Genomic DNA, 72,089 nt, shown 5'->3' with positions numbered 1-72,089 from the left:
ACAATATAAAAACAATGTAAAGTTTTTTATGCGTTTAAAGTGATAAAAAAAAACATAAATAAATTAACTGGTATTTTCCATAGTCAATGAAAATTTTTATTTAGTAACAAATAGCATAATCTAATTTTACTACATCATATTGCAGAGTTTGGCCACCTTTCAATTCTACAGGCAAGATTAAAAGGAAATGATAAACATTGACCGAACTTGGTAAGACAAACGAAAGTTATTGAATAAAATGGTAAAAATTAAACAGCAGTTTATATTAAAAATCTTTGGTACGAAAAAAAAACACTTTTTTGGTTCTATAAGTATACTTATAGCCGAATTAACAAAGTTTTTTTCTGAAACTCTTTTCACATAATCCATTATAGAACTCAGTAAGTAACTATAAAAAATAAAGGTTTATTTTGAAACCTCATAGAGTATTTATACATTTGTCTTATTGTGAGTTTAGTGTACATTTTCTTTAGTCTAGCGAAGTTTTTTTATTTGGTGGATCAGAATTACATGAAGATTTTAAAATCTTTTAAAATAAATTTAGGGGAAAAGTAGTAATTGAATAAGTATATATATAAAATAACATTTGATTTTAACTCTAAAAAAAATATAGAAATGAAAATTAAGGTCCAATTAATACATGTAATATTTCATGTTTAATTTAAAACGTAATATTTCAATAATTTATTAGAAAAGATAAAATTAATTACTTTTTTTAAAGTCTTCATTGTTTTTTAAAATATATACTGTCTACTGTAGGGTTTTCCAAGCGTTTAGGACCTCTTTGAGGGAGTTTATGTGGTATATGTCCCCTTCCACTGTGATTTCTAAAAAACACACTGTGCCCACTGCTTTAAAAACTTACAAGTGATTTGGTGCATTATAAAAAGTAAAGCGTCACGCAACTATTACTAAAAAATAGTTTTAAATAGACCTATTTAAAATTCAAAATGTTTTTAAATACTTTTTAACCATTACACCAGATTTTACTTAATCAGTCTGAGGAGTTATCCTGACTTATAAGTATCTTAAATGTGTTTAAACCATAAAACTTGTATTGATTAAAGAAACACTAAGAGAAAACAAACACAAACAATTAATTTGTATTACATTTGTTTGTACATAGAAATGTACAAACGATAAAACTTGGTAGTTTAAAGCTTGAAAAATAAATAAAAACTTATAAACACTTTTCAACTATAAAAGCAAAGCTTGTTTGGAAGTTTTTCTTTACCATGAATTGGGTCTAAAAACATAAGTTTTAAGTTTGAAATTAAATAAACAAGCATAAATTATATATATATATATATATTACTGAATTTAGTTATTTAATTGATAAATCTAATATTTCACACTGAGCCCACCTTAAGGGCTTTATTAATAAAAAGGTTTATTTGAAGATGTAAAACTTGAAGGACTCGAGTTTTTATTGTATGTTTTATTTTGAACTTGTTTTGAAGATGATGAGTGCATAAGCACGAAACTCTAGTCTTTCAAGTTTTACATCTTGAAACAAACCTTTATATATATATATTTATATATAAAAAAGGTTTATTTAAAGATGCAAAACTCGAAGGACTCGAGTTTCGTGACTATTCACTCATCAGCTTCAAAACTTTTTTAATAATAAAGCCCTCAAGGTGGGCTCAGTGTGAAAAATTTAATTTTTTAAGTTAAATAACTTAATTCTATATTTATATATATATATATACCAAGGTATAAATATTCATTTATTTATAATAAAAGTATTATTAAATATTAATTCATAATAATTCATAATAGAAAAACAATGATTTATAAATGTATTGGTTTTTTACTTAATTTGTGGTTTTTTAATATTGTCCCATGACTTTCAGTCAGTATTCAAGGTTAATACTTTTTATTGCCCAAATTCAAACCTAGCAGTCTTGATAAGTTTAATTGTATAGATTAAATGTCATTTTGATTTTTTATTATCATCAAAAATACTAATTAGAAAAATTTACATCACAAAAGTTAATATAAAAAGAGGATAAAATTTGTTGAAGTAACTAATATAATTAAGTCTAAGAACACCTTACATAAAAATTTATGATGTAATCAAAAAAAGTCAACAAATATTCCTTTTTTTCTAAAGAAAGTCTTTCAAAGGGTAGCCACTTAAAGTTATATCAGGCAAGTCTTATTTTGATTGAGTTTATGAGAAAAACTGCAACAGCTAAAATAGAAGAAAAAAAATAGTAAACCAACGTTTCCTCTTATTTTTAGTCAAATAATGTCCTGTGTGAGCAAAACTATTCTTAACAAGCTTAAACTATCCTGAGTCATATTGTGTAATTTCAAATCCTTTACAAAAGATTTACTTTCAACTTTTCAAAGTAAGTAAAACCAAGATCTATAACAAAATTGGTTATAATAAAAAAAATATTGGAACTAAATTTCATTCAAAATTTGGAAAACATATATCCTGAGATTCTTTAAAATCATAAAACTTTCCTGAGTCAGCCTGAATTTTATAAAAACTGTCTTCAGTTATCCTAAGCTGTACTGAGATTTACAGAAATTTTAAAACAACAATTTTTAAAAATTTCATGAACTTCAAAACATCCTGATTCATCCTGAGTATGTAGCAACCATGTAAAATGTAAATAAAACCAAGTATAATATTTAAAAATATTAAATTCTACTAGATGATTTAATCAAAAAATAGTTGTGTACAAACCTATTTTTTGCTTCTTATAAAAGATAACACCTAAATAATCAACATTTCAAACAACTATACCACTGTTTGTTATCTTACAAGCTAGATCTATAAACAACAGTAAAAAAGAAATAATCAGAATAATTAATTTCATACTAGCTATAAGTATAAATTTTTGTTAGATATTTAATTTTTTGAACTCTTTATAAATCCTAACAGATTTAACCTCTAACAATTTTTTTATACTAATAAAGCATATTGTAATAAAAAAAACTTATACATTTAGTCTAAAATGTCAGCATTTTTATTATCATATACATTTTAATCAATTTTAAAATAATATCATGTTATTTATTAAAATATAAACATACTTTTTGAGACTTTAAGAAACTAATGGCTAACTAACTAAATAAAATACTTTAAAAAAATTGAAAACAATTTATTTTCTTATGAACTTAATATAAGAACAAAGCATTAAATAACTATAGATTAAATATTCCAAAATGGTCTTTGACAAAACTGGCTTTCTATTGTTTTTCTTCAACCAAAGATTATTCACAAATAGTCAAAAATAATGTTGTAAAATGAATTGAATTTGCTACGATCTTAAATATTTTATAACCATTACACCTGGTTTTACTAAATGAGTTTTGGCTAAAAAAAAACTGAAACCAGTCTGAGTTATCCTTACTCCGATTTCACTTTTATGTGCTTCAACCATAGAACTTGAATTGATTTAAAAAAAGCACTAAGAGGAAACTTACACAATATTTAACTTATATAATATTTGTTTGTAAATAAAATTGTACAGACAATAAAACTTGGTAGTTTAAGAACTGAAAATTAAATAAAAAACTTATTCACCTTTTCAAATGTAAAAGCAAAGTTTGTTTGGAAATACAAAATTTTGCCTTGAATAGGGTTTAAACCCTTTCAAGTTTTACATCTTGAAATAAACCTTTATATATATATATATTTATATATAAAAAAGGTTTGTTTAAAGATGCAAAACTCGAAGGACTCGAGTTTCGTGACTATTCACTCATCAGCTTCAAAACTTTTTTAATAATAAAGCCCTCAAGGTGGGCTCAGTGTGAAAAATTTAATTTATTAAGTTAAATAACTTAATTCTATATATATGTATATATAGAAAGTATTTTTAAGGATTTAAAAACAAAAGAAAATGTAGTTAAAAAAACGTGAAACTTTCAACTGAGGTCAATGGATCATTGTGTAGAAAAAAATTTCGGTCTTGAAGCTAAAACCTTTTTTTTTTGTAAACAATTTTTGATCAGTTTTTAGATCAGATCTATCTTAAAATTGAAAAAATCCAAAACAACATATGTAAAAATAAATAAAGTTTCATACTAACTAAAAAAAGTGTTAATCAGAGTTTTTCAGAAATATTAAATATGAGTGATAGTTTAGAATTCCTACTACTTAATTAACTGAGGTAACTTTAAATGATTTTAAAAAAAAATTATTTAACAAAATTTAAAAAAAAAAAAAAATTTCACTAAGAGCACAAATCTATGTTTACGTGTAAAAATTTGAAAATTTTATTTGCAATATGTTAAGTTTTTTTTAATTTATTAGTTTAACCAGTAAATAGTTTTACTTAATTAATTTTTAGTAGAAACCTACATTTAAAACAAAAAAAAGTTGTTTACATTAATTTACTTTAAAAAGTTAAGTTACATGATAGGTAATTAAAAAAAACCAAGTATTTACTATTTAATGGAAATTAAACTTAAAAGTCCAGTCTGACTTGCATATATAATAAGTCAACAACTTTTTTTTACCCTTATCTCTAACCAACCTTACCAAAGCGTTTAAAAGTTATTCAATAATAAGGCTTTAATAGATAACTTTAATTTAATTAAAAAAAACACATTTTTGTTGACTCATCAAATATGCAAATCGGATAGACTTATAAATACAACTAGCTCTATTCAAATATTATTTGGTAGAACATGATGTATAAAGAAATAAAAACATACTTGACTAAGAAAAGTACAATTTAGTACAAGACTTCCTGGTTGACATGATGATTCAAAAATGAGAAACAGTTTTGATAACACTATTAGGTCTCTCCTCTACATATAAGTATGGATTATAGCTTTTTAAAATTAAACTGTTTCAAATCTAAATGAAAGCATCTGATACTTAACTTTATTTTAAACAAAATCTTAAATTCTACGTTTGTTACTTTAATTGGAAAATTATACTTTTATACAGTTTATTTGACCTATGAAAGCATTTATTGTAAACAAAATTAATTTTTTTTACATGAAAATATTAGTCCTTAGCACTACTTTTTATTTAGAGATACTTATACAAAAAACATTTTAAATCTAAACCCAGGGCTAAAAATCAAAATTATAATGTTGTTGTTGCAAAAATTTTACGTAGTTTTTAATGACTGCCAAAAGGTTGTAAAAGCCCCTTTATGGTCTCATTACTAGTCATGTCACCTCATTCATTGCTCCTCATTTATATGGTTCTCTGACTTCCTTGATGGCTCCCAAGGGGGCCTCTTGGCCTACTCCGGAAAACCTGATCTACTGTTTAACTTTTTTTAAGTCCATAAAGTTACATAAATTAAGTTTACATTCAAAGTAAATAATGTTTGTTTTTATATTGCAATAAAATAATATTTTCGTATAATATCAATTAAAAAGAAATAAACTTCTTAAAATTTTAAAACTATTTAAATTTTATGATACTTACCAGACAATAAGAGCACCACTGTATGCAGTCCTTTACAAAAGAGACTTACTACATTTTCAAAAACAATTACTAGAATCTAACACCATAACATAATAACTAGATAAGTTACTGACTTTGAAGAAACTGCTAAAAAATATTCAAGCATGTCATATTATTTTCTAACAGAAGTTTATTTAGTATTAGAGTGTATTCAACACTAAAACTGTAGTTAAGCAACACCAGGATTACAAGAAAACTGGTGTTATTTTAGTACTTAACACTTATTGCTTACTAAACGTTTGTTTGTTTTAACTTAAAATGTCACGCATAAAAAAACTTATAAATTATTTCATATCAAAAGGCAAAACTTTTTTTTTATTGTGACTGAATTAAGTTAGTGAGTATGAAATAATTAAATTTTTACATAACTAAATTAAACTTATATTTAGGATCATTGTATAAGTAGGTTATCACAGTAAACATAAATAAAATAAAACAATTATTTTTTAAATTATATTAAAAATAATATACACATCAAACTCTACTTATATTTTACTAGATTCAATTATAAATTTTTTTTAAATGTTACCTTTCCTAAAGCTAATTTTAAAACTTCTCACAACTTTTTCTTGATATCAAAATAAAATTATGAAAAAAGTTATATATTTAATTTCAAATGTCAAGATTATCAATTATTTTACATTATTTAATCAATTCAAAAACACAACAGAAATAATTTTTTAATTACAAACATACTTTCTTAGACTTACAAAAAATAATAACTAAAAAATCAAAATTTTAAAAAACTAACCACATTTATTATCTCACAAGTTAGACCTAAAAACAACAGTATTAAGTTATACAAGGTTTTATTTTTATTTTACTAGATATAACTATAAAATATATTAAATAATGTATATATTGTTTTAATCAACCTGATTAATCTAAAATATCTTACAACTTTTTTGTATATTTTATAAAATTATAGTTCAAATAATACATTTATAAAACAACTTAGAAATTTAGTCTAAATTTCAGTATTCTTATTATCAATCTTTTTTATCTTAAATACTTTTTTTCAAAGTATGTTATTTAATTTGATATGAAAATACTTTTAGGAATTTTAAAAATCTTGTACGTAAAAAATTTAACATATAAAACAACTATACCACAGTTTATTTTCTTGTGTACTTTAAACAATAACAGTAGTCTTAATTTAAAGCAACTTCAATTTAATTAATCTTACAGCTCTGTAACAATACTGATTTTGATTGTTTTTTAACTAGGGATTTTACACGATTACTCAGACTCTAGACTTAGTCATGACTCAGTAAGACTAATAGCTAGAGGTTAAGTATAAACTACCATTCTAGACTCAGTCAACCAAAGTTTTTTTTTTTTTGAAATTAGTCTGAAACATTGTGAGTGTATTACAACTTTATAAATTACAGGCACTTTACAGGTATATACTTGATTGCCACTCTTTGAGTCAAAAAAAAACTACCCTGAGTGAACAAAAACTGTTCTAGGTCATTTTGAGATTTTTGAAAACCTTATAAAAGCTTAAAAACTTTTTAAATTCTATAAAAATCAATTTCTTTAACAAAATTAGTAATAAAAACAAAAGAAAAAAGAAAATAAATTAACTACATATTATTTGTAATCTAAAAGTCTTGCATAAATTTTTAAATAAATGATTAAAACACCTTGAGGTTTTTATAAAACATTAAAACTGTTTTGAGTCACCCTGAGTTTCAAAAACGAAAATACCCTAAGCTTCTTTGAATCTATCTGAGATTCTCTAGAATTTAAAAACAACTAGAGCAGGGTTTCCCAAACTCATTTACTAAATCGCCCCCTTTTTAGAAATCTGAAAAATAATCGCCCCCCACGATTTTAAAAACTATTTTTTCTCTTGTGTACAAACTTTTGAGCCTAAAAAATTGTGTTCGAAATGTAATTTAGTCTGGTATTTCTTATGCACGCACTTTTGGGCTGTGTTCAAAGCAGATTACAGGGCTTAAGACAATAAGTTACTGTTTTTTCTTATAAGCCCAGTAAATTGTATTAAAATACTTAAATATTAAAAAGCCTTGTGTAATCAGTAATCAATCCTGATGAAATATGAATTGTTTTAAAACTAATGAAGCTTTTAGGGTAGTGGTGGACAACTGTTGTAGTCTGCAATTCATATTTACTAAAAAATCTTTTCTAGTTTCAACTCGTAAAAAATGTAATTGCAGGCTGCATAATTTAAAAAATAAAAAATATGAAAATTAAAAAACTCCAGCAAAATTTTAATAAAACGATTTACTATTATTGTGATCTAGGAAATACTAAAGTAACTGAAAACCAAATTGAAAGTGTATTTCAAAATCATAAGCATCATAAAACTAAGTTTTGTTTACTTTGCACAAGTAGTTTTCAAGTTACTTAGCGGGTCGAAATTTGATTGGATCTGGACCTCACGTTACCCATCTGAAATCTTAACTGAAACCTGACATTATAACTATCTCTCATTTAACGAAATTCGGACATTTAGAAGTGATTACTAAGTAACTTATCTAAGCCGCACAAAATACTTAAATTATTTTATAAATAGGCATATTCTCAAACTAAACACCAGAGATTAAAAAACTACAAAAGAATGAACAGCTTTTTTTACACATAATGAAATAAATATTGAAACATCATTGCTTACATAGTTTTAGGAAGTTTGACCGACTGGTGTATTATCTCATTAATAAGGGTTATATCAATAGCTTCTGTTAATGTAGTAAAATTATTAATTTCAATGCTAAGATATATTATAAGCAAGTTAGTTGTAAAATTAAAAATATAATTTTGAAATTTTTAAACTATATGTTTTGTAGTAGAACACCATTAAATAGTATTTGACTCGAAATAACCTTTAGGAAACTAAACCTTAATTTTTATTTTTTTTTTTTGTAAATTCAAAAAAATTCATATATTTTACAGTTAATTCTGTGAACAGAAAGTAATCAATTAAAAAATTCTTTTAATTATGTTAAAACTTTGTTTTGTAACTGTAGCAGTCTTTTTGATGGAATATTAAATACTGTTTAATTTTATTTTTTCTCTGGTTATTAGCCTATAATAATTTACCAGAAGAAAATAGTGAAAAAATAAAAGCTAGGGTTGAACTATTAAAATAAACAACAATAATAAATCAAGCTAGAAAATAAATTTGAGTTTAATAATCTTTTAAATGAAAAATTTGAAGTCATTTCAAATAGAGACATCAAATCTATACTCTTTAAAAACCAAAAAATAATTTTTGAAATAAAAACTTTAATGGATATCAAGGTGTTTTTATTTATACAGATTAAACAAGTAATAACAAAAATATGTCAAATAAATTTCTTTCAAACAAATACTTTAACTACTATGCTATAAAAACTTTTAGTTTAATGTAATTCGACAAATATAAACTACAAAAATAACCAGGTCAAAACAAAGCTATTAACATATTTAAAACATAAACCATTTTATAAATACAGTAGACTTCCTCTTCAGTTCGCACTTTGAACAAAATCAAAAAGTTTAAACTCAAAAATTATTACCATTTTTTTTACAAAATGTTAAATTTAAACATGTTATATGCAATAACGTTATGAATAAACATGAAATCAACTAAAACATAAAACAAACATTCATAAAAAAAATGAAATCTATAAAAGCTATCAAATATTGTGCATTTCTTGTTTTATTAATAGTTAGTTAGTTATATACTTTATCTAAGTTAAATTTAAGAAAATATAAGTTTGCACTTTTTTTTGGGTAAAAAGAGCGAACTCAAGAGGAAGTCTACAGTAATTAATATTTATTAGGCATTATGCAAACCTGTTATAGATTAAAAAATTAAAAGAATTTTTAATATAAAAAGACTACTTAAATACAATACAAACCAGGTTAAATAAGAAGTATTTTAAAAGATCAAATAAATAAAAAAAAACTTTCATAAAATATTGTCTGCTACTGAATTCTAACATAATGCAAAGGATGAGGTTCATGAATGCTTGCAAGTTTTTCTAATCTGATTCTAAATCAGTCAAATAACGCTTCAAGTCACCTCCTTTACAAATATCTAGATTAGATATTTTGCTTAAGATGTTGATAACTAAACTGAAAGCTTTCTCAACAACATAGCTAGGAGGAAAAACTATACACAATAATCTAAATTCCTCTCAAATGGTTAAATACTTTTGCCTTAGTTTTTGTTGAGTCCAAAAGCTTTCATATCGTTCTTTGGAAAAAAAATCTTTAAGTTCAAGGTCAGTTTGTAAGTCTGAGAGGGTTTCCTGTGAGTCGTTTACTTCAAAAAGATCTGCCACGAAGGGATCCATATTTTTATCTATATGATAGCTTTTTTGTGTGAAACCGAAATTTTATTACTTAATATGTTGAAATTGTTAAAAATTCCAGATTTTTAAGATTTTTTTTTGTCTAAATTGTCAAATTCCAGGTGTTTCTAGGTAAATTGGCAACCCTGTATAGTTTTATTTCGAAGTCTAACTTAGTGACTTTTCAAAAAACAATTGGAAATAACATGAGGTGATAGTTAATATAGAAAACATAGAATTTTACAAACCATTTATGATCCTAAATAACATATATGTAAGGTTAAAAAATAGTGAGAGGAATTCCGATCGTCTATGATCTATGTAATTGTTAAATAAGAAAATATATGAATGAAAATATGTAATTAACTTAAAAGTAAGAGTCTTAAGTACTTGACTTTTTTTTCTAGATTTTACATTAACACAATACACTTTTTTGTTTAAGTTTTACCTCAGGGTCAAACATTTAATAGCAAGCTAAAATTAGTAAAATAGCAAGATAAAAAGTAAAAATTTTATGACAACCACAAATTTTAAAATCGCCCCCTTTTCGCCCCCTTACTAGTTATCGCCCACCCTTTCGCCCCCTTACTAATTATCGCCCCCCAAATTACTAAAATCGCCCCCAGGGGGGCGATATCGCCCACTTTGGGAAACCCTGAACTAGAGTTTCTCTGAGTTTGTGGCAAATCAGTATGTATAAGAAACATAAACAAAGTTGATTATGTTTCACAAAATAGTTAAACTTTAAAGATTTATAATATTTTAGAGGATTAGGCGGACTCAATAACTAAATTGTATTTAAATGAATAGTACTAAAAAAATTAAAAACAGTATACTTTATCTAGAAATTTAAAACAGCAATATAAGTAAGTTTATTTTATTCTCTAAAGCAGCGGTTCTTAAATTTTTTAACTTTTACCCCTTTTTAGAAGATTATTACAGGGTTGCCACTGGTTTTTTCAAATTTTTTCCAGGTTTTCCAAATTTCTTCCAGGTTTTTCAAAAGTACACATTTTTAGGTCTTTTTTTTAGTTTTAAGATAATTTCCATTAAAAAACTGTGTCAATTAGTATAAAATTATTGAAAAATACTGTAGTGTTACTTTAAATGTGTTTTTAGATTAAAAAAAAATTGATGATGACAAAAAATTTTAATTATATGATAGATTTTTTAAGTCAAATCAAAATTTTACAACTGAAAATGTTAAAATTATTAAAAATTCCAGGATTTCCCAGGGGTTTTTCATCTTATTTTCAGGTTTTTCCAGGTTTTTTTCAAAACTTCTCCAATTCCAGGTTTTTACAGGTTATTTTAGCCTAAGTTGACAATTTCCAGGTTTTTCCATGCTTTTTAAGGTTTCAGGTAAAGTGGCAACCCTGTCATTACCAAATTTACCCCCAACTTATAAAATAACATTTAATTTTGAAAAACTTGAATTTTTAAACTTAAAGCTTATCAAATATAATAAATCTTAAAAGTTAAAGAGTTTTTTAACTTAAAAAATAACATTTAAACACTTACTAATAAACTACAAATACAGTTAATAAACATTAATTTACATAGCATGTAAATAAAAAAATATTACCTCTTAAAAGAAGGCAATTTATCCCAAGGGGTAAATATAAATCAGTTTAAGAATTGCTGCTCTAAAGTGACTATAATTCAAGTCATATCTAGGTAATATAAAGTCTTGATAAAACATTGTTAAACTATAAAGTATCCTTTTTTTTTTAATTCATACATAGTCATTTATAACTAGACTAAATCTACCTGGACAAGTGTATACTTTTAATAGAAAAGTACAAATAGTTTTAACCTTTGTAATATACTATATAATACAATAAAAAAAAGAAATAAGTTCATGATTGTACATTTAACAACATGTCTGTAAAATTTAAACACTATTATTATTAAAAAAATATGTGTTATAAAGCTTTAGGTAATGGCTTATACTTTGATAAAATAAAAAAACAATGTAAATTTAGAAAAGTTCAGATGGTCATAAAAATTTTAGTATATTAGCTAAAACAATAAAAGACAAATGAATAAATTACAGTACTTTACAAAATTTCTAAAATTTTGACTATTTTCGTTTTTGATTTTTAAAGTTAGAATACTTTTGCTGGTTTTTCAAAGAAAAAAGGACTATAAACTCAGTTATTAAAATAAAATTAAACTGTTAAAACATATTTTAAATACTTAGTTAGAAAACTATAAAATAAACTTTAAAGAACAAAATATAATAACTGTTTTTTTTTATGTTATCTGAATACATTTTCACATGTTTATTAATATATATTATGAAGTTATACAGTTTCTGTTTTTGAATGTAAGATTTAAAATGCTCTAAGTAAATCCCCTTTGAAAATAAAATGTAATAAAACAGCTAGAATTAATAACATTATCAGTTATAACATGTCGGAGAGAGTAAAATTGAATTACCCACCAGTTTCGTTATAATCCTAAAAATTAGTTCTGAATACTGCAGAAATGATAGTTTTTTAAATTAAAATTTCTTTCCGGAGTAATATTAAAGCAGTTTTATTATAAATTGTGGCAACTAAGTAGTTAGTACAATAGTCAAAACATGCCATCTTTATTTCAATTCCGTTGGTATACAAATACAACATTTGTACAAAAAAAATAAAAGTAAGTTGTTAGTAGATTCGAGTCGTAGGAAAACAAAAATAGTTAATATCAAAAATACAAAAGTTAAAAATCAGTCGTTAAATTAGATGAGATCAACATTATGAAAGAAAAATATTTTCGTCTTTTCTTTTGTTTTAAATAAAAATCATTGATTTTTACTCATATTTATAGTATTCAAACTAAACCTTTTTAGTTTTAACGAAAGTGTTTTTCACCTTTTGTCACTTGTCCCACATTGTCTTTGCTCTGTGAATAAATGAACCACTGAATTTTGATAAAAATAAGTTTTTCTCTTGTATTATTTCCTCTTAATTAGTATTTATTGTTGGGTAAACTCAAAAAATTAGCAAAAAAAAATTAAATTTTTAATAACAATTATTTAATAAAGAGTAAAAAATAAAATTTCCTTCTTTTATATCAGGGGTCGGCACTCGGCAGGCTTTTAGTGCTCGCGGGCCAAAATTCAAGTTTCGAAATCTTCGCGAGCCGCAGTTTTAGTTTTAGTCACATTCTTAAAACCTTTAGGTTTGAGTTTTAGTCACACACAATGAAAAATTGTTTTAGTTTTATCAAAAGTCTTACATTTATTAACTTTATTATTTTAAATGACTTTTAGCTATATAGATATTTTTTTTAATTTTACTTATTTATTGAACATAAACCTACTTTGACTAATATGGTTAAGTCATAATAAATTATTAACTATTTTGAAAACCAACTATATTCAGTACTAGGTGGCAACCCGATGATAAAATACAAATGCTTTTTACTGAGGAAGGACGAAAGTATGATTTAATTCAAACGTCTAATAACTCATCACTTGAAAATTGATTTTGTAAATTCAATTAAAATCACAATGATAAAACAGTCTGAATCTTTATAAAAAAACTTCAAACTAGTACGAGCTTGTCTGATTTTTACAAAATTTGACATAAGTCTAATAATGTCAAGTGTGTAGCAACACTAAAAACTATGATATTAAACAGTTAAATTTAACAAAAATTATTATTACATAATAATACATAAAAAATATTTAAAGTTGTACTTATTTTAACCACAGAAATAAGAAGCTTATTTTATATATTTTATAATCATTTTTACTCGTTTATTTTGTGAAAGCTAGTTTTTCCTGTGTGGTAACCATAGAATATGACAATTTAATAAAACAACTTTTTTTTTCTATTATTTTTAAACCTTAGAAAGACCGTAAACACAAAAACAGACCATTAATACTGTGTAATTATATATTCTTATTCTTGTTTATTGTTTAAGTAGTTATTCCAGTTTACGAGTATCAAAGCTTACACTTTTAAAATTCAAAAAGAAATTGGTCTTGGTGAATAAAATTTACCATGAATTAGGCTGGGTTCATTGAAATACTTCGAAAACGTTTTTAGTCTTAAACGCAGTGGCTTTTAAGTCAGTGTGCGTTTTTTAAACTATATGTATATAAATAAAAAAAAATATTTTAAGTCATAGCACCGTCAGGACTTTAAGTTTTACATATAATTAAAACCAAAACTGAGGATTGGAAATGACATACATCATAAGTTTTCTTTGCCACTTTTCAGAGCAAAAATGTCACCCTGATAATCAAAAGCTAGTCGAGTGTTTTAGATTGAAAACCGAGATGTGTCACTGTAAAACTTTCTTTATATAGTCTTAAGTTGGGCACATGTGCTTATGAGATGATTTCCACAACCTAAGGTGCAAATAAAAACCGGCAAGATGAAAATTTGTTCAAATCATCTACAATTTCACACAGTCTATTGTTGTTATATTTACCTCTAAAAATATAGCTAAAACCTCAACAAAGGTTATTGTATTTATAAGCATCTTAGTGTGCATAAAAACTAATTTAAAGTACACGAAAAAATTATGTAAAAAATTCAAAAATACTGAAAACTAAAAAACAAAAGTTTTAAAAATATGTCTTTTTAATATGATGTTTTAAATGTTTCTGTGTACATTTTAATATAATACATAGTAAAAGTTTCTATTATATAACTTTACGTGTAAATTACATGCTTAACAAAACACAAAGTTTTGAATAAATCAAAATTTTAGCTCATTACTGATCATTACTTTTGTACAAAATAGAAAATATTCGCAATTAGTTAATTTATTTTACATTTGTTTCATAAATAACTTACTGAATCCATTCACTTTTATAACTTATTTTTAAATCAATGCTTGCTGTTGAAAGAAGGAAGTTATTATCAAAATTGAGAAAAAACACTGCAACAAATCCAATTTGTGTTTTTCTTTTAAGTTTAAGCAGTAAATCTTTTTAATGGATTTCAAACGTTTTGCAATGTCTTAAATGAAAGTTAATCAATTACATCATTTTACCGAAAAAAATCGATATAAAAATAGTTTTGTTAGGCGTGCTACATTTACATGGTCACGGGCCGCAGACTTTTCTTTCTCAGGCCACATTCCATTCAAAATAAAAAACGTCCTCATGGGACGAAGTTTGCCGACCCCTATTCTATATTCTACAGACTTCAATCTAAGTTTAACCGATCTATCATTATATGATGTATTGGATGTTACATCGATTACATCAAAAAGGTGTAAAATTTCCTTGCACATAATTAATTTGATTAATGTTTTTTTTTTTTAATTTTTTAAAATATTTTGGGTCAAATTTGGGTAATGTATTCAAGTTTAGGACGAACGTATATTTTGAAGTGTTTTGTCAGAATAATAGCTGTGTTAGTTTTAAAACTTTTTAGTAGTTGATAAGATGAAACTTGTGAAACTTTATAAAAACAATGTATTGTTCATTCCATTTAATATTTCTGAACTATATATTCCTTACTTACTAAACACTTTAACAGTTGGTATCTTAGTGTTATTAACTAATAGGTCAATCGGGGGCGGTTTTTTTAATAGATAGAATTTTACATTTGTTAGGATTTAAGTCGAGTTTTCTTGTTTTCAGCCGTTTGCAGATATTGTTCAGAGCAATTGTAAATTAATATTTTACTTACTAGTATTTTTTGCATCAACTGCAAATAAACTTATATAACTTTGAATATAAATGTTTGAATTAATTTCGTTAATTTCAATTAAAAAATAAGGAGAATAATTATACCACGTTGTTGTAATCAACTGTATATTTTTTAAGGATCTAACAGCGCATTATTAACGATCACTCTTTGTAATCTCCCAATTAAAATACTATTGAACCAATTCACTAAGGATTCTTATAGTGCATACTGACTCAAAACTTTTTTTAATATCGGTGTAAACCCCTTTATTATATTGCTTTTAAGATTAGGAACTATCTATTAAAGTAAACATGTCAGGGGCGTATTTTGACTGGTTTCCTGTTTCCTGTGAATGCTCTGAAAGAAAGAAAAAACAAAAAGAAAACAAAGTCTTAGAATATCACTAAAAACGTTGTTTTTTGAATTTGTTTTGGTTATTAAGATAAACTTTGAATAATGTATGTTGAATTTATAACACTGAAAGATTATAAGTTTCCGTAACAAAAAATGCTAGATTTTGCCCAGCTAAAAATAGATTTCAAATAAGATTTTAATTGTGACGTGATAATAGGTAAAAGTTTTAATAGGCATTTTTTTCTGGGAAACTTTTTTGAATGATTTATTATCAAGATTTTACATTCTGTTATACTGGTATTTTTAGATTGTTAAAAAATCAAAAGTTTTTATTTACCTTAGAACATTTTATTCCAGCTTTTCTTTTTATCAATTCTGTTCCAAACAAAATATGATAATTAATGATAATGCTCGTAAAACTTATGTTCTCAATCGTTTTATGTAACTGAGTTGTAATTTTATTTTCGACAACTTCTAAAGGTTTTTTATTGAGTTTTGTATTATACATCAGAATTCTTATTTTTCTTTAAAAGTTTAAACCAATATTTATAATCAACTAAGACTACTTACAAGTTTTGGCCTTTAATTACCTATTTTAGTCATAATACAATGTTTGTTTTTTTTTTTCGTTAATTAAATAAACTGTATGTAATATTTTTGTTTTTAATAACGGATTTGAATTTTGATATACAATTCGTAAGTTCATAACTTTTTTCTGGTTCATTTAGTTTTAATTTATCTAAATTTAATACAGTATGATAAATAACAAAATATAATATTTTTCTATTACTACTTATATGTTGTTTTGTTTTCAATTCTAAGGAGAAAAAAGAATTTTAAACACAAAGTTTTTTGGCTAAATATTGCGTACTAAAATGACAGTGCATACCTAAGAAATGCGTACTTGAGCGGCAAGTTAAGAATGAAAATAATTGTGAACCCTCTTTGAAAAATATCTAGACACGCCCCTGAAACATGTTAACAGATGAGTTTTTAACGAGCGGTTAGGGACAAAATTAATGATTGAATAGAGTTATAGATAATAAATTTGAGTCAAAAAAGTGATAAATTATTTTTATAGGTGTAATGTGTTCAAAAATTTGAGAAAAACCATTACTTAAAATATTTAACTAGTTCTTATTTAGTAATCTTTTTTTTCTTAATGCTTAAGCAAAAGTTAGTTAACATTTTGAAATACTTCATTGGAAAAGCAAAACCATGTGAAATTACTTAATGTATATACACAATGTCCTATGTGTACAAATAAAAAGAGTTAGTTTAAGTATTTAGGTGAACTGTGACATTTTTTTATTATTAACTTTTTGTTTATTGCAAAGGTAGCTTTATTCTAACATATCTTAAACTTGCTGTATTTGAATTTGTAAAATTTTCTGTTTTTGGTCTCTGTCACCTTAGTTATTGACAACATTGTAACAGTACAATTATTGTTATCTAAAATAAACCAAAACATTAATTTCTTGAACATTTACTACTTTTGGGTAGGCTGAATTTATTGAACCGACGGACTAGACTTATACAAAATAAACAAAAGTAGTTTTTTCGAGGGTCGAAAATCTTTGATACCCGCGGAATTTTTTTTAATATACTACAAAACACCTCTAATGCTTAGCACTTTTATGGAAGAAGTTTCATTAGGTGTTGCTTATTTGGTCTTACTATCATTTCTAACCCGCGAACATATAACCTTATCATATCAAACCAGACCATTTCTAATCCGATCATTTTTAGCCGATATTTTCTAACTTTATTATTTCCATTCAGATTACTTCTAACCCGATCACTTCAAACTCGATCATATCTAACCCGATTATTTCAATCTAATCTCACCCGATCATTTCTTACCCAATCAGTAAAAGTTCTATTTTTTAGATTTATCAAAACAATATTTATTTTGAAACCAACTAAGGTTAACAAAATTGTTCTTATATTAATGTATATATTGAGCATTACTATTAAATTAAACAAAACTTAGTGTTTATCTAGCTATAACTAAAATAAGTTTCAATAAACATTTTATTTTGTTTTATCATAATTTCAATTTTTTTTTTTTTTTGAACTTTTTCTTCATACCAACCTGCTTAAATCGAACTTATTTTTTCTTATTGAATTATATTTACTAAATTGTTTGTTTTTTTTTGAAATTCCACTTTTTTGAATTCTTAAACTAAGCTGTTTTTAGTACATTCAAGTTATATACTGTTTTCATTTAGGTTACTAGAATGTCGTATTAATACAAGTAAGTTTTAAAAATTAAACTAAACTTTTACAGATCTAATATTCAGATACAAAGGTTTTTTTATTACAGCCTATTAGCTTTTTTGTAAGTGTAGTGCAACCGTTGTATAGTTGTTGACTAATATAATACCATTTAATAGTCTGTAAGTTTCAACTTTTGTCTAAAAAGTAGCACAAATTGTTCTACAACTCACATAGAACTATTTAGATTTTGGAGTTAAAACAAACATAAAACAGTTTGGAACACTTTTGGTTTATTTAGTGGAAAATGATAATTCTTAGAAATAACCACTTTAACAAACTTATTTATTAGTTAAACAAGTCCGAGTCGAATTTCGTCTAATTAACCTTCTTAAAAACTTTCACTCAAGTTTAAATTATATCTTAAACATCTTAATTACAAATTGAATTAGTATTTATACATGAAGTATATTTATTTTCTTACAATATTATTAACTTTATACAAAATGGTTTTTACATTAGTTATATTTGTTTTAATTATATGTATTTGTTTTTACTATTTCATGAAATTAATATTTTTGATGATAATTGATTGAGCTTACGATTTTTTTTTACTGTTATAAGTAAAGTATATATAAAATTATAACATTATCAACATAAGTATCAATTTAGTTGTACTTTAAACTATGCAAATGATTTTAATGGAAATAGTTTTCATACATTATATACACATAACTAAAAATTTTAAGAAGGTTAACTAAATGACATTTTATCATCCTCGCACGTGTTGTATTAACAAGTCTGTTTAAGTGCGATTGACTTTTTTCGCTCCAAGTGAAGGTGGATATTTATTAAGAAATAAAAGGTAAACAGTCAGTCGAGATTACATCTATTTTCGATTTGTTAAATGACATAACTGTTTTATAGGTTTTATTTAGAAACATTATATCTAGAAATTATAGTTTTTCCTAGATAAAACAAATGCAGTATATCTATATTGTAGTACTAATAGTCAACAACTGTACAACAGTTGAACTGGGCTTACAGTAGTGATTTACCGAATCTAAGATTCGGACTCGAATTCGGACAAATCCGGCCTTTTAAGATTTGGATTCGGATTCGGCCGAATCTTAAATTCAAAAATAAGACTAGGGCTCAGCCGAATCCTAATTTCAAAATAAGAATCGGATTCGGATACGGCCGAATCTAAAATTTTGGATTTGCTAGAACACTAAAATTTTTTTGAATTTTACTTAATTGTTTATCAAAAGTTAAATGAACATGTAAAAATAATTACTGATTTCACGCTGTAGTTGATAAAAACAGTGCTTTTTCACACTTTTTCGCCTTCTCATTTTTGACTTAAAGTTTTGCAAACAGTATAAAAACTACAATAAGCTATGTTTGCTAGGCTCTCAAATTAAATTAAGTACATAGTTAAGGCGTTTAATCTCATCATTTTAGATAACCGCTCTTATTTGTTCGTCATATTTTTAGTTTTTTTTGTTTGCTCGTGTACCTATTTTGGTTCAAATAAAGTTTGGCTTTTCTTTTACGAGAGTATAAAAATAAATATATTTGTGTGTAGTTTATTTTATTTTAGTAAGGTTTTCCTCAAGTCACCTCAATTCAGCGAAATCTTATCTGAAAAGCTCAGGCCTTACTAGGATTTTTATTTCTAAACTTCTCTATTAAGGTTATTTTGATAACTTATGACATACGTTTTATGGATAAATTTATGCAGTCTTTAGTAGGGAGGTCTAGTTTACAAAGACCATGTAACTTTCTTAAAGTATCTTTTGTTTGGTTAACATGGTTTTTAGTCTCCATTTAGATGTTGTTTAATATTTATTTAATTGAGTCATAAATGACTTGTAAAAAGTATTGTTTGAATTATATACTTTATTTTACTTTTTTTCTCATATTTAAAAAAGAATTCGTGTTATTGTGTCTTTTTTGGAGAGTATATTAGTTAAAATAAAAATTCTAATTATAATAAGGTTTCTTTTTGAGATTTTTCATATAGTAGTCATTTATTTATTTAAAGAAAAAATAATCTAACTTAAGTATGTAACATTAAAGCAGATGCTTGCATACTTTAGGATATATACTTTTATGTAGATATGTTTTTTCATATATTTAACTGATACTTTTAATTTATGACATATGTGTTATAACTTCAAACATTTAAATATTTTATTTGCAAAACAATGTTCTAAAATAAAATAATCTAGTAATAATAAAGTTTTAATAAACTTTTAATAAATTTTTATTTTATTTGATGTTCTATTTTTCGGAGTTAAAGATTGTTATGGATATGCTCAGGATATACTTAGTGATTAGAGTTCGGATCATGTTCATGTTTTTTGAGACGATGTAATAAATATTAAAGAGCCCATACAAAAAAAAAGTCTTCCTTCTTGTTCAAGATGTGGAAACAAAGTGGTACTCAAAATATCTTATGCTAAAGAGGCTAAAACGTTAAATCAGGTGTCTGGTACTATGTGGCTAACTATAAAAACAATCAAGATTTGATTATTACATTATTCTACTCCTCTAACCTTTTTTTGTAACAAAGGTGTAGTAAAAACAATGCATTTCTCTCAAGCGTGATTTCGCATGTAAGATCACTGACAAGTTTATTAACACTAATGAAAAATCAAAAGAATTATCTAATGCTTGTAACATTTTAGCTAAAAACATAGGAGAAGCTTGCGAAAGAAGGTTCTATACTAGGGGAGGCAACGCTTTTAATTGGGCCGAATTCAGATTTTTTTTTGTTTTTGGCAGGCCGAGCATTTTGATTTAGTCATTTACCAGATCCAGTATCCGGATAATGTATTTTTAATTCCGGATCCGGTCGGATTCTTACTTTATTAATAGCTTCGAATTTGGCTGTTATTTAGTTTTATAGACACGGTTGACCATTTTTCTGAATCCATTTAATTCACAAAAATTTCTGAAACGTAACAGATTAAGATGTAGGTTGAGAAATGTCAGATTTTTATATAATGACTATAAGCTAAATTGACTTGGTAATTGACAAAGGTTGGTATGTAAAATATCAGGTGTAAATAAACACTTTGCTTTGGGTAATTTGACAAAAATATATCTAAACTAAGTTAGAAAAACACTAAGTAGTAAGACAAAATTGTTTTTGGTCAGTAGACATTAATTTAAAAATTCATTTTTAAACATGTTTTTATGTCAAAATCTTACAGTTTAAGTTTGTAAAAAAATCTATACAAAGTTTTACAGAAATTTAAAAATATTGGACTTTGCAGGGCGGACACTTCTATCGCGTGCCAGTTAGTTCGGTTAGTCGTGCCAGTAATTCAAAAAAGAATTCATAGATTCACGGCCGTACATTTCCCTTTCCTATTCTTTACAAGTAACAACAACTTATACATGAATGCCAACAAATTACTATTAGTCAAAGTAGCTGTCGGTCCACGACATCGACTTACCGCTTTCCATTCTTACCTCAAAAATAATGTTAAAATACATATCGCTTTCGAGGCTGATCAAAATGTCGATTCTCAAATATTGCCACCAGAGAAACCAAAACCACAACCATCTGTAAACTTTAATCCGAAGAAGTTTTCAACTTACTATTCATTGTTTGAAATAGAATCAAACACAGCTACACGAGAGGACGAGCAACAGGATTCTATTGATGAAGAAATTGAAGCAGAAATAAAGGGCTTTTTTGCTACAGAGAGTTTGAAACCAAAATATTATAAAATTTAGGTTATTACATTTTTGTTTTTTGCAAGTATACAAAAAAACCCCTATCAATAACGAAAATTTATAATGATTATAAAGCGGTATTTACTATTAAAACAGTAGATGTACTTTTTGTTCTAAATAAAACATAAAAATAAAAATAAATAGTTATTGTAAGTTTTTAGACATGCTGTAAGCATTTTACTATTTATAGTTAGTACCTTAAATAAAGATGTGCAAATTGAATATTTTATTTACAACAAGGTTTCGGTTGCAAAAAATTGCGACCTTTTCAAGTTAAATATGGGAAATGGGTCTAAATTGCCCGAAGACAAAATTGCATAAAGTCAAATTTTCACAAGGGCACAAAATTGCACGAGGGAACAAAATTGTACGAAGGGTCAAAATCAATGAATTTTGCATGAGAATATAAAAATACAGAAAAAAAAAATAATAATAATAATAATAAAGTTACTGACCAAGGGTAAGGGTTAGGGGTAACAGTGATTGTAAAAATTAAAATCTAGCTAATAAAAATTGTTATACGAAAGAATAACAAATAAACTGTTAAAAAATAAAGCTACTGGCCGAGAGTAGGGGTTAGGGGTAACAGTGAAAGTAAAAGAAAAAAAAAAACCTTAACTTAAAAAAAATAAACTAAAATTTATACAGAAATTATAAAAAAATTAAAAAAATAAACCCGTGCAAAAATGTCTGCTCGTGCAATAGTGTCTGCTCGTGCAAAAATATTTTCATGCAATGTTGAGCCCTTGTGAAAATTAATCTTCGTGCGAAAGTATAATCGTGCAATTTTGTCTCCTCGTGCAATTTTGTACCCTTGTGCAATTTTGTACGCTCGTGCAAATAAGACAGCTACCCACAAGAATAAAATAATATGTAATAAATTAATCTCTTTACATTCCAGTAAATTGAACAATCTTTTTTAGTTAAGACAAATAACTATACAATTAGTACATTCTAAAAATTTAAATTTTTTGATATTATAAATCTTATAACTGTATACTATAACGCGCGCATAGTAGGAGGTAAAATAAATTCTAATTGATAAAAAAATTAATATGTAATTAAACAACATATATTTTTTTGTTTTCTAAGACAATTTTTGTAAGTCATGATCTTTTTGATTATAGTGTTTATTAAAACTATTAATTAAATAAGATGAATAATAAACTTAAATGAGTTGCACAGAATTTATTTATTATGTTATTGTGAATAGCTTTTAGATTTCTGACAACCACTAGTTTATTAATTTCTTTTTTTAAGAAATTATACCTATATTTTATTGCAAGAATATTTCTAAATAACATATTTTATATTTTCATTTAATTTACATAAAACGTTTTAAACATAAATAAGTACTACAGCATAACCATTTAGAAAACATGAACCTTCAAAAAAAGATTACCAACCAAATAGCTTATTTGTGTTTAATCAAGTTTTGTTTTAACGGGCTTATACTTTAGTAAATTTATTAAAGAAAATGAGTAGCTTATTTTCTGAAATTAAAAAAAAATTGTTAGTTCAAAAAGCTGTGTTTTTATTAAGCAAAAGTTTTTTCAAGACGCATGTAACCACTTAAAAACGATTCAAAGTATTTTATATGTTTAGTAATTGCAGCTTTAAAAGTTCTATGAGTCTAACGTTAGAAGATCAAAACCAGTGGTCGACACATATACAAAAAAATCAATTATTTACTTAGTATTGAGAACTATAAAGATTTTTGACTAATTTTTGAAAACAATAATTTATTTTAAATTTTCTATTTAATAGCCAAAAAAGCAAATTAGGTGTTGTTGTGTTTAAAACAACATAAAGTCAATATTCCCAAGTTATTAGATTTTACTTTTGTTACAGTTTATTAAAAAATAATATGTTTTATACATAGTTTAAACTATTCACTATATTCTTAGAGGTTACAGATCACACTATGCTTGCTTTATTCTTATTTACTTAAAAATAGTTTATTACAAGTTGTCTGAAAAATTTTACTTTAAAATTTTGAGAAGTGTTTTTGTTCCTACTTAACAAACCATCAGTAAAAAAGTTAAAAAAATATTCCTTTTTGTTTGTTTTTTTCTGAAATAAGTGCAGATATTTAGGTTTCTATTTAATTTTATATGTAACGCACTTGAAAGCTTTAATTTTTAATTAGTTTTATGCACAGGAGAATATTACTAGCAAACTTAAGGAAAATATAAAAAAGGAAAATTATGAACTTTATAACTTTGTAACATTCTAATTAAACCAATCAACAGTTTTTAAAAACCCTTTATTAAACAAGCAATCATATACGAGAAAAGGCTAATCAACATTAACAGAATTTTTAATACTTGTCTTTTATATAATTTCAATCAATTCAAAAAAAAGTTAACTATTCATGTTAGTTGTAACAACTTTATTTAAAATGTAATATATAAAGATGTGCCTTTATTAATCTTTCAAACAGTTATAATGATTAACTAACTTAAAGTTTAATAACAAACATTTAGCATTTCTTTACAAAATTTCAAAAAAAGAAATGACTAAGTAGTAATCTACTTACATTTGTCAAAAACCAATTTCACTAGTTTCAATATTTCCTATGGAGGTTCAAACTTTTTTATTTAAAAACTGTTGAGTAGGCTGTTAGTGCTAAATTCCACACATCGATGTTGTTCAAGTAGTACAAAAAGTACAATAACTTTTCCATCAAACTTTTTTCCTTTCCTGTTTCATTATTTTATTAAATTAAACTTGTGGCGTGTATCGAAAACTTCTGCTCGGTAGAACAGTAAAACATTACTACAAAACTAAAGAAAAACAATGATTTTTTTCTCAAACTCGGAAACTTCTGAAGTTCACGTAAAACTACCAATTGGCAACGTATGGCCTGGTCCTATTTTAATGTAACGGTGATTCCCCTAACATTTGCTGAGTCAGCAAAATTAAAATTAGTTTAACTTATTTTTTATTTATAATCTTATCCCTAACCCACCTTACCCAAATGTATTAAATACCAACTATATTAACATTAAACATATTAAGAATATATTAAACTTGAATAAATGCAAACTGAAAATAAATATGAGAAATTTTTTTTTGCTGACTCAGCAAATATTAAGGGAGACACCGTTACATTACAACAAGACTCCGAAAAAAATTCACATTTTATGTTTATAGTGTGTACTGAACATGAAAACATTAAGTTGAACGAACTTATGGGAATCGGTATGGTGTGCGGATTGTACGTCTCGCAACGCTGGAGCCCAGTCAACACTCTTTGATTTTCAGCATACACTGCAGCAGTGTATCTTCTGCATGACTCTTGGAAGCAGTCTGAAAAAAAAAGTTAACTTGAAAGGTTATTCTGTTTAAGAATAAAAACGATAACTGAGTTGTTAAGTGTATTTTTACACTCACACCAGAATTGCGAAAAAATGTTATTATGTCTTTCTTTTAGATTAGGTTAGAAGAACACTGAAATTTACAACTATTCATAAAGTTAATCAAAAAGAAAGACAAACTTTTTAGTACAACTAAAATTTGTGGCAACTATATATTTGACAATTATGAAATATACTATGTGACTATTATTAGGGTAACAGGTCAAATATGCACGAAGACATTTGTGCACGAAGACACTTTTGCACAAATGGTCATTTTCGCACGAAAGTAAATTTATAAAAAAAAGGACTAAGTTGTTCAAAAACTAATAGATAAGTTAATAAAAAAACAGACAGGAAAAAAAAACCAGTTACCTATTGAAAGTAAAGGTTAAGGGTAACAGTGAAATTAAAAATAATTAATAAATTTATTATAAATAAACAAGAACAATAAGTTGATAAAAAAAAATAAATAAAAAGGATAAAAACAAATTACCTACAGAGGGTAAGGGTGAGGGGTAACAGTGAGGGTAAAAATAAACAACAAATATCATCTTATAAAACTTTTTAATAAAACTAATATTAAAATGATTAAACTAATTTAACAAACAAAAAAAAAAGTTATCGACCAAGGGTAAAGGTTTAAAGTGATAGTAAAAAAAAAACCGAATAAAAAAATAAAATCAGTATACAAAAAAATAAAATATTCAACCTGTGCAAAAGTTTCTTTGTGCAAAAGTGTCCCTTCATGCCTATTTGACACCTACCTATTATTAGAAATATCAATACTAAAACATACCTTGTTTGTGCTCTGCAAAAATGATTGTACCCGCTTCATAGATGTGACCTAAACCTTTTGTGATCTTCTTTAAGCAGACAAAATTTTTATCTTCATTTACAAGGTTTTTGCAATATTCTGATGAAAAATTTCCTAGCTAATTACTTTCTTATCAAAATAAACAAAAAAAAAACTTCACCATCAGGTAGTTTGAGAGTTAAATAATGTTTTAAAAGAAACAATAACTACATGAAGATCTTTACAAATTTCATTTTTATATCAAAAAGAAAAGCTTGTTTATTCTTACAGATATTCGTAGTAATTTATACTGTGAAGCAATACTTTCATTATTGATGTTTTGTTCAAAAATCAAGAAAAAAATAAACACAATTTTAACCAGGTTTACCACTTTTTGAGGCTAAATATCTAGCCTAAATCAACCAGTGCTTATTAATAATTAAAAAAATGTGTTTTTAGTGTGACTTATTTTAAACCACTAAACATAAAAAAATGTGTTTTTAGTGTGACTAATTTAAACCACTAAACATATAATTTTTTACGCATAACTTTTTTTTAGAAAAAAAAAACTTTTGAATATGTACATAGCTATTTTTTGTTTATTTCAAACTAGTTTTGTAGTTACTAACATACATTAGTTTTTATTGCAACTATACAGACATTTAAACCTAGGGGTAAGGACTAGTGAGTACCAGGGGCGTAGCGTGGGGAGGGACGCTGGCGCATGCGTGCCACCCAATAAAAAAATAAGTAAAAATAAAATGCAATATCTTTATCCTTTGTTGGTTTTTTTTTGCTTAATTTTCCTTTTTCAACTATGTTTTTTACTATTCAAAAAGTAAAACGAAATTTCGAATACCAATTAGTGACAAGTTAGGGAAATTACCCAGTATACTGATTCGGTGCATAATTGCAAATGCGCACCGATGTTGATGGAAAACTCCATAAGGAAAAATTTTATAACTTCATTAACTTCATAAGAATTTAGACTTAAACAGCACGCAACTAGTTAGTGCACCGCAGTAGTATAACCTTATGACAGATTTTTTTAGATGGACAAATGCTAACATTTTGTTAACAAACTATAAAGCTAAACCTGTTTTATAGTGATAATGATTCAAGAATAAATAAACTGTAGTAAAAATAGCAATAAACAACTGCTAATAAAATAAAAATAAATTGATAATTAAAATAAAAAATACTAACAACATAATTTAAAAGAAAAAAATAACACAAAACAGAAAAAAAAAGTTAAAACAAATGATAAACAAACAGTTCATACTGTGATTACAGTTTTAATCTCACTATACAAAAAGTATTGTTTAAATTAACAAAACTTAAATTTTTTTTAAAGAAGTTTGTTTTTTTTAAGACAACAATGAAATCAAACTTTGTTATTTTATCAGCCATAAAGTTTGAAAATTAATCAATTTTTGTAGCAAGTTATATTAAAATTTCTTTCAAATCATGAATAAATTTGTAGCAACTTGTAAAACAGAATTTTTTATAATCAATTTTTAATCTAAAAGACATAATTGATTAATTTTAAATTTAAGTTTATTTTGTTTTAAATCAAATTTTAAATGATATTTAAAAAAAAATCTTTCTACCAACTGTTTGTAGTATTTAAAAATGCTATTTTTTAAAGATCTTAGAAAAACTGACTTTAAGATAAGTGAAAAGTTATATTTCTTGTGAATTTTTAAAAGCATTGTAAAAGTTGACCTTTAAAAATTTATCTTTCAAACATTTTGTTTTGTATCAGAAACATTTTGTAAAATCTTTCCACACACTCAGGATAACTCGGGATTTTATGAAGTTTTGGATAACTTTAGTATGACTCAGTAAAAATCATGATAACTCTGAATGGTTTTAGTATTTTTAAGCTCAGGCTGACAAAGGATAGACTTGTTTTAGTATTAGTATATGTCTATTTAGTTGTTTTAAAAGCTTTGTTATAAATCTTAGTTTCTATTAGTTTAAAAACAATAAAAAAAATTCTGTAAAAAAATTTAAAATACTTATGATGACACATGACATTTTTAAACTAACTCAGGACAGTTATTTTGATTCAAAGAGTGGCAAGGCAATCCTGATATCTTCAAAGTTAATTGTTTTTTGTTTTTTTTTTTTGTAAAATATGTTTTATAATATAAAGAAAAAGTAAACATTTGTTTTCATTAATTTTTAGATTGTTATTTAAAATTATACGCAAAGTAATATTGTATTAAATATTGCAAGTATAAAAATATGTCAGGTAGTAAAATTATCTGAAGTTCAACAGCTTGAATTGAAAAACAGCAGACCAACACAAGATATTACTATTACTCAAGACTGCAGTTCAAGTAGTATGAAGTTTTTAATTTTAATTTTCTTTATATTTCAGATTTTCTTTATTTATTAAGATTTATTTTTACAGTTTTATATTGTAATATAGGTAAAATTGTTGAAGTTAAAAAAACTAGCTCTTTAGATTTCTCATACTAAAATTTAAAATTTTCAATTATAATACCAAAAGTTTAACATTATTATATAAAAGATAAAGATAGTATACTAAAAGCTGCAACAAACTAAAAGTATGAGTTATTTTGAGTTTAATACAATTCTCTTTTGTTGATATAAAATAGATATTGAACATTATTTAGAAATTGCACAGAGAAAAACTCTTTGAGGTAATAGTTGTTATACTTAGTTGACTAATTATTTGTAGTTTAAGGCCATAGGGGGTTACTTTATGTTTTTAGAAGTTGATCTTATTAGAAATATTTTTTAAGCTTTAAGATGCTTTTTATTGTTTTAAAAAAATCGAATTATTTTTTGAGATATGACCAGTTAAAGTCGGGTCGCATGTTAGGTTACCTATTGTAAGGAAAAACTAAAACAGCAAAAAAAGGCTAGTTTGTTTAAAATCTATCTCCTCCTCATTTTTCAAGCAATCTTCTTCAAACTTTAACAGTTTAATCTTTATACAATAACAGAAAAACCTTACTTGTGAATTTAAAAATTTGTAGTAAAAATTTTTTTTTAAAGAAAAAAACTATTTTTTTTAATTTTTTTGATAAAACTTTTATTTATTTTAATTATCTAAATTCATAAGTGACTTTTTTTTTTTGTAATTTAAAAAAAAAATTCTAAAATTTGAAGAAGATTGCTTGAAAAAAGAAGTAAGAGATAGATTTTTAGTAATTTTTTAAATTTCCGATAAAATTGACCCCGAAAAATTTGCGGCCTAAAAAATTTAATTTAGGGGATTTTTTGAAAAAATTGCAAACCCTCTGACCAAATACCACGCTACGCCACTGGTGAGTACAACATTTTTTCATATTGTAATATTCACATTTAGACATATGATTCAGATAGATTTTGGCTTCATAAAAAAGACCCTGAAGAAAAAAATTGCTGCCTAAAAATTTAATTTCAGTCCCAAAATCACATATTTTTTTGACTTTATAACTAAAGTAGTAACAAAGTCACTTATACATGTTTTGAACTTGTTTTGTATATCTTAAATGAAAATTTTAAACTAAAGGCATACTTTTAAAGACATATCAACTGCTTTTGATGTTTTATGACGTAAAAAATAAACCAGATGTGCAAATTTTGTCTGTAAGATTGTAGTTTTTTTCTAATACAAAAAGCAAACTCTTCTGCTTTTTTTTCATTTAGTTTCTTTGATTTTGATTGTAAAGTTTGTGGAGTCAGACAGCCAGAAAGATATTACTAATGTAATGTCATTTCAACTGCTTGTTGACATAGATATAAAATACATTTTAAATCTCTTTCAGTTATTAGATATTGTGATTATTAAGAGAAACTGACCAAAAGTAAAATAATTATACCTGTTTATCATAAAAATTGCTTTAGGTTTATACTTCTTATCAATTAACAATAAATTAAATAATAGTTAATATCAACTCAATATCTATAATATAGTATTTAGCAAGGTATAAGCTTTTATATATTATATAGATAAAAGTTTACACCTTGCTAAGAGCTACGTCTTGTAAGTAGCAGTTATAACAAGCAAACAAAATAATAACACTTTTTGAGTTTAAAACTAAAAGCTTTCATGTTAGAAAATTAAAAAATTTGATCAAACTAAAAAATTAAGTTTATGTAATTTAAATGTAAAATACATTTAGAACCTAAACTAATAGTAATGTGAAAAAAAAACATACTTTAAGCTAATTTAAAAAGCAACTTAATACAAATAAATAATTATTTTGTTATTAAAGAAAAAGTCTTTATGTTTAACATTAAAATTATATAAATTTTGATAAATTTACATGCAGTTTTTACGATAAATAGGTCTAATTCTTTTACTTTTAGTCAGGTGCTCTCAATAATTATAATATCTAATAACTGTAAAGGATTTAAAATGTATTTTATATCTATATTAATATACAATTGAAGTGACATAAAATAAGTAATGTCATTATGGCTAACTGAATCAACATATTTCACATTCACAATTAAAGAAACTAAAAGTAAAAACAGCAGAAGAGTTTGCTTTTTATATTAGTAAAAAACTTCAATTTTACAGCTTAAGTTTGCACATTTTGTGTATTTATGACGTCATAATATCTCAATAGCAGTTGAAATGTCTTTAAATGTATGTGTTTTATTACAATTTTTTCTTTGAGGTATAAATTTATAATTAAGAATATGTATAACTAATTTTATTCTTATTTAAGTAAAACATTAAGAAAAATTTGATTTTAGGGTTTGAACTTTTTTATGCTAAATTTATTTTAAGATTCTTCTAATGAAGCCAAAACACACCCTATAAGCCCAAACCCATATAAGTCTAGCAAACAACACTGAAGAACACTCTACTCCAATTATTTCTTAAAAAACTATTTTGTGTTATCATATAATTGAAATTAAACTATGTAATGTTCAAAATTTTGTCATTTATTTAATGTATACAGTGTTTTCAAAAACATATACTTGTGCATTATTTTTAAAAAAGAGAAGATTTTAAGTATCAGCATTCATATTTTTTTTTTTATAACTCAAAAAAGTTTTATTATTTTTTATTAAGTCTGTTCGACAGCCTAAAATTTTACTTACTTATTACAACACACTGTAATATTTACAAATAAGTAAAACTTCACTTTATTGAAAAAATCTAAAAAAGCCTGAGTTTCATAAACAGCAACCATCTAAATTAATAAGACTGAGTTTCAAGATATACAACCTAACTGAATTGGTCTGAGTTTTTTCCTAAAACTGTAGTAACATTTTTATAATACTTTTTAATTTTATTTTATGATATATTTTTCGTTTAAAATAAAGAAATTATTTTAGATTTTCATAACAACAACAGTTTTAATATAGAAAATTACTGAAATAAATTTTTCAATCAGTGATTTGATGGACTTTTTTTTTCACATGGTATATACTTGGACTTTTTTTTTTAATAGTAGCAGACTAAAAATTCATGCCTGCACTTGTTTTGCATACAAATTGCTAGGAAAAATACCTTTGTTTTATATAGGAATATCTATTTCAAGCTAATAAAATGTACCAACTACCTTTAAAACTTACAGTAAATTTTAAAGTCTTACTATAACAGTATAAAACAGTTTTACTACAAGACATCACTATATTTTTAAAAAATAGCTTGAGGTTTACCAATAAAAGATTTTCAGTTATGTGAGTTTGTAAAAACCTTGTCTAATATTGTTAGTATAAAAATTATTACTTTTGTCTATAATATAAACAGTTACACTATTAGAACACTAAAAGTTAAGTTTGTACAAAATCCTTACTTATGTTGGAGATACAAGCTAAAGTACAAGTTCTTTCGTTTGTTTCATCGGTTTTACAGACTGGAGTTGCGTCTGAAATTATAGGTTTATTTATTTTAGAAAATCTAAAGAACTTAAATTAAAAAAAGCAAAACATTTTAAAAAGCATTTTAATTACTTTGTCTAAAATGTTTTATATTAAAAAAAACTTCTGTTATTTGTTTATTTCCTTTATTTTCACTATTATAAAAGATTTTACTTAACAAGTAAACAGAAAAAAACATTTTGTAATATAAAATATTCTTGATGAATAAATTAATTTTTTTTGACTTTAAAATTTAAAAATATTTATATATTTTTATAACTGATTTTTTTTAAACCAACTAACTCATTTTGATGCTGGTTCCTTCATCAGAAATCTGCAAATAACAAATAAAAACACATAATTAAATTTTATTTTATAAACTTAACATAATAAATACTTGCTAAAGGTCGGTTGTTTTTTATACCGAAGTGAAATTATATTTTTCTATCAAAGTAAAGTGATATTTTTCTAGTTAAAATAAATATAAAAATACAATAAAACTTTTAACTTACTGCTGTAGAAGTTGAGCAAGCATCAACCCAAAACAAGAAAACTAAAAAGAGTAAAAACGCAGCTTTCATATTTTATTTACAACAGAAACTAAAAAATAAATATTTTGGGAAATTTTTCTATAAAATTTTAAATATAATACTGTATATTACGAATTTTTTTTAAATATATTTTATACATATTTACGAAGTTGTAACAAAAAAAGTTTATATTGCTAATGAATTTAAATTTAAACTAGTCTGGGGTTATAAAACTAAATCATTTAAAAAATTTACTGCTATATGGAAAATAAATTTAAAAAATAAAATTACTTTTTTAAAGTTATGTGAGACAACACTTATGGTCTAAGTTGGTATAAAATAGTGTTTTTTATCCAATTTAAAAAAAAACTTTATAATTCCAGTACTTTTTGTGGCATTCCAGGTTTCTATGAATTTTTACAACCCTGATATATAGCTAAAATTTTTTTTGTTTGTTTTTAATGGCTGAAGCATAGGCTGAGTTAAGTGTAAAAATAAAACTTTATCTTAAAATAAAAGTTCTTTAGTTTTGAAATAATGCAAGTCAAACATGTTTATAACTTTACTTGTATGTATCTAAACCAGGGTTTCCCAAAGTGGGCAATGACAGATACTCAGGGGGCCATGAGCAGCAAAGGGGGAAGAGGGGAGCCATGAGCAGTAAAGGAGCCACAGGGGGGCCATGAGGCCATAACTTGAAACTTACACTAGATATTCTTGAGTTGCAGATGAAGAGCAAAAAAAAAAAGAAAAGGTCTTATTTGTATTTTATCGTAGTTTATGAGTAACCTATATTGAAGGGGGCCATTGCTTTTTCAAGCTCTTTAAAGGGGGCCATTTGCAGAAAAAGTTTGGAAAAATCTGATCTACACGATTTGTTTTAAAACTTGAAACTGTAATGTTTTAGTGTAGCTTCATATTCCTGCTACTAAATAAATCCCCTGAGGTGCACAGTAACAAAATTTAATATTTTCAAACCACAGCAAAGAAAACTCTAACACATATGAAACAAAAGAAAGCAGATAACAATAAATTATTAGATCAAGACTTTATTTTTAAAATTTCATTATGTCAAAAGTCTGAAAAAATTTAAAACACTACAAAATTGCTAGACAGTTTTTATTTAACCCATTTAAGCACTAACATTTTATACTTCAAAATGTAAATTGTTGCAGTAAAAGTAATAAACTTATTTTTAAACATAAGTTGTTTATTTTATTTTACTTATGATTTTTTATATTGCAACCGTCATCAATTATGATGATGTTAGGTTGGGTTTTGTTACTGATAAGCTGCTCGTAAATAAGATAACAAGAAACGGTTATTTAAAGTATTACAGACGTTCAGATGGAACGCAGGCTTAATTTGATATACTAGTACTTACTACAAAAATAATGTTATAACATTGGGTATAATAGTGGACGTGATTTATGTAAATATACAAGATTAATAAACTTTGTGAAATAAGTGAAGTAAATATAAGAAAACAAAGTGCTATAAAAATTCTACCAACAACTTCTTTAAGAGTCTCGTAAGCACGCTAACTAAGTGTTAAACATTCTCTTGAATATGTTTAACATTGAAAATCGACTCGACGATAAAGTTTCCTATCCTCGTTTAATTAACACAAGTCTTAAATAAGCTTCATCTGCCTTGCCGGCTCACTCGCCTCTCCGTCGTTGTGCTGTTTCCACGTCGTTGTGTGCGTTCTCTCCCCCGGCAGTAATCCACCCGACTCGCGTCTGCAAGCTAAGTTTTAAACTCTTTCTCTCATTTTCCATTCTCAATACCAATTGTGACGTCACTCAAAACATTCAAATTCTTTAACTTTAAGTCTTATGAAAAAAAACGAAACATAAAATGTAATGAGTGGTTCAGCACAATATACCTTCCACTTATTTGTTCAAAATATTTTATTTAGAATTATTTTAAAAATTGATGATCTCTTATATTTTAATACAAAATTAAAACATTGTTTTGTTTATAATAAACTGTAAAAATAAATAATAAAGTTTTAAATATCAATTAGTTTAAAATACCAAACAAAACTAAAAAAGACGCTTTTTGTAATAAGTTATGTAAGTAGCGATGTTCACTAATAAGGTTTATTTTCGAATCCTAAAAATACTAACTCGCTTATAACAACAGTTCTTTAATAAAAAATTTTTGAAGATTTTTTTGGAACTAAGGGAAATTGATAAATCTTTATTTATTGAAAGAAATCCAATACATATATTTCAACTTTTTTTATTTTAAAATCGTATTAAACATAGGATAGGCAACGTTCTTTAAATAATAACAAAAATTTTACATTTTGTAATTACATTAGGCCTAACATTTTAATAGTTTTTATTTTAAACTCTTTGATATTTGTAAATATTCCAAAATAATATTTCTATCTTAAGAATTTATTTTATAGTAGTAAGTATCAATAAAAACTATTTAACTTTAATTATAACTATATTTAATTACTTGTTTCTAAACCATTGTTATTCTCTTGTTTTAAATCTTTATAACAAAATTGTAGTCATCAAGCAGCTTGCCTCACTTTTTAGCGCAGACATTAAAGAATGACAACCAGAGACCGACTCGCTGTAAAATATAGAGCTTACCTACAAATTTTAATGGCAACAAAAGGTCACCAACATGGAAATACTAAGGCGTAGTTGTCTCACTCACTATACGCTTAACCAAAGCAAGCTTGGTCTTGTTCTAAAAGTGGGCAAAGTACGAATCCCAAAGTCTTTTTTATATAGCAAATTTCACGTTGGTAAACGCAACTTTACAAGCGCATAAATTAGTTTATATGTAAATAGTTAATGGTTGCTGTTAATGAAGTTTTATACATTAGTTAATTGTATAATAAATTGAACTTACTAGAATTCCTTTTAGCCGTAATATTTGTAAAAAACAAAAATTACATCCCTCTAAGACCAGCCGTTCTAGACATTATCCTATTTTTATGTATCAAAACTATAAAATTTAATATTATATATTGCAGTTCGAAAAATATAAAAATATTTTATAATTTGAATGTCTTAATTACCTTGTTTTTTTTTAAATTTTCACATCTAGATCAATTGTTTTCAAACTATTTATATTGGTCAAGACAAAAAATTAGTTTCATTCTTTTTAAAAATTAGTGTTTTTTAAAAATATTAACAAGCTCCAATATTTTTAGTAGTAAAAAGTGTATAAAAATAATTGTTGATAAAAAGATAAACATCATGTGTACTTAAGTACACAGTTGAAAATTAAGTAAGCCGTAAATCCAGGGTCAGAACAAATGCCAATTAACTACTATTTCAAACAGTTAAATTTTTAAGTTCAATCAGTCTTTGTCCTGGACTAGACGTTAAACTATATTCAAGTGAAGTACGACTCGATAGCCGAACGGTTTTTTTTGTGCAACAGGTCCTAGACAGACTGTTTAGATCGCTTTTTTTTTCTTTTTTTTAATAAACATTCCTTATAAAAAACTAAACAGCCTACTTGGCTCACAAATAACTGTCAAAAGAAATATAAACCAAACTATTTATTCACAAAGATTTCATAATTTATTTGACGTTATCAATGTAATAAACGACTGTTAAAAACAAAAATAAAATTTGAAAACAAAATTTAAAAACATAGGCAAAATTACTAAAAATACAAACATAAATTAATCAAGTTTTACTTATTTAGAAAACAAATTTTTTTATTTTACTATTCTAAAAAACGAAACTTTTTCTAATAATTAAAATGAATATAAATACTGCTATAAGAAAATCAAATATTTACATCATAACCATTAATAAAAGTAGAAATAGACATAATAAAACTTTGTGCAAATGAAAAATAACAAAAAATTCATTATTTTACTAAAATATACTTTTGCTGTTATACCATTCTAAAAACCACTGTATGGTGTTTTAGCTGAGTTAATGCTTTATGTAAGTTTGTTTATCCAAAATTGTTCTCTATAGTCTATATTCTTGGTTGTTCCAAAACAGCTACTTCGTATGCGTCATTAAGGCTCTCCAGGTTGTTCTTGTGATTAAAATAACAAAGTATGTATAATGCACATTCGTCTGATGTATTAAATTTTTATTCATTCCATTTAGTCTATGGGCTGTCCGTCTATTACGAAAGCTGTTTCTAATATTATAATAATAATGTTTTTTTCCTACGTAATTACTACCACATCTTGTGTATGCTGCTGCGTAAATACCAAAACTTTCACAGTTTAAATTCGGTCTCAGTTTTACTTGAATTGTTGAAGATTCTTTACCAAAATATTTAATTTGTATTATATTTTTACGTCCGCCATGATTTCCACAACGTGCGCATTTTTTTCTAAAAACAGTGTTTGTTTGACAATTTGAACATAATTGTTCAGAAGTTTTTTTAGATTTATTGGTTTTTGCTAATGACATTTTACCCAATGGAAAAGTTTTGATTCCTCTTTAAAGAATTTTAAGATCTTCTTAAACCGAGAAGACCAATAGATAATTTTGAAACTATTTTTTTCTTTGTTTGGTTTGTTTTCATTTTGCTTATAAATTTTCTCAAATTGTTATTTTGTTAATATGTACTTATTTTTTTATTTTTAACTTTATTTTCTCTTAACCTATATAAATTAATTTAAACGGACGATGTTGGTACCTTTTTTATAATCTTATTTAGATAACTTTTATTAAATTTATTTTCTTAGACAATTCGTCTTAGACAATTTTTTAAACTGTACCATGGTGTATGACATAAATACCGAAAGTTTTTTGTGTACACCAGGTTCTTAGACAAAACTAAACTTTTTTATTGGTGAAAACCTTAGTAAGATTAAAGTGGCTTTTTAGTGTTAAGTTTAAATAAGTTCACTAAGTATTAAGGTATTCACAAAAATACTTATTTGTTTATAATTGTTTAATGTTATATTTGTGCTGTAAAAGATAATGATATCAAAGACCATTCGCAAACTGTATCAAATTAAGACCAGCTGCTGTTTTTCTTTAGGTACCTATAAACATCTTCTTTACATATGCTGCACTTTAAATTCAAAACTTTGATCGATAAATTTTCAAGTTATATAGTGCTAATTCACATTTACAGACCCTCACTTATCTGAATAGTTTCAGTCGAGAAGAAATCTAAATATTAAATACAAACAGTATTGTGTGATACATAAAATAATTAAGCTTTCATGCTGTAAGTATACTTTAAAACTTTTCAAACAATGTTATTTATAATAACGCTTCAAGATTTTAAAAAATGATGTATAACAGTTCGTATATGTTTGAATTTTAATTCAAACACTTTTTGTTTTAAACGAGCAGCATGAAAAACTATTTTATTTATCTTTATAAGTTAGACACATTCATGGTTGCCACTGATCAAGCTGAGAAAAATTTCCAGACTTTTCTCAATCACTTTTACTTTTATTAATTGTTCACTTAGTTTAATAAAATATAACCCAAATTATTTAATATAAAACCCTTAAATTAAAAATCAATTAAAAAATAAATAACTAAGTAACTGTATAAAAAAGTAAACTATGCATCTGTTAAAATATTTCCTCTTATCATTTAGTATAAAATTCGTAACAAGTAAATATTCTCTTATTCACTTTGAAAACTTAAGTTACTCTGCAAAAAAACAAATAATAAGTAAACTAAATATTGGCATTTATCTCTCTTATAACTTATTTTATAAATTTAAACAACTTTTTAAAAATTATAAAGATGTAAAGTATACACATTAACTTGTTACATAAAATACTAAACTAACTGCTTAATTATAAAGAACTCATTTATTTAAACAAAAAACACTTAGATTACAAAATTATGCTAGATAAACTTTTGTGTATACATCACAGTTTTACTATGGAAGTGTCCTTGCTACAGATCATCAATACTAAAAAGCTTACAAAATCTGCTTGTTCAAGTGGAGTACTTGTTCAATATGTTAATAGAAAAATTTTGCAATTTAATAAAGGATACTTTACTAATTTATACCAGGTGAAGGCATCGGAAATAAAATTAAAAATTTTTGTAAATTTCTAGGAAAAGCTTGGATTTTTTTTCTGAATTAAAGAACTTTTAATTAATTTTTACCATTTGAAGGCTTTGGAAAACAAGGAATTTTGTAAATTTAAACTGACAAAATACGACTTTTTTTTAATTTTATCAAATTTCCTAACTTTTTTTTCAAAACCCCCTATTTTTCCCGACTTTTGTCATTTTCTTTAATTTTTCCTGACCGAGTGGCAACCCTGCACATTTAACATACCAGGTTCTAAAAGTGAAAAAGGCATTTAAAAAAACAAAACGAGTTGCATTTTGAAAATAAACTAGAAGTTTGTAAAATGGTAACAAAATGTTCAAAAGTTATTTGTAATAGAGCAGTTTAGCATAGGCAGTTCAACTTTGTACGAAATTTTGAAAAAGTGAAGAAAAGGTTTAAGCAAAAAAGAGGATTTGAGCTTTTATCATCTATTTCGCATTGGATAATATACAGCAGTTATATTATTTCATTAAAAGTATGTTGTAGTTATCCGGACAAATATTATAGAAAAATCTTGCCCAACAACAGTGAATAAGGCACTGTACCAATTTTTAAAGATCTATACAATTTATTTTAGGAAGTCATATTGCTTTGAAAAAAAAACTTTGTTTTTAAGTAGCTCAGCTTTTTTGAAACATTTTTTTTAATTCGCCCTAACGTTCATTGACTTTACTCTAACTATCTAATAGCTCCAAAACTAAACTATTTTTATGATAATAATTTTTTTAATGCTGATGGTATGTTTCCTTTACTTGAACTTATAAAAATAATTCAAATAAAAGATATAAATAAACGACTTTTAGTAATAAATATCATGTATATAACAAACTTTATCTTACTATAACAAACACAAAATATTATCAGTGAAATTTATTTAATTGCTTCACAATACATGAGAAATCCGTTAAATCAATATAAATAAATAAGACAGTATATGAACAGTTTTTATTATATAGTATAGAATATTGTTGTATATATTAATAATTTCTCTTTATATTTAAAAATAATCAGCTTACAATTGACAACAGGGCTTTATTTCTTTTAGAACATTTATATAATTTTTTTTTTTTTTGATCGATTAGAAAAATTGTATACAAAAGTATAATTGGTAATCAAGTAAGTTAAGTGTAATAAAAATAGAGCTTCTAAAAGTGTAAAAAAATGACTACCCTCTAAAATGCAAATAACTTATATAAATTCACTACTACCAATGTATAGAAAACGTCATGGAATAAATTATGGATTTCATAAGTCGTAAGCGGACACACTTTGCTTCAGGTAGGTTTTGTACAATTCCTCCTAAATAATAAAACACATAACATTATAAATTACTAGTCACCAAAATGATAAACATTATGTTGTTTGAGTTGGTTAAATTCACTAAAAAGTCTTGTACATTAGTAAAAACTCAAATAAGCATATGTTTAAGGAGGTTAATTTTCATTATAGTCTTTATTTAATTTGAATTATAAATATTGTTTATTATTTCTTAATTATTAGCTAAAATTTATTTATTTTATTTTTAAGCATATCAACTTAAATTTAAAAATGGTAATTATTTTAACTGGTGTTTAATTAATTTAGTAGAGTTTTGAAGCTTTTAAGTAGAGATAAACATTGCTAATTTTTTACCAAAAAGTTGTTCATTTAAAATAAGTATTAAAAAAGCACTATCTAGTCAAATAAATGTAACATCAATTTTTTTTTTTAAACTTGTCTTTTTAATATAAAATTTCACTATAACCACTAATAAGTTGTAAAATTTGTATACGAATACTATATAAGTTTTTATAAATAGTTTTTTACTTAGATTTTATCTTATTTATAGAAACTATCACTATTAATAAAATATATATATTTATAAAATATATATATTTGTACAATATAATTAATATTAACAAAACTATTAATAACATTTTACTAGCTCACTCATTATATTAAAGCATAAAATATAAAATCTTATGGCAATGCGTAAACTCCTTAAAAACTTCAAACTTTGCTAATATAAGTTCAACAAATTTAACAATCCCGAACCTTTCTGGTTTTAACTTTTTCCTGCACGTACATCCTGTTGGCCAGCAGGTTGTCTTCCTCCTCCTGGGCAGGGTGGACAGCGACTTGCTGCTCACGTAGGCCACGATGAACAGCACCATTGGCACGCCGACCAGCACCACGTTCACGTAGAAGCTCAGCCACTGAGGCACTTTCTGCTGCATCGCCGACATCACTTGCTGTTTTGGAGTAATTTTATTTTTTTGATTAATACAATTTGTAAATCTAATTTATTATCACCTAGTGCAGAAAATAAAATAATGCACGGTAAAATATAAGACATAAGCATAAAACAATAAATACCGATCCAGGGTTGCACCTGGTTTTTGGCAAATGTTCTACAGTTTTTCCAAACATCTACAGGTTTTTTAAAAGTAAACGTTTTTGGGTATGTTTTTAGTTTAAGGATAAAAACGGTCTTAAATAGTATATAACAATGAAAGTTTACTGTGAAGCTACTTTTAACGTGGTTTTTTAATAAAAAAAATTGATGATGACAAAAAACAATTAAGTATATAATAGATATTTTGTGTCAAATCGAAATTTTATTACTTAACATGTAAAATTAGTTTAAAATTCCGGGTTTTTTCAGGTCATTTAGTGATTTTTGTTGAGATTTCCAGGTTTCTTCTTTTTTAATTTCTGAAATTCCAGGTTTTCCAGACCGAATTGTCTAAATCTAAGTTTTTCCAATCCTGGAGGTTATAATATACTATCATATACAGTTAGGGAAAAGTAACAAACCTGAGTGTTTCTGATTTGCGATGCGTACTGTTCACCGGTGTAATACTGAATAGTTTCGTCTGAGCACATTTCAACTACCATGTTGAACAAGTATATCAGGGGAATCACCAATCCTGATAGTACTAGCAACAACCCCTTCGTGTTTGACTTGAAGTTGTGTGCCTTGGCGGCGCTGTTTTTGTATGGTACGATCTTGTTGTACATTTGTTGATTATTTAAAATGTTAATTATAAGCTATTTTTTTGAAGGAACTTGGGTTATATTGTAACAACATTAAACTTAGAAACTAAAATACTCAAACTGTTTAAACTTTTTTTTAAATAATTAATTTGCTTCATTTCAGGCGATCAAGTGAATTCAAACGATATCGATACATTAATTTATTTTTGTTCTCAAAAATGATCAGAAAACTGTTTTTTTTTATGCGTTTAGAGATTAGTCTATAATTTTAAACATCCTCTGAGAATCTATTAATTCATTTTACTTAAAGGAAAATTTCAATAAAACTTATTTGTTAATGTGTTTTATACTTTAATACAAGTTTTACTAACTATTTCTAATCAACTAGTGTCTGACAACAACTACTTGTTATTTATTTAAAATTTAAGCTAACATTTTAAAAAGAATAAGATTTATAGTTCACTACAATAAATATGAAAACATAAGTATTTTGTTATCTCTTAGAATTGTTAAATTTTTAAGGCACTTTTACTAAACTACTGAAGCTCATAATCTTTTAATCGTTTATAAATATTATATCTTTAAATACAATTATTTTTTTAAATTTATAGTTACCAAATAACATTTTTTTCTTTATCTTAAGAATTTTTTTGTATATTTTGTCCAGTCTCATTTTTAATAATATACATATATATAAACCTTAAAATATATTTATATATATTAAGTATATCTCTATACTTAAAGTATAACTAAAATATGTATATCAAAAAAACATGTATATATATATTAATTTAATTGTGGTCATTATCTAAAACTACTAACATTAAATTTATACGTTTTGTACAATATTTTTTAAATTTTACCAAGTATTTTTCAGCTAAAAAAATATTGGAAAACCACTATATTGAGTAAGTTAGTTATGCATGACTGAAATTTTATTTGTGCAGCAGCTATCAATAACTAAATAATGCTTTAAGACATAAGGGTTTTCTGCAAGTATAATGCTTAAAATTAAACTGTTTCCTAAAAAAGTAAAACTATATGAGTATAAAATATTGATTTTTCTTTGAACCAAACTAGTAGAACTTAATAAAACAAGTTTTCCAGATAGTTTAAAAAAAAAGTTATTCACTGGCAGATACTTTAACATAATCTGTTTTTATCCAGATAAACACTACATAGTTGCTTTTGAAATATAAACATTGTCTTAAAATTAAAAACAGCCAATACATAAGTTGTAGTAGAAGTACTAAATTATATCTATTAACTTACTTACCAAACAACAATACTTATTTTTTTAACACAAACATACTGACTTATCTACTACTTATATGTTTACAACAATTATAAATACTTGCATAAACTTATTTTAAACTCATCAAAAACAAAACTAACTCATCCTGCTGTATGAGGTAGTCAATTTTATCGGCAATAGTGTTGCATTCTTTTTCAAGAGTGTTCAGTGTGTTCTGAATTGTTGAAGCAATCGTCTTTTCTACTTCCTTGCAAACCTAACGTACGTTATAAAATGGGTTGTAAAGAATGCAAAGCTAGTGACTGATCTTTATAATTTTTGAAGTTTTAATTTTGTTTAAAAACTAAATAGCTATTTTTCTAAAGCGTAAACAATGTTTGTTATATAACTAGATGGTATATGTTATTCTTTATTAAAAAATTTTTGAACTCAATATAATTATAAAAATCAAAAATAAATCATAGTTGTTTTGGTAAGCTTATACAGTATTCAACATAATAGTTACAGTTTTAATATTTAATCAATACAAAACTAACATGATCGATCTGGTTAACACAGGTTGTTTCTCTTCCCATGTTTGGTACATAGATGGTGCTCATATCGAATGCTGTTCTGTTTTAAAAACAAAATATTGACATACATTACAAAATAATGCAGTTGAAAATGAGTCTAGAATGGCTCAATATACAAAAACATTTTGTTTTCGATTTCACACAATTACTTAAGGAACAAATAAACTTTCACTATAAATAATCTCAACTTAACTAAATAAATTCTGAATAATATCATAGTGTACATTTATACTTATATAAACCATAGGAAAGTGATTTTAATTGTTAATTAATAAGTTTTTTGTAAATTGTGAAGTGGTGGCCTTTTAAACAAAAACCAACTGTATTGTATTCTTACTATCTAGTTTTTTAGTTTATACCTTACATTTATAAAAAGTAAATACGCGTACGCTTTTTATTTAATTTCAAACCTGTTCAACGAAGGTCTCTTGCAAAGTTCCTGTACGATTTAACAACAAATAACAAACAAATAACCTGTTCAACGAAGGTCTCTTGCAAAGTTCCTGTATAATTTAACAACAAATAACAAACAAATTACCTGTTCAACGAAGGTCTCTTGCAAAGTTCCTGTACAATCTGCATCATGACTCGCTGCCGGTCACCTTCACCGCCCGCCTCGTCGGCCTTCGACAGGAAGAATTTTATTTTGTCCGCTTGCTTGTCACTCAACCTCTCCACTATGTTCAGCGTTCGCTTGCACAGCGCTTGTCTGTTATTTTTTTTGTTTAATTGAGTTTCAGTTATCAAATAAATTAAACAAATAAGAACAGCTTCATTTTTTCCCGCTAAGAACTGTCTGTAGACTTAGTAGAGAGAGTGAACTTTTTGATTACACATTGCTTGTATGTAGCATTTAAAGAACTTTTTTGTAAAGATTAAATTTTATTGGTTTTTATTTTTGGATTGGGTTGGCTTAATAAGGAACATTCAACTGTCCTGGTGCACGACTCGATAACCAAAAGGATTTTTCGCACACCAGGTCCTTGGACCGAACTTTTTAAGTGTATTTTTTGTCGTTCAATAAAAAACACTAACAAACAAGAGCTTTATTTGATCATGCCAAGCACTGGTTGTAGTCTTAGTAAAGAACTCATGTGTTTGCTTTCACAATACTTGTCTGATTTGAGAGTTAAGCGCAAGTAAGAATTTTTGTACAGATTTAACTTTCAGAAAGCTTTATGGTTTAAAGATATTAAATTAAACAAACAGTGTAGATATTTATGAATATTTGTATGGAGTAGAAAATATTTTATATGAAAATGAAGGATATTTAAAATGTGTCACATATTTAGCATATGTTGTAAAAAATTTACATGTAATATTAAAACTAAACCTTTCATAATTTTATAAGAAAGAGAAAAACTTTGTTTAAATTTTATCATAATCTTTAAATACTTTACTCCTTAGTTTAACTTATTTATATAACTTACGTTTGATAATTAGTGAAAACAGGACTTGAAATAATATGTTTATTTTTTATTAAAAACCGTAAAACAGACTATCTAAATTTAACAAGTTTAGTAGAATAAAGCAAAGTTTGAATGCATGCAATTAAACAGAAGCTATGAGTAAAAGCACTATATTTTATATTATAAGGCAAGAATTTTAATTTGAAATACAATTCTGAAGTATTTCAAACTTAATTTTTGTCTAAAGTTGACGTATATTTTAAATAAATTTGAATTATTTAATTCGAAACACTGGCCTGGTAAAACATTTAGCCAAGTTATTTATATATATGATACTCCAGTAGTAATATCAATTGGCAAAAACAACTTAGACTTGGAATGTCTATTTAAATTTCTTGTTTTTTATAATTTCATTGTTATTTGGATAAGAAGTTACAATCATTACTTAGTATATACGTTAATGGTTTAAGGACATAGTTTAGTCATTCTCATTTAAATAGTAAAATAAGCTAAATTGAATTAATTAAAACTTATCTAATTAATTTTTAGTTAGGTTGACTTAACAGGAGTTGAGTTAAATAAACAAAACAAGCTGTATGGTTTTAAGAGAATGAAAACCATGTTAAAAAAAAGGATATTAAGCACAACAAATTCAAACGAGTTCAAAGTTTGTTAAAAATAATAAATTCAATAAAATAATTTAAAAACTAGTGGTTTACTTTAAAACTTAAAGCTTAAAATAATTAGTACTTCATTTAGCAATTTTAAAATGTTTTTTTAATTTAAATTAAAGTAAATTTAAAGCATTACAATTAAACAGTAAAATTAAAAAATAAAAACTTTTAGCTACAAAAAGAAAAAAAAAATTCAGTCATACTATAAAGTTTTTTTTTATCTAATTTAAAGAACTTAAAACTGCAAATTGTTTAAAATTCTTAACTAAAATCTATGTAAATATAGCTTTTTAAAGTACTTAAATAAATTTAAATATTCAATAACTTAGTTTTATCAATAAGTTCAGTTTTCCAAACAAATTGATGAAAAAAATTGTGCTACAGATTTATTTAAGACATTTTGTATTTCGAGTTTTAAATACGTCTTATAAAAATCAATAAATGTGAGTTATAAGCAGTTTGCAAAACAGATCTTTTCTAAATTGTAAAAAGCTTCTACGCTCAATTTACATTTTTGATTTAAAGTTAAATATATAAAACAATCCCATGACAGTTTAAGTCGTAGAGTAACCTTGACTGGATATTTTTTTAGTTAACAAGATAAATTACAGAATAAATTCAAAACAATGCATAGTTTGGATTATTGTGCAAGTTTTCGAAAAAGAACTTGTTTTGCATCTTTATCACTTTAATAAAACTGATAATATTTTGACTTTTAATAAAATTCTAATAAATAAAAAGTGTATACTAGCTATCAAATAGAACATTATTCATACTAATGCTTGATAATAAAGGTTATATAGTTAAAATCAATCTTTACTTGCTTTTATATAATTTTGGTATAACTTTTAAGGTTAGTGCATCAACTTGCTTTAGTTGGATTATCATTAACCTAACTAAAGTAAAATTTAAATCTATTAGTATAAAAATTATATTACTTTTTTTAGTATTTTAAAGTACGTACAGAAAAAAAGAAGAGTTTATAGATTGAGCTTTGAAACTAATGTAGTAGAATGAATGTTAATGATTAATAATTTCATTCAGTTTATAAAAAATTACGAAAACTATATAAAAGCCTAAACACGTTTATGTTTTTAATTTTTTACAAATTAAAGAACATACCGATAACAAACTATAACAGTAATAAAAAGTTTTTCAATAGAAGCAAGAAAATTTGTTGAACAAAGTTCTACAAAAATTTAACTGCTTATTTTATTTTAAAGTAACTTATGCAAATATTTTAGAAAATATATGTTTTAAAAAAGTTTCAAAATTGAAAACATACAAGTTTTGGTCAGTTCATTTTTAACTGTTCATTTTAACGGTACATTTAAAACTTTAGAGCCACGCAAACTTCTATAGTATTAATTCCCCTGGATATTGCGTCACAAATACTATTCTTACGTCATACTTATTAGCAAGTTCATCAAAACAAACCGGCCGTTTGATAAGTATGGATTATAAAAAATAATACTGATATCTATATACTTAATACATATATATTTTGTTTACAAGTTTTATTAGACTGTAGAAACTAATAAAATATATTTAAAAAGAATATAAATAATTCTATTTGTCAAAAAACATTAATAGAAGGTTTTAAAAATTTAAGAGAGCAGTGGAAAGTTTTACAGACGTTTAAGAAAATCTTTAAATTAAATAGTAAATTAAGTAATAACTAGTTAGCTACTTAAGTACTATAGCACTTGAATTATATTTAACTAAATGAAAAAAACATCATGCTAAATTTTGGTCTTTTAAAATTTAGCTTGCCTAATTACTTTCGAAGCTAAACTACCACTTATTTACAAATAAAACTTTACAGCTATATTGAAAACAGAAATTTTGTTTACTAAGATTAAGTACAAATAATTTAAAGCAATAAAATTTGCATACAATATTGAAACAAATACCCTCGTATTATATGATGACTTTTGTCTATGAAAATATTACTAATTTGTGCATTTTTTTTTTAAATAAGGACTTTTCATCGTTATTATTTTTAAATTTCAAGGCTTTTTTTTTACTTATAACGCATTCAAACTTGTAATACATTGCATCAACTTTTATAGTTAAGGAAATACTGCAGCATCACAGTTAACAAAACTTTTATGAAATATTTTTTGTACATAATTTTGCTTATTTAAAAAAAAAGTTTTATAACAAACAATAAAAGCTTAATATTAAAATACACATACATAATAACAATAAAAGCTTAATATTAACATACACAAACATAATAACATTAAAAGCTTAATATTATTTAGAAACGAATAATTCATTTAAATAGAAGAAGCTCAGTTTTTAAAACAATAGAAAAAAAGTATGCAATCATATACTTTTTATACAAAATTTATCTTGTTTTTAGAATACATAAAACCAACTTCATCTTACCCTTGACTCTTTTTACAAATACTTAATTTAAAAAACTAGATGTTCTTTAGGTAAACTTTGTAAGTAAAGTTATACTATACTAAAAATTGATAACCAAATGTTTAAACAGAATATTATTTATATCAAAAAGCACCTACAAACTTAAAAGTTTTTAAACTTAAGACATATTTTAAAGAAAACAAGTTCAATTAAACTTCAATAAATACAAGGTATTTTTAGTAAATTTTGTATTATCACAAAAAACTGTTTTTTAACATAATATTAATTAAGAAATTTATAATATTATTGAAAATAAATCTACCTACAATTTTATTATGGTAATATTTAACACCAAAATATATTATTTTCAAATATGATAACTAACCCAATAGGATCGAAGAAGACAAACACAAGATCGGCAATGTTTTCACCGAGCCACATTATTGCCTTGTTCACATCGAACGGGTATTTCATGTCACCGTCCACCTATAAACATATGCATATAAATTAAATAGTTTTCTTTTTAAACAACAAGCTAATAAAATCTTAAGTTAAAACTTGAAGACAATACAAGTTGCATATAAAAGGGCTATATAAACTGTTTTAAGTTAAAACAGTTTAAAACAGTGTATTTTTTAAATTATCTATTGTAAAATATAAAGTTTGGGTTTATCATGCATATAACAGAACTTTTAAATGTTTCAAATACATAATTAATAACTAACGAGTCCGGGTGTGTCTATGAAATTGACAAGGTTGAATTTCTTTTGTTTGGAGGTGGTCACTTCTGTGTTCATATAATCGACTACACCTGAATGTAAAAAAATAAGTTGGATGATTTAGAAGTTATAACAGTCATCTGTATTTTCAACAGTTACAAATTGGCACAAAAACAATTATAGCATAAAGTAAATAAATTTACCTGGACCAATTACACCTGTACCAAAAAATATACGTTAGATAATTTTACACTTCAATGTAATTTACTTATTCTACTGTACTTCTAATTGAAATTTTTCTTAACTGTAATTACACTAGCTATCTGTCATTTCAAAAAATAAAAGCTGTAACTATATTTTAAATGATAAAAACAAATATAGTATAAGTAGAAATATTATTAAAATATATTCAAAGATATTTATAACTAATAAAACAATATGGTTTCGCAGTTTTAAGCATCTTGTTAAACACAATCAGTATACTTCAAAAAATAACCTTCAAGATTTTGAAGAGGCTGCAAATGTTCATATAGATGCAAAGTTGCGTTTCCCTGAAAGTAAAATATTTTTCAATAATTTATTACGTTTCAATAAAAGTGTTACTAAACATAGCAAAATTGGTTAAATTGCAAAATTGATATTTTACAAGTAAATTTTGTACAAAACATGTTCAAGTACAACGTATGAAGATATTTTTACGAAGGTCATAAGGGTATTTCTTTAATCTAGTCTTATAGTGTAGAATGAAACAAAGTTTTAGTAGTTTTTTTGAATTCCCAGAAAATTAACAATAAAAATGTCTCCTGCGTGCAAGTGTAAAAATAAAAAAAAATGTGTATATCTAAAAAGTTAATTAAGATTTTATTACTCTATAATATAAGTTTTTTAGTATATGCTTTTAACCTTCTTAACAATGCATCAAATAATTAAACCACCCTTATGACCTAAGTAATATAAAATTTACAAACAATAGTCATAAACATCAAATACTTATTTATACATCAGTTTTAACATTTCTTAATGCTTTTTAACAAGAATTACCAGTCTAGTTGAGATATTATACGTTTTACTGCTATGTTTATATACTGCATATAAGAGTACTTTTTATATGCAAAGTAAAACCCAACAATGTATTTAAAACTTAATTTTTAGTAAATATAAAAACTAACAGTGAGAGAAGAATGAAAAATATTAGTCATTATTGTTTTGAGTAAAATAAATCCTTAAACAATAAACTAACCGTGAGAGATTCTCTTTTTCTTCCGCTTGTTACAATGGAAAATCCTTGAGTTTCAATTGCTACTCCGGTCCTTTGCACTTTTTCCTCAATGTACCTGTTGATGCAATGAATTTCGAATAAAATTAATATGTACTCCATTTTGTTATATTTAATGACAACATTCTTAAAATGAATTTATTGTTTTTTATAACTCTATCAAGACAGATTTTTTAAATAAAAGACTAAGGAGTGTTAAAAACAACTTAAAAATTATGGAAGATAGAATTTTTAGTTATATATTTTTTACCTTTTCAGCTAGTGCATTAGTTTTGATAAGTAATCTAAAAAACTCACGAACCATGATTACTTACATTTATAAATTTAATTTAAAAAAAAAAGTAATAAGAAATTGACAGCTAAATTAAATTTATATTAAACATAAATGTCTTTTAATCCTTTATTATAGCTTTAAATTTAAAACAATTCAAGTTACATTTTCTTTAAGGTAAGTTGAATTAAAGGAATATGTATGTTTCATTCAAATTTTCAACTGTTTAAAAAAATTGAAGACAAATAAAATGCTCTTAAAAACTTTCTCAGACTATTGTGCTATATCTCTAAAGATAAATATTTTTTTTATATAAAATTATCTTAGAACTCATACACAAACTTTTACTTAAGTGATTATTTTTGTAAAAATTTTAAATCTGCTCAGTAATTTTAACTGGAATTATAGGTTTTAATATACATTTTGAATTTCGAAAACAATAAAACAAATTTGAAAACTAGAAATACATTAAACAGAGTAAACATATTAAAAATTATATACAACGTTTCTAGAACTAAAAAACAGTATAAAAGAACTGAACTAAATCTAAATAATCTTCACTTCTTTTTACTATAACTTATCTTTATTTACTAAAAATCATAAGAAAACTATTTGAACACCATACTTAATTCAATAAATCAACTTAACTTTTACAAATTAATGTTTTTTAAACCCAATAATAAAGATACAGGTATTTAATTGCTGCATAAATGATTAAATTAAATATTTTAACAGTTTTTTCATTCCTTTTAACACAAACAAACAAACCAGTTGATGAAGGAGCTTTTACCAGCAGAGTGGTTGCCAATCAGCATGACTGTTATCTTTTTCCTTGGTGCTAGCAAATGAATGCCAACATCCTCAGCAATGGAAATCAGACCTGAAGTATTTTGTGTTTAATAATAATCAACCTCAACTTAAACAAAATTACATTTAAATGCTACTTATCAGTGCAGCTCTAAAATTTATATTCAAGTCTAAATTAGTTATTTTTTTCCAAAAACGATCTGTTATCTTTTTATGATGGGCAATACTGTAATATAAATTTTCATTATTTTAGTCTTTTTAAGGGTTGCTACAGATCAAGCTGAAAAAAGTTTCTTGAGTTTTCTAAATGAAATTCTTAATTAAAACTAGTTCAACAATTCAAAACCAAGGACTTTAAAAATAAACAAAGATAATCCAAATTTTCAATTTATTCTATAAGTTCTATTACACCCTAAAAAAAGTGGAATTTAAAAAAAAAATACAAAATAACAGAAGCAAAATGCAGTTTTTGCTGATGACAAGCTTTCTTTTTAAGAGCATGTTTTTATGAAATTTTCTCACTTCTGTTTTTTTTTTGTTTTTCCTGACTTTTTGGCAACCCTGCTTTTTGCAAAAGAGAACTAATTATGTCACTTGGTAAACTTTGAACACATTAGTTTTTATCATTATATAGCTATTAGTATATAAGCTATTTAGGTACTGAGAAATTGAGAAAAAATAACTTAATTTTTCACACTTTTCAGTATAAAAGAAAACTGCTATTTTAACTAGTTTTATTTTAGGTTAAATCCAAATATATCATACAGAAAATAAAACTAAACTCATGGGTTTGAACTTCTTACACACAAAATAATTTCAAAACTTAAGATTAATTTATTTAAGGGCATAGCGGGGGGTAAACACCCTTTTTTGGTTTTTGATCTTATTTTATATAGTTTTTACCAAGCTACAAGATGCTTTTTACAGATTAAAAAAATTCAAAATAATTTTTGAGGTATAGGCAGTCAAAGTCGGAGCCAACAATAGGATCCTTATGGGAGGCGCAAACTAAAACGGCAAAAATAGACTATTTTACTAAAAATCTATCTTCTCCTACGTTTTTTGAGTTAACCACCTCAAACTTTCAGGAAATGTTCCTTGATATATTTAAAAAATTCTGTCGGAAGGAATTTTGAAAAAAAAAAAAAATAAAAATTTTATATAAAAAATAAACAAAAAAAACAGTTTTTTTTTTGTTTTTTTGTTATAAAATTTTAATTTTTTAATTTTTTAAAATTCTGTTCCGACAGAATTTTCTAAATACTGCAAGGAACATTTCCTGAAAATTTGAGGTAGTAATCTCAAAAAACGTAGGAGGAGATAGATTTTTAGTGATTTCTAGTTATTTGCTGTTTTAGTTTGCGCCTCCCATAAGAATCCTATTGTTGGCTCCGACTTTGACCGGCTATATCTCAAAAAATATTTTGAATTTTTTTAATCTGTAAAAAGCATCTTGTAGCTTGGTAAAAACTATATAAAATAAGATCAAAAACCAAAAAAAGGTGTTTACCCCCCCTATGCCCTTAATAGATATATTTAAATTCAATAAAAAAAATTAAAAAGGACTAAAATTAAAATTTATAATATGTTCAAACAAATTGACAGTTAGTCGAAAATTTTGTGTGCATACTAACAATTTTTTCAAAGAAATAAATAATAAAAACCAAAAATAGATGTAATAAAGATAACAATGTTTCAAATACTTAATTAATATTTTTCAAATAAACCAAAAATGCAGTTTCATCTTTTAAAGACAAAATGTAACAAAAATGTAAGTTTTTATAGTAGCTACAATAAGATTTTAAATTCACTTGTAACAAAACAAACCAGTTTTTTCTTCCACATACAACTGGTGGCACTCTCTGAGGATTGTTTCATTGACAGATGGGCCGCTTGCATCCCCCTTTGCCTTTGATTTGTTAACCATTTTGCTATTACTTAATTATACTAATGTGCTGGAAAAATTAAACATATAACAGTAAAGAGATATAAGTTTGAAATAAATGATTTTTTCATGACAATTTTTTTTTATATTTTGCTGTTATTTGCTTATAAGCTGTTCAAAATAAACACAACTGATAAGTATTCAAAAATAAAATTGAAATTAAACATTTTATTATAATATTGCTGAAGTAATTTATCTTTAAACAAAATGAAAAACACTTTCTCTCAAATTTTGTCAAATAATGGTAATGTTTTTGCACTGAAATAATTTTAAATGTTTATTATAAATTCTTATCAGTTTTATGTGGTAAATAGCTAAAAAAAAACTCTTAGTTTATTTGTTTTAGAAAAACAATGTTTAATCTTTGGATTAGCATATTTATGTAAGTATTATAATATCTAACAATAAGAATAAACAAAAAGAAAAAATTACTTTTTTATTAACTGCTCAATATTGTTTTATTACAAATTCAACTTTTTTTTACTAATTAGATACACATTAACAAAAAAACATACTTAAAATTTATTTTTTATTTAAAATGTAATTTAATAAAAAAAGTCTTTTTGTTAAAAATCATTAGACTCCTTTTTCCACAAAATGGTATTACTTTGGTAAACTTATCACTGCTACCAGACTTTTACAAACATTATTATATTTTTTTGATATTTTAAGCATTTAAAGTCAAACAGCTTTTCCAGGGTGATAAAGGCACAAAAGCAAAATAAAACCTTTTTACAATATGTCCTTTCTTTTTAAACCTGTCTTCTTAAAATTTTTACAATATCTATTATCATTATTTAAACCATTTCAGTGTAGGATTTTTCATTTGATAAAATTAAAATCACTACTTTTTTTATCTTAAATCTTTTTTTTTTAGAACAAAAAACTGGGGGACAACTCTATAAAAAAATAATTTATATTTAAAGAGTTTATTTGGTATACTATCAAAACCTTTCATTCAAAATCCACCCAAGTTCAAAATTTACCAACTTTTTTTAAATATTTACTTAATTTATCAATTTATTTTATATACCTTTTGAATATTTTTAATTTATTTTTTATGTATTCTTCACTATCACTGTTACCCTTACCCTTGATCGGGTGGATTTTGAATGCAAGTGAATTTTGGTTGAGGGTGGATTTTGAATGTGTCCCAGTTTATTTATACTTAAAGCTTTTATCCATTTTTTTTATGGAAAACAAACTAAAAATCTAAAAGAAGCATACAACTTTTTATTTATTTCAACTTATGTCATCTAAATTTTTACAGTCCTTAATTAAAACTAACATCATCTAAATACTTTTTATAGTTAAAAAATTCTTGCTAAATTAAATATTTTTTAATTTTTTATCCATATATTCTAAAAATTTTAAACTACAAGTTGGTAATAATTAATTTTATTTAGATTTTTCAATCTCAAAATTTTCCATGTTTTAAGGACATAGGGGGCTGAAACCCATTTTTTCACAATTCTTTTTTATTTTAGTGTTTTAACAAGCTACAAGATGCTTTTTACAGAATTTGAAAGTTCAAAATAACTTTTTTGGCATAGAAAGTCAAAGGCAACAATTGTTTCCTTATGAGAGGAGCAAACTAAAATGGCAAATAACTAGAAACAGGGTTGCCATTTGTTTTTTCAGATTTTTTTCTTGGTTTTTCAAATTTGTTCTACGTTTTTATAAGTACACATTTTTGAGTCTACTTTTAGTTTAAAGTTAAGTTTAAGGTAAAAAATTGTGTCAAATAGAATAAAAACATTAAAAAGATACTGTAAAGCTACTTTGAATATGTTTTTAAACAAAAAAAAAATTGAGGATGAGAAATTTTTTTAATCTTTATGATATATTTTTTGAGTCAAATAGATATTTTACTACTGAACATGTTAAATTGTTTAAATTCCAGGTTTTTTTAGTGATTTTTGTTCAAAATTCCAGGTTTTTTTAGGTTTTTTTAAAACTATTGATATTCCAAGTTTTTCTAGGCTTTTTTTTTTGCCTAAATTGTCAAATTCCAGGTTTTTCCAGGATTCCAGGTAAAGTTGCAACCATGTAGAAATTACTTAAAATATATAATCTATGTTTTTTGATATAACTACCTCAAATTTTCAGGTGTTCCTTGCATTATTCAGGGTTGCCACTTGTTTTTTCAAAATTTTTTCCAGGTTTTTAAAAGTACACATTTTTGGGTCTACTATTAATTTAAGGTGAAGTCTAAGGTAAGTAACTGTGTTAAATAGTATAAAAACATTGAAAAGATAATGTAAAGCTTCTTAAAATATATTTTGAAATATAAAAAAAAATATGACAAATTTTTTTTATTTATATGATAGAATTTTTGAGTCAAATTGAAATTTTACTACTGAACATGCGAAAATTATTATAATTCCATGTTTTTTGCAGGTTTTTATAGTGGTTTTTGTTCAAAATTCCAGGTTTTTTTCAAAATTTCTCAAATTCTAGGTTTTTCCAGGTTATTTTTGTTTAAATTATCAAATTCCAGGTTTTTTACGGTTTTTCCAGGTTTTACAGATAAAGTGGCAACCCTGATTATTTATAAAATTATGTTGAAAAAAATTTGAGAAAAATTTAAAAAAATCCTAAAAAAAAAAATTACAAAAATAAATGTTGGTGTTTATATGAAATTAAGTACAAACTACAGGACAGTTTTTATAGAACTCAAAAGTATCATTAACTTTTTAGACATTTTATTTTTATAAAAAGTTTCTGAAACAAACGTATGGACTGCAAGTTTTTTGGGATCAATTTTCTTAGTAGATTTAAAATCACTAAAAATCTATCTTTTTCTTCATTTTTCAAGCAATCTTCTTTAAATTTTCAGGAAATTTCCTTATATTGAAAGAAAAATGTTACTTATGAATTTTAATATTTTAGAAAAATAAAAATTTTATGTAAAAAATTTAAAAAAAAGTTTTTTTCAAAAACAATATATTTTTACAAAAAAAAAAATTAAATCCAAAGTAACGCTTTTTGTTCTTGTATTAAGATTAGACTGTAAAAGTTTGAAGAAGAATGCTTGAAAAATGTAGGAAGAGATAGATTTTGAATAAAATAGTGTTTTTTCACTGTTGTAGTTTTCCCTTCCCATAGGGAACCTATTTTGCGGCCCAACTTAGACTTGAATAATTCAAATTTATTAACACGATAAAAAGCATCTTGAAGCCTAAAAACAACTCTATAAAATAAGATCAACTTGTATAAAAACATGGCTTACTCCCCTGTGGCCTTAATTGAGTTCTAACTAAGCTACAAATTGCTTTTTACAGATTTTTAAAACTCAAAACAGTTTTTGAGATATAGCTAGTTGAAGTTGAAGACTACAATAGCTTCTTTATGGAAAGCACAATCTAAAACTGAGAATGACTAGAAATCACTAAAAATCTATATTCTCCTATTTTCTGAGAAAACTACCTTAAACTTTCAGGAAATGTACCTTGCAATATTTACAAAATTCTTTTGGAACAGAATTAACAAAAATTAAAAAATAAAAATTTTAAGACAATTAACAAAAAAAAACTGCTTTTTAATTTTCAATTTTTTTCTTAATTCTGTTCTAACAGAATTTTCTAAACACTGCAAGAAACATTTCCTGAAAGTTCAAGATATTTATCTCAGAAAAAGTAGGAAAAGATAGATTTTTAGTGAAATTGTTTTTTTTTTTTGCTGTTTTAGTTTGTGCCTCCTATAAGGAACCAATTGAAGTCGTCAACTTTAACAGGCTATATCTCAAAAATTATATTGAGTTCTAAAAATCTGTAAAAAGCATCTTGTAGCTTCATTAAAACTCTATAAAAATAAGATCAAATTGTGAAAAAAGTGAATTACCCCCTACTTCTTTTTTAAGTAGAAAAACATCAGATTTTTTTATCTATACCCTTAATATTACTTTTAGTACAAACTAAACTAACATAAGTTTTTAGTTTAAATATGATGAAGGGCATAGGGAGGTCCACCTTGTTTTTTACAAGTTGATCTTATTTTATATAGTTTTATCTGAGCTATCAGACATTTTAACCACTTGAAAAATTGAAAGTAACTTTTGAAATATGAGCTATCAATGTCAGGGACCTCATTAGGTCCTAGTAAAAGGCGCAAACTAAAGTGCAAAAAATACTGTTTCACAGAAATCTATCTCCTCCTTTAATTTTTAAGGCAGTCTTCAAGTTTTTAAATTAAGTGTATTATTAAATTTTTAAAAGATTTTATGCAGGAATTTTCTTAGATTTGAAAAATTTTTAAATTGAAACCAGCTAGTTTTTTTTTGTGTTTTGATCTAAAACTTCTATTTTTTTAATAATTTTAAAAATTCCAACCTTTAAAGACTTTTAAACTGTAAAAGGAATGTTTCCTGAAAGTTTGAGGTCTCTAGCTCAAAAATAAAGGTGAATATAGACATTTAGTAATTTTTAAAATTTCTGAACAAAATAGCCCTGAAATATTTGCAGCCCATATGTTTGAAGCAGAAACTTTTTTTAAAAACTACAATATCTCAAAAGAAAGAAGAAAAATGGGAACGCCACAACTATGGTCAATAGATTGGTGTGGAGAAAATGTTAAATGAGATTTTTAAATCTATAAAAACTGGCTTATAGTTTGTATGTAAAACTTTGATATAAGATTCAATGTTATTTTTAGTAAAAAAAATGTTGGATTCCCCTATGCCCTTAATAAGATGTTTAATACTGTTGAAAAACACCAGATACAATGTTTTCTGCAATTTGTTCTACAGTGAGAATATTAAAATTAAAATTTTTATAATAACAGGGTTGCTACTCATTTTTTTCAAAATGTTTCAAGGTTTTCCCAATTTCTTCCAGGTTTTTAAACTTACACATTTTTGGGTCTATTTTTAGTTTAAAGTTTAGTTTAATGTAGTTTAAATACTATAAAAACATTGAAAAGCTACTGTCCAACACTTTAAATATGTTTTTTTAATAAAAACAATTTTTGATGATGTCAAGTTTCTTATTATCTATATGACAGATTTTTTGAGTCAAATCGAAATTTTAATACCAAATATGAGGAAATTGTTAAAATTCCGGGTTTTCAAGGTTTTTCCAGGTAAACCTGTTTTTTTGGTGAACTCAAATTGGTCTAATATAGAGTTTTTTGTTTTTGAGTTAATGATTACATAAATTTTATATATTGTTGTGATTAATGTACAAACTATTTTACTTTTTTTTTGTCTTAAAAATTGCTTACCTTTATCTTGTGTGTTTGAATTTTTTGTTTCCAAGCAAGTTTGTTTTAATAGTTTCTATAAATTGTATTGATGTGTAAAAATTCAAAATTTATTTGGATTAACTTTTATGGGTTTTTTGTTACTTATCTCTGATATTTATCAATAAGCAGATGATATTAGTATAATATAAAAACTTGTATTAAGTAAATGTAAAAAAACAAAGATTTAGCTAAAGAAGTAACACAAAAAAGAAATTTTTAGTTTTATCTCAAAGGCTAAAAACAACAAGTATCAGTTTCATTTTTAAAAAGTAAAAAATTCTTGTTTGGGCTACTAAATTATTTTACAAATAGTTAAACTTGTCACATTAAAATATTCATCTATATTCACAAAATTAATAAAATTCTAAATACAGAGTTTTTAAAATTATTTCTTTCTGGTGCATAATTGAAAAATTAAAAAATAAACTCTTAGTATTTATCGACTTTCAACTAGTAAGATTAGCACTAACAATCCCACTGTGACAAAAAAAAAACACATAATCAGATACTATAAAAGTAGTATCATTTATTTAATACAAACTTAATTGTAAAATTAGTAGTAAATCATTTATAAAACTTTTACAAAAGTTATTTGTAAGCCATTTAAAGAAACGTTAAACTATAAAAAAGCTCACAGTAAACATAAAAAATTAAAATAAAAAAAAACTAAAAAACAATAATTAACGTAAGATTACTTTTACAAAACTCTAAATTAAAAAAACCAAGCTAACAATAACTGACTTGAAACGTGTGACTAATCAAAATGCAAAAAAAAAAGCATTTAAATCCTAAATACAAATTAAAAAAGGAGTTTAAAATATATACAAGCTTGTTAGTTAGTTTTCATGTGTTAAAGCTGCATGGAAAAGTTTTAACAAAATTTTTATCTCAAATACATATTAATAATTCAAAAAAAATCTTTACCTAGTTTTTATTTCTAAAATTTAAACCCCGAAAACTTTTGAAAAATGAGTTATAAAAAGTTGTTGTTATAAAATAAATGACAATATTATCAAGTAGCTTAATAAATACTAACTTAGTCTAAAAAATAATACTTCGAAGTCCTTGAAAAAGAGACCAAGATTAATTAAATAAATTTAAATGTTTATGTAATAAACATTGTAGATTAAGTTTAGTAGGTAACTATTAGCAGATTTTATGAGACTACTGTAGCCTTGATCTTTTCGAGTAAATAGTGGTTTATAGCAGTTTTATAGTGTCTATTAAGTAGGAAGCTTATTTACCAATCTCAGTTATAAACAGTAGTTATGTTTAATTAATCTTTTAATGAATTGTACACATATTACTTAATACATAGGATAATTGTAATTCTATAAAATATTAAAGTATTTAAAACCGTCTGTGAAACTTTGAGTAAGTTAGATAGTATTAAAAAAAAATTATTAGTAGATTTTAAACTTCTTATTAGTATAACCTAAAGCAAACTTGTTTATTAAAAAAATAACTATAGTATTACTTTTATTTAATCTGTTATATAATACTAAAAAATAAAGAATTAACAAAACCGAAAAACTATTCAAAAGTAGCGAAATGCATATTAAAACAAACCTCGAACTAGCTTGGCACATATTTATAAGTGGCCTTGCAAAACAAAATAATAACTTTAAAAAGTAGCGTAGAACGCAGCCTTAAAACAAACTACTATTTAATTTGGTACCTTTATTATAGATGGTCAGTTATAATTCGAAAACTTGTTGAATTTACTGTAAGCTTTAGTCATAAAACAGAAAAACTTCGGGTAATTTTTCAAAATCGATTACCACCGCTGAAAGTTTAGATTAATATTTTATTAAAGTTTTACGGTCAGTTTGGTATTCATACTAAAACTAAGAAACACCAAAAGATAAATGTTGTTTACATTTAATTACATCAAAAAACTAGTTTAAAAAAATTTTAAGAAGTAAAAAAGTGTTCGGTTGACTAAGAAATCGAGTCGTAAGAAATTAGAATCGTTTTATACAGTTACCAAACTTTAACTGCTGTTTTATGACAAGCTACTCGCTGATACTAATGAAAACATATTCTAAAAGTTTGTTAAGCTTAATTTTGTTTTATTTTCAAAAATTGACTGATAATAATCTTTGTAAATGCTGTAACATACACTCTCTGCACGTTTTTGTGTCGTAAGCAAATATTTTTCTCAACCAACTTATAAAAAAACACTTTTTTAATAAAAAAAGTTGTTAAAGTTACTAAAAGGCTACCTGATGTTTAAATTCTAAAAAAAAACTTTCTTCGTTTAGAATGTTAAAAAGTTTGATGAGATATTAAGTTTAAAAGCTATGAAATAATACAAAAATAAGTTGAGATCTTCAGACGTATGTTAATCACTTTGTTTTTTCAAGCTAACTTCTGACAAAAAATGAGATGTTTTCATATGCATAATATCATGTATAACATTATTTGTATTAGCGTACGCTTATAAAAGTTTTACAATTTTTCCTCGAATATACGAGACTTTAAGGTTTATATAAACATTTTAATTAAGAAATAAAATCTTGTTGATAATTAACAGCACAAACCACTATAGATTTTAGCTTTCTCACTATGTTTTTACTCGTTTTGGATTTAAGTAAAGTACAATACTCACTTTATTTTCGCAATAGAAACGGCTCAAGAAATAATGAGTGTGATCAAGACAGTGATGGAGAGGACATGTTGACAGATCGTCAACAAGAGCGTAAGGGACTTCTATGAAGACAACAGCTACTCATTATTTTTATAGTTCTTTTATTTTCTTGTGATTTTTTTATTTGTACCATACTTTTAACTAATTTCCTATGTTTTCAACTGAGTTTTTAAAAAGTAATTTTTTTTAACTCACACTAAATTCTTAAAATTAGAACTAAGCAGTGATTCCAAAACGGGATTCTGTCATTTGTTTTCTTACAATATTTATTGAAAGATTTTAAGTATTTTTTACAAGTGTAACAAATTAAAATTAACGTTTTTTTAAAAACCAAGGCTGGAACCCTAAAAATTTATAAATCGTGAAGCAATGTTAGAATGTTGAAGCAATTCTGCTGCGGTTAGCGGTAAAGATTATTTCATTCTCTTTTCTCAAATTATTTCATGTTATAAGCATGAAGCATGTTATAAGCATATCATGTTTCATGCAATTATTACATGAATATATTTTAATGCAATTGAATGTGGCTTTTTGCTTTTAAAGTTGTTTTTGGTTGCTTTTGCTCTGACATGAGTTTTGTGTTTGTTTCTTATAAGCAACCATGCATATTTGTTAAAATTTGTTACTAGCGTAACGATGTCGATTGTTTTAACTAAGGCTATTCATCCGAAGTATTTCATTTAGTATTATTTTGCTAGTATAGTTTGTTGTATTTTTTCGCACATTTAAACATAGTAAATATATTCTCAACTTACAGACTCGATTTCATTTGTATAAGTAGTATAAATTATCTATTGTTAATAAACTTACTTCATTTAAACAGTAGTATAAGTTCAAGTAACACTTATAAATTTACTAAGTCAGCCTAAACATTAGCTTAAGAACGAACTTAGGACACCACGTTATATTAGCGCGTGATAGTCAGTAACCGCCAGGCCCGCGTTACATAAATAACCAAGCATAAATCCTAATTAGTTTACTGAGGAAGATGAAACAGTTTTCCAGGAGAGGCATGCCTAAAGAGGAAATAATTGAGGATCTGGCACAAAAGACCAAGTGTGACAAAGTTAAAAGTGTGAGGAGGTAGGTGAAGAAAACACAAAGCAAGTCCTCAGGAAGGAGAAACAGTAGATCAGGATGGAGGAGGGGAAGGAAAATGGGAATCTGGGTGTAGAAAATAAACGAAGGAACGAATTTTAGAGAAGATCGAAGAGATGAATTTATACAAGTTTGAAAAGGTATAAAAAATTAAATTGAAGAAGTAAATAGGGTACAGAAAAACTCCAACAAGCTGAGATCCGGAAAATTATTAAGGTAGGAACGAAAGAAGCTAACAAAAGGCTGGAAAAAGTGGCTAATAAGCTTGAAACACTTTTGATTTTTTTTGCTGATATCTTTTAATTTTTCAGTAAACAACTATTCTACTCCTGACTATTAATTAGTTAGACTCTAAGTTATATTTATTTATTTTTTAATGTTAAAGATTATTAAATTTAGGTTAAAATTTTTAAAGTTTACTTAACGAACTATATTAATGCTTGCAATAAAAAGTTAGCTAACAAAATATTTGCAAAGAAATATATATTTTTTTTTTTGAAAAATGTTATACAACCATAAAAGTTCTTCAAAAACAAGCTTTAAAATAACTATCTTTTTTAAATGCTTACTCATTATCAATTATTTCTTGTTAATGTGTAATGCAAACGTTTCTTTGTGCAAAAGTGACCATTTTTAAAAAAAGTGTCTCTTAGTAGATATTTGACAATATATATCTTACTAATGTACATTAGTTTCGAGGTTTTAAAAGTTATATCGATTTAAAATGCAAAAACACTACGCTAGGGTTGGGCAACGTTTTTAGTTAGACGGTTAGATGTTGATAAATTTAATCCTTAGCAGGCCGGTGTAGTACAACATTAATTAATTCGCGAAAATACTTAGTTATGCCATTCATTTTGACAAAGTACTAACTTTAAGTATTTTTTACCTTATCCAGTGTAAGTTTTAAATTTCAAGCAAACTATCCCTGTAACTTAATTTTTCGGCTCTTTATTTCAAATCCCAAAACATTTTGGATAATTAAAAAAAAATTATTTAGCAAGTCAAGATTATATGATCGCTGGCCGAAATTTTTCTTTTTAGCTGGCCATTAAAATGCATTGAAACCGTTTGTTTGTTAACTTCTATATAAAAATGCTGTACATTTTGTACTAAAAGTAGAATTTCAAAAGTTTACTAATTAACATCTGCACTGTGCTACATGAAGCTAGCAAACACGAAAATTAAAATAAAATATTAAGATAGTTGTAGTCAAGATAAATTTTACATTTTATATATATATACTTGAATGTCATAATAACTCCAAACACTATATCAATAATTAACTTAGCTTTTATGTTTGTTAATTATTGGCAAATTAAAACGACTGTTATAAAAAGTAAGACATAGCTTTTTCAATAATTATTCCAATTTTAAGTACAAATCAACAACAAATCTATTTAAGCTTGTTAAGATGCTTAGTCTGAAATTTAATTTTTATTTTAATAGTTTTCACCTGAAAAATATTGAAAGACTGTTACTTTGTATACCAAGATTGTAGATAGAAATGTAATACTGAGTTAGGTAAAAATTAACATATTTTATTTATAGTATTTTATTGTTTATATACCTCGTTTATCCTGCGTATTCTTCATTTCAATTTTACTGCTTTTGAATAATGTATAAAACATAATTCAACAATAAGTTTTGTAATAATTTCATTAAAGTTTTCATAAAAAATAATTTATTTTTTTTAAAATTAGTTCTAAACGAAATGATAAACTTAAAATTGTTAATTTCATTCAAAGTTTTTCATTTTGCACATTTTGCATATTTATAGTCGATTTAAGTTATCATGAGTCAATAAATATTGAAAGCACGTAAAAGTGTTTTAGTTAATTAAAATAGCGATTTATAATAATATGGGAAATTTTTTTTTATCAAGAAAAATTAATAAACTGAGTTTGAGAAATCCCGGTTTAAACAATTGTAGGTTATAAGTTTTTGAAAAAAAGTACATAAAAACTAAGAAAATATTTAATATTACTTGATAGTTTTTTGATTTTTGTTAGAAAACTAAATTAATTATTCTTAAACTATGTTTAATTAATATGTATACTTTTTAAATTTGATTATTTCTAAAGGTTTATACTTAAACAAGCTCTAGACATTAAAACCGATGTATTAACCTTAGTTTGCTATTAATAAATTTCGTTAATAGTTACATAACTTTTAGCTAATTAATTCTGAAAGAATAAAATTTTGAAAAGCTGCACACTTTATAAAATATATTTCTTTAATGACGTTTTAAATTGTCTTAATTTAAGCAACATTTTATTCAAAGATTCAAGAAATAGTCCTACAATTTTAATCTATTTTTCAAAGTTAATAATTAATAAACTAATTAGAATGAACTAATCAATTAAAAACTTGTTTAATTACTTTTATAAAACAGTAAAAAAGTTAACAAAGCTTTCAAGGTTGTAAGAATTTATAACATTATACTTTAATTATATAAGCACTTTTATCTAACACAAGTATTATGTCTAAGTTATAATAATACGATAATACGAAACTTTTGTATAAAAATTTACAATTAAAGACCTAAACTTATTGCTAAGACGGACAATATAACTACCAAAAATTTGAGATTTTATTTTCAAAACAATGTTTAACTCAGAAAAAGAGATCATCAGTTAATAAAATATCTTAATAAAATGTAATAAGACTTTAATAGTAGCTAAATATAAAGTATGTATAGGAATAATATATAATTCTAATCGTTTATGATTTATTATTCACTGATAATCACTTTTTTATAATTTTAAGACGTCATTGTTTTAAAACTGAAGTCTTTGAATGTAAGAAAATATACAAGTTAATACTAAAGATTTGACATAGTTAAATTTAGTCTCGTGCATTAGTTACAAAACTTTTTTCAAACTTATGAATTATGTTATTAAAAGTATACAAGATTAAGTTTAAGATGTGTATGTGTTTATATAAAGTACAGGTTTAGTTAATTAGTTGTTAAATTAGTATATATCCAATTGACTTTACTAAACTGTCCTTTTGGTATTTATAAACAAGTAATTTGAGTATAAAAAAATGAAAAAATTCTAAAAATCAATAGTTCGATGTAATAAAAAAAAAGTTTTAATAAGATATTTTTTGTTTAAATAAAGTTATATAAACGAAAAAACAGTACAAAAATTGCAGTCTTAACCTAAACTAATCTATTTGTTTGCTTCAATTGCTTTAGATTGAATTTAGAATGTATACATTTACTCGCTTTATTTTAAAACAATCTTTAACTTTTACGATAGTTTTTTATCTTCTTCAAATACCAGGTAAAATGTAGCTTCAGCTTTTAAATTTAACTGTTAAACTTATGCTTTAAATTTGAAACTTGTAATACAGCTTTGATATTTTATAAAATAAAAAAAAAGACTAACAATGTTTAAAATTGATGGATACAGTGACATATTACAACTATGTGAAAGCATATGGTTAGAAGAAGAGTTTAAAATAAAAGAAGAAACGACGAGTAATGAAAACGATGCTGAAAATATTAGAAATGAAAAGAATGTTGAAAATATTAGAAATGAAAACAATGTTGAAATTACTAATAATGAAATCATTGTTGACAATATTAGTAAAGAAAACAATGTTGAAAATACTAGTAATGAAAACAACCTTGGAAATAATAGTAATGAAAACAATGCTGAAAATATCAGTAATGAAAACAATGTTGAAAATATTAGTAAAAAAAACAACGTTGAACATAATATAGAAAAAACTTCACAATTGAGTGGAAACTCTACTTTGAATAGTTCGAAAAGAAAGACGTTGGTTTTAGACCTTGATGAAACTCTTATTCATACTAGGTACGACAGGGGAACAAAAAACATTAAGTATTCTCAAAATGAAACTGATTATCCACCCGACTTTGTTTTTAATGTAAGCTTTGTTTTAATAAAGATTTTTATATTGTTAACGTTGTAGTAATTTCATTCATTAAGAAAAAGTTAAAAACTGCTCAATATTTTAGTTTGAGAAAGCAAAGCACATAAATATGCTGACAATGTCTAAATTGGTATTCTTTAAAGTTGTTTAGAATTAAAATTAGTGCTTCAAAATAATAACTACACACTTTTATTTGTTGACTATTATAGAAAAACGTTAGTTTTAGGTATAATTCATATAGTTTATGTATTTTAGTTGTTAGTTTTTATAAGATTTCAAGATATATAAAAAAGTAGCAACCAACAATAAATAAAAGTTTAAAAAAAAATATTGCATAAATTTTAAGATTGTAAAAATAGTCTTTTACTTACGTATGATTAGTTTTGAACTGTGAAAATAACTCGCATAAAAACTAACATTTTTAAAAGATCAAAGTAGAAGGGATAAAGTATGAATATAAAGTATACAAAAGACCTCATGTTAACTTATTCTTGGATACCGTTAGTTTAAATTAATGTTATCACAACTTTTGTTGTTAAATCATAAGTTGTAAAAATTTTAGTTGGTTTGTATAACTACAATTAATTTTAATCTAAAATATTGATTGTATGTTTTGGTTTTAAGAAAACAAATAAAGAGACCTCAACTACTGGAGGATAAATAATGAATTTATTCTTTCAAGAATTTATAATACAAACTAAGTTTCGGTCAAAGACCTCGTCAGTGCTTATATAAATCTAAAAAGATATGCAACAGTCGTGGAAAATAGCATTTATACATTAAAATAATAATAAAAACAAATTATTACTCAAGGTTTTTACTTAAAATACTAAACAAATTGAATTTTAATATTAAGATTAAATTTAAGGTAAATTTTCAATTTAAGTTAAGTTTCAAAATAAATATAACGACAATAAAAATAATAATAAAATCTGTATGTAGTTTTCTTTTTTCTTCTATTTAATTTTCAATGTAAACATTGCTTAAGCAAAGATGTATTTAATAAAATGGTTATATAGTAGAGATGCATTTTAACGTAGCTTATTTTAATTGTGACGTAACTATTGAATTTAAACAATCTTGTGATTGTAATAGCTATGAAAATTTGAAATTCCGCCCGAGTGCTTTAAATAAAAAACTATAGTTAAAACTAATTTTTACCTAAAACCAAAACAAGTTAAATTTTAATATTATGATTGAAATTGTGGTTAAATTTAAATTAATAGTTAAGTTTTAAAATCAAAGAACAACACAAAGAATAATAAAAATCTGATTGTAGCTCTCTACTTTCTTCTAGATCTAGTTGATTTTCAAAGTTAACATCGCTTGAATAAAAATGTAGTTAAAAGTATTAATTAAGCTTTAGTTAAGATGATTTTTAATCAAGCTAATTTTTATTGTGACTTAACTATTGAAAACTTAAGTAATTTTGTTCTTGTAATAGTTACGAAATTTTGAATTTGCTTGAATTAACTAAATTTTAAACTTTACCACAGTGTCAATCTTAATATTAAAGTTTAACTTGTTTTGATTTTAGGTAAAAGTTTGTTTTAACTATAATTTTTTATATAAAGCATTTGGGCGGAATTTCAAATTTTCATAGCTATTACAAGCACAAGATTGTTTAAATTTTCAATAGTTACGTCACAATTAAAATAAGCTACGTTAAAATGCATCTCTACTTTAAAATCACTTTATTAACTACATCTTTGCTTAAGCAATGTTTACTTTGAAAATTAACTAGAATAAAAAAAAAGCTACTTACAGCTTTCATTGTTATTATTGTTGTTATATTGATTTTATACTTAACTAAGATTTAAACTTTACCTTAAATTCAATCTTAATATTAAAATTCATTTTGTTTAGTTAATTATGTAAAAATTTTGAGTAAAAAATTGTTTTTATTTTAATTCAATTGTTTAAATGCTACTTTCAATGACTATCACATATCTTTTTAGATATATTTAAGCGCTGACGAGGTCTTTGACCGAAACTTAATATGTAAAATAAATTCTTGAAAGAACAAACTCACTAAAACTTTTATAGTAATGCTACTTCTATGAATATTTAAACACTTCAAAGGTTTAATGAACTTTATGCTTCTAAAGCTGACATTTAAATTTTATTTAGGTGAGTCAATGGTACGATGTGGCGATTTACACGGCTTCACTCAAACAATACGGGGCAAAAATTATCGACTACCTCGACAATGGTAGAGGAATTCTTAAAAAGAGATTTTATAGAAATGTTCGTTTGTATCCTCTCATTTTTATTTTGATCATCGACTTAATTAGACAAGCTATTTCCTGACTACTTAAATGAGTTTGTAATACCAAGTGTGTTATCATGTCATTTGAAATAGTCTTTTTTAATAACGCAAATTGCTAGATCTAAGATTAACCTAGATATTTTTAAATGAAAACGTGTAGCAAGAGTCTTTGTTTTTAGTTTAAAAATAGTTTGCTAAATCAAAGCAGATTTTTAATTATTAATCATTTAAAAAAAAATTAGTACGTTCACAGAAACGATGTCTTCATAACTTAAATACTTTAGATTTGTTTTTAAATATTTTATAGAAACTTTCTGAGATTTTCTATTTAATTATTTTCTCTTTAGAGTGAAAATAAAGTAGGTTTCTATTTCAAATAATGAAGATTATAAAAAGTAGTCTATAATCCAATTATTCATTATAAATATTATTTTCTTATAAAATGAGTTATAAATACTCTTCAGTAATTTTTTGTAAATCACAACTAGCACTTTTGCAGCATTGTACTTACGGTAATGGAGTTTACAGAAAGAATTTGAGACTCGTGAACAAAGACCTATCAAGCGTTATCATACTAGATAACAGTCCTAAAGCATTCCAAAAATTCAAAGGTTTTGTTTTTTCTTTGTTTAACTTTGGTGTTTTTAAATTATTTTTACACATGTTTTTTCATAAAATACCTATCTTTTCAAAGGTTTCGTGGTGCTATACAATTTTAGTTTTCATTTAATTATGTTATCTTTATATTATTTTTACATGTGTTTGGTAAGACAAACTACTACTATAAGAGCTATAAGAGTTATAAAATGATTTCTTAGATAGTTTTTAGTCTTTTTTTCACAGAAAACGGAATACCAATAATTAGTTGGTATGAAAACCAAGATGACGATTGTCTTAAAAAATTAATTCCTTATTTCGAAGCCATCAGGTTATGATATATATATTTTTGTTTTAAATTTTTGGAACAGTAACTTTTTTCCAGTGTGCGTACTTTAAAGTGCGTGCTCAAGAGGAAAGCTACTTAATTTAGAAAATAAAAGAGTTATCTAGTAAAAAAAGGACATAATTGTTATAAAAACAAAAAAAAAACAATTTATATGGCTTTGTTGTTATGTAAACAACAATTTTTGCACCAAAATAATTTAGTTTTAATGTTTTATTTTAGAAACTAAGCATCTAGTTTGTGATAACTAATAAACTATTTGTAATATTTTTACAGATCTTTCAATGACGTAAGAGTCTTTATCAAATCAAATTTAATCTACAAGTCCTAATGAGCAAATTTTTCATAAAAAAACAACTTTGAGTAATTTGTTCTAATTCTTTGTGTCACTTAACTTTCATGTATGGCTGTTAGAAGTTTACAATTTCAAAAAGTTTTGTTTTTAGTTATTCGTAAACAATCTATGACTTTGGTTGCAAATGCTTTTTAAACAACTTCATGGTTTAATTCAATTATAAATTATTTTTTTGATGCTTCTTTTTACGAATGGTTATTTACAAAATATTAAAAAACTGTTTTTTGGCTTCATAGTTTTTTTTAGAATGCTAACTATACTTTTATTAATCTCATCATTGCATAAATTTATTCTTATCATGTATATTTAAACTAATAATAATAATAATTATTTTTAAATATCTTTAATTCTTTACTTTAACACATATTTTTGTACTCAAAAAATATCAAAGATAGTTTAACTTTCAGATAAAAAAAAATTAGTAGAAAAAAAGCATAACAGTTAGTTAAAAGTTACAGACTATAAAATTATAATTAGACAACAATATGCATTTAACAGTATAATTTACCAATCGCCACTTCCTGTATAAGTTTGAGGAAAATTTAAAAAACAATACAATGAATATTGTTGTTGTATTTATTATTTCATAAAACGTACAGCTTAATATTAACACGTGTTATTCTTAAACACTTTTGCAGGTTTTATTTATTTAATTTTTAAATAAATATATTTATTTTTAAGTTGCAGTTATAAATATTCGGAATTTTTTTTATGTTTTCTCAAATAATTTTATTGTCTTTTTAGATTTCATAAAACTAAAATACTAAAATCGAAAACAGATCGGATTAATCTACTATAAAATACTCATCATATTAAAATGTATCTAGTCTATAATAAGAATTGAAAAAAAAAAGAATTAAAAACTTATTTTACCTTTAAAAAATTAAAAATTTTATTTATATCACCTCAGAGCTAGACCATTAAAAGTTAGTTTAACGCGATAAGTTTGAAATATGCACCATCTAATAAAAAAAAATAAACTGTTTATACTCAGTTATAGTTATATGTGTAAATTTTTTTAATTGTAGCATTACAACTTGTGTTGTAAAATTTCTCTGTTCTCTTAATCAAAAGCTCTAGTTAGACCATTAGGATTACACGTGCTATTTTGACTTTTTAAATGTAGATAAAACTCCTTCTACAAACTCAGACAAAGCTAAGGTTAAAGAATCTCCCTCTCTGAAATTAAAACGAAAATTGCTTAAAATTTATAAAAGGTACAAGACTGCACAAATGGCTGTATAGCAAATTTAATCTCAAAAATTTTTATCCTGACCTTAATATTAGTACTATGTTTGCTAATTTTAAGCTGCTCAGATATAAGCTTAATGATTTGCTTGACTAATAAGTTAAGAAACTACTAGAAATATGAGTCTGTTTATTTCCTAGACAACTTTAACCTATACGCAATGTTTTACAATGTACAAAATTTACATCATTAAAAGAATTAAAAATGCTTTAGTTTTTAATGCATTTCTGTTTTAAATATTTGCAGATATTTTTCAATTATAAGTGAATTGTTTGAAAATGTTTACTGATAGAGTACTATTATTATTCTAGAACAAAAATTTTATATAAGACTGGGTGTAGCATTATAAAAAAAATATTGAATCTTTTACGTTCGTATTTAAAAAAATTTTTGCTGTGAGCTGCAAATTCTAAGCGAAACTAATTTGATAGAAATTTTTTTATTATTATTTTGATTTTGTTCGATACTGTTTTTCTATCTACTTGATATATTTTTCGACGTGGTGAGTGAGACATAAGCGCAAAGATTAACACAAGTTATTTAAAAATACTTATACCATAACTTCATTATAATGTTTGTACAAAAATTAATCTTTTAGAATTCAGTGGTCGTCAAAGTGTACACTAGTTCACGCTAGTCTACACAAAACTATTTTAGAGTGAACGAAACTTTTAGGGTACACCAAACTTGTATTAGGGTGCATTTTTTTTTTCAGGTGGTGCAGAAAAAAATGTTTAGTTTATTGGTACATTATTGTTTAATTAAAGCTAGTTTCAGCAAAATATAAGTAATTATACTTCATATAAGCTGATAGAACTCTGTGCACATTGAACTGCAAAAGTCAATTTCTACAAACACTTAAGTTGCGCCGCTAGTGATAGGAACACGTGAAAAACTTTAATGTTTTTTATAAGGAGACTACCGCAATTTCAGCGCTTTGTTGTTTGAACCTTGATTTATACATGCAAAACTTCATCGAACATATGCTTAAATAAATGCAATTTTTAAGTTTTACAATAAAAATTTTTGTTTAATCACTTTTGTTTTCACAACAATATTTTTTTTGCGTCGCTAAATTCTCACTTTAGAGCCCGCGGAAGGAAGTAGCTATTCTTAATACATTTAAAGAATTTAAGAGGAATTTGGCCGTGAAAGTATACATGTGACTTGCGATGATGTGCATCTGTCACTAAAAGCAAGTTTTAAAACTTACAATAAGTATTGTAAAAATAAAGATGTACTGCAAAAATAAATCTTATGTTTAACTTAAAAAAAATTAAAACTTTATAGTAAAAATTGTCATTTAGAGTGAGCATTTAAAATAAAAATTTAATTATTTCTTTGTAAAATAAAATTATATGTTCTTGCCCGCCAATAACTCAATTTAATAACATTTGGCCCGCTAACTGAAAACGTTGCACACCCCATACTAACCATCCTTCATATCAACTTATTATTATTTTATTTATGACTAGTCATCTTAGTATGCAGAGTTAACTAACTACTTAGCAGTTAAATTATAATTAGTTTTTTTTGTTGAATTTTATTTCAATGGAAAAAAAAATCAAAAAATAAGTAAAAGCAGTTCGAAAATTTGAGTGCGTTGTGTGTTGTATTTCATAGTTTGCCAAGTTTTGTTTACTTCGATGCTGCGCTATTACTTTTCACTCAGTATCCTAAATTTAAGATACTGTAATTATACATTTTAAAGTATAACAAGTTTTAAAACTTACTAAAGTTTTATTTTTCAAACTGAAACTTGAAAACTTTAGAAATTGTAAGGAACAGCTTACTTGTAACATAAATGACTTTATAAAGTC

The 72,089-nt window shown here is 24.9% G+C and overlaps 1 pseudogene across 1 annotated transcript; it reads right to left on the bottom strand.

Annotated features, from left to right (window-relative positions):
- Positions 1 to 39,279: 39,279 nt before the first annotated feature.
- On the bottom strand, positions 39,280 to 52,570 carry LOC145840364 (uncharacterized; annotated as a pseudogene). The gene is made up of 12 exons (XR_014370112.1): positions 52,441 to 52,570; positions 50,575 to 50,686; positions 49,500 to 49,593; positions 48,756 to 48,810; positions 48,266 to 48,351; positions 47,926 to 48,026; positions 43,623 to 43,793; positions 43,049 to 43,124; positions 42,653 to 42,768; positions 41,078 to 41,249; positions 40,316 to 40,512; positions 39,280 to 39,580 (listed from the first exon to the last, which is right to left on the bottom strand). The product of XR_014370112.1 is annotated as an uncharacterized LOC145840364 (transcript).
- Positions 52,571 to 72,089: the final 19,519 nt, after the last annotated feature.

This window comes from Thalia democratica, chromosome 7 (genome assembly GCF_965202585.1).
Source record: "Thalia democratica chromosome 7, ktThaDemo2.hap1.1, whole genome shotgun sequence".
NCBI lineage: Eukaryota > Metazoa > Chordata > Thaliacea > Salpida > Salpidae > Thalia > Thalia democratica.
Note: the sequence above shows the minus strand (reverse complement) of the source record. Positions and strands in the feature narration are given on the sequence as shown.